General features: G+C 32.5%; 3 protein-coding genes across 4 annotated transcripts; 1 reads left to right on the top strand and 2 right to left on the bottom strand.

Annotated features, from left to right (window-relative positions):
* The first annotated feature begins 4,441 nt into the window (after nucleotides 1-4,441).
* Nucleotides 4,442-5,197, top strand: LOC134726393 (E3 ubiquitin-protein ligase TRIM71-like). Its single transcript, XM_063590793.1, has one exon. It carries the CDS (start codon nucleotides 4,442-4,444, stop codon nucleotides 5,195-5,197), a length of 756 nt encoding a protein of 251 aa, XP_063446863.1.
* A 3,374-nt stretch (nucleotides 5,198-8,571) lies between these two features.
* LOC134727017 (perlucin-like protein) lies at nucleotides 8,572-17,463 on the bottom strand. 2 transcript variants are annotated; one of them, XM_063591404.1, is made up of 6 exons: nucleotides 17,347-17,463; nucleotides 15,622-15,807; nucleotides 11,308-11,393; nucleotides 10,350-10,431; nucleotides 9,897-10,104; nucleotides 8,572-8,663 (listed from the first exon to the last, which is right to left on the bottom strand). In XM_063591404.1, the coding sequence occupies exons 2-6, from the start codon at nucleotides 15,776-15,778 to the stop codon at nucleotides 8,654-8,656; spliced, it is 543 nt and encodes a 180-aa protein (XP_063447474.1). In that variant the 5' UTR covers nucleotides 15,779-15,807; nucleotides 17,347-17,463; the 3' UTR covers nucleotides 8,572-8,653. The 2 variants fall into 2 exon arrangements, with proteins under 2 accessions (XP_063447474.1, XP_063447473.1); XM_063591403.1 differs by lacking the exon at nucleotides 17,347-17,463 and having other exon boundaries at nucleotides 15,622-15,970.
* A 5,080-nt stretch (nucleotides 17,464-22,543) lies between these two features.
* LOC134725054 (lysosomal alpha-mannosidase-like) lies at nucleotides 22,544-60,970 on the bottom strand. The gene is made up of 26 exons (XM_063588553.1): nucleotides 60,843-60,970; nucleotides 59,570-59,672; nucleotides 56,659-56,832; nucleotides 55,924-56,117; nucleotides 54,368-54,476; nucleotides 52,274-52,371; nucleotides 51,127-51,198; nucleotides 50,717-50,833; nucleotides 49,966-50,169; nucleotides 49,201-49,273; nucleotides 48,689-48,728; nucleotides 48,149-48,218; nucleotides 46,418-46,537; nucleotides 44,182-44,298; nucleotides 43,167-43,293; nucleotides 37,631-37,701; nucleotides 36,504-36,737; nucleotides 35,016-35,134; nucleotides 34,397-34,498; nucleotides 33,729-33,816; nucleotides 33,038-33,124; nucleotides 28,191-28,281; nucleotides 27,628-27,773; nucleotides 26,244-26,417; nucleotides 25,704-25,815; nucleotides 22,544-25,063 (listed from the first exon to the last, which is right to left on the bottom strand). Exons 1-26 carry the CDS (start codon nucleotides 60,930-60,932, stop codon nucleotides 24,966-24,968), a joined length of 3,030 nt encoding a protein of 1,009 aa, XP_063444623.1. The 5' UTR covers nucleotides 60,933-60,970; the 3' UTR covers nucleotides 22,544-24,965.
* Nucleotides 60,971-63,644: the final 2,674 nt, after the last annotated feature.

The raw sequence follows: 63,644 nt of genomic DNA, 5'->3' as shown, positions 1-63,644 counted from the left end.
TACTTGAAAAAGAGTTTTGACAAAACATGATATTATAGTTTCAGTATGGTAGCCAAGTCTGCAGTACCAGTATCCCTTGTTTTACAGTGAGGGTTGTGATAGTATTGTAAGTTTCATTTATCCAGGAAGGGATTGTCTGAAAAAGTATGAATATGCAAATGAAAACACATAATTATTTACCTACTCATAAAGAAAATACAGTACCAGTAATGTGAATATCCATATAATAGACTTGGTGGATTCTAAGGGTAGTGCTTCAGTTTTGGTGCTATAGTAGGAGGGATGTGTCATCAAGATTTACACTCTGAAAGCAAGCTATTTCAAAAATTGGAAAACAACACGTTTAATGATTTCAATGCATCCAAAGAGTTTCTCTGGATTTACCTTCAGCAAGAACACTCAAAACCATGGATTTTGTAAGTACAGAAACAGTTGAAGTATATGACAAAAATACCTAAAATTGGTAGCCAAATTCATCTAAAATCGACTTTGCCTGAGGGAGTTGAAATCTTAGATTCTTAATAATTTCAAAATTTATAAATGGACAATTTTAGAAAAGTTTGTTAAATCATGTCAGTACCTTTGATACTGAACTGATGATACCCCTAGGAGGCTAGGACTGGTAGTCCACCAGCAGATATATCAATCCATTGATGTAAAAAATTGAAAAGAACACATTTGAAAATTTCTTTGCGTCTGAAGCGCTTTAGTGGATACCCCTTCATCAGGAACGCTCAAAGTCAAACAGCCTGTTAATTTACTGACTTTGCAATGGTGTAGTATGTTTTTTACAGAGTTAACAACCATTCATTACATATCTGAAGTAGCCATAGACAGTTCATTACCATCAGCCCTCTCAAGGATATAGGGATTAAACACTGAAATGAAATTATTTTTTATCTTGAGGTAATATAGTTTAATTATATGACCTGTGTCAGACCAACATTCACCAATTCACCAAGCTGAACATTAGTATACTCCATGAAAAAAACACAACTCTTTTAAATTTTTGGTCAGTAGGGCAAAGGTTGAGGTCATAGTCTTATACTAATACACCCAAAATCCATTATTTAACATTAATTGCATCTTTTACAGCCTTCATAAAAAAAATCGCTCTAAATTCTGTTTCTAATACAACAATTGCAAAGTGGCTTACACACTTTGAAAATATTCGTATACAAAAATATGATACTTCTATGTACCATTCTTGTTAAAAAAAGTTACATTCCAGATTACAGATTTGTTGCTATAGTTTCCAGAAAAGTGCTTTTTAAGAACAAATAGTCATTGATTCCCTAACAGAGTCGTTTAAATAAACAAGGACATATTCAACTATCTTATATTGTAAGCCCAAAGAAAAGTAATCATGATATATGCCTTTCATACATTTTACTTTAAAAAGAGAAATGTGCGGAAATAAACACCAGTAGCTAAACATATTCATTTTCTAAAGAAAAAGTGATAGGACTATTTTTATTAAAGATTTGATCACCAAAAAAAATCTGTAGACAGGATTAAAGGAGGAATAGAAATGTGAACAATTTAGATGTTTTTTGATGATATAATTGCTCCAGAAATATTATCAAGGGATTATAAAGGCCCCAAATCAGTGTCTTTTGTAATTAAATATTAAAAGATATGAGCTGCGTCGGACAAAAATCGACTTTATGCAACTGCATGTACACAGATGTATATGTCGTGAACCAGTTGCGATTTTGTACAGGTTATAACATGTACAAAAATATTGTACATGTTATTATAACTTGTATAATGCAAAAATACAAGTTATAACATGTACAAAAGTACCTCATACATGTTATAACCTGTACAAAATATTGCTTAAAAATGTGTTTTACTTGTACAAAATTTAAAATAAACCGTAATGAAGTAAAATATACATTTAAATTCACCAATGCATAAAGAAAAACAATGAATATGCCAGAACATGTCTTTTCTGTAGAGGTCAATAATCACAAAGTTTCAGAAATATATGTTTCATGACTTATGTTGGCAAAATGTGTTTTCATGTAATTGCATGTTTTACATGTATGTAGTCCTTTATGGCTTTAATAAGTGTGACACTATTTACTAAAAGCTTGCAATGTCTTATATGCTTACTCTGTAAAAGCAAGATAGAGTTGAAATTGTTTTCATTGGACCACGCTTCATTATCAATATCTTTGGATCTACTATTCAACATTTTTTGGCCTTCAGCATGACTTATGAAAATTTATAACTCAATTTTTTTTATAGACTATACGATTATTGCATGAGGCGAATGTCATTTTGATGTTTTTAAATATATATTCTCTACTTTGAAAGCATGTATTTGTGTCCTTTGGAGGTTGTCTGCTCCATGGGCGGGTTGTTTTCTTTTAGACCAAACCCTATTTTCATTCCCAATCTGTCCTGGCTATCCTCATGTCTTTTAGTGTCAACTAGAATGAAAGTATTTTACTATTGCCTTCAAAGTGGACACTCACAAAATAATTCATCAAATAAAGATATGTCCATAGATAGTCATAAAAGGATCATAAGACATGTCTTAAGATATATCTTATGACAAGTCTTAGGAATGCTTCGTAATACCGACCTCTGGACATTAACTGTATCAAAAATGGACAAAACACACTAACATAAAGGAATAATAAAAAAGTTATGAAAATATTATTGAGGTCAATAACATCTGTTGCCATATAAATAGAAACATATCCTTATTTTTGTCGAGCCTGCAACTTTTGTTGCAGATAGCTCGACATAGGGATTGTGATCCGGCGGCGGCGGCTACGGCGGCGGCGGCTACGGCGGCGGCGTTAGCTAACTTCTTAAAAGCTTTATATTTTAGAAGATGAAAGACCTGGATGCTTCATACTTTGCATATAGATGCCTCATGCTACGAACTTTCCGTCAGTTACATGTCCAATGTCCTTGACCTCATTTTCATGGTTCAGTGACCACTTGAAAAAAAAGTTCAGAATTTTTGTAATGTTGAATTCTCTTTTATTATAAGAAATAGGATAACTATATTTGGTATATGCGTACCTTGCAAGGTCCTCATGCCCGTCAGACAGTTTTCACTTGACCTCGACCTCATTTCATGGATCAGTGAACAAGGTTAGGTTTTGGTGGTCAAGTCCATATCTCAGATACTATAAGCAATAGGGCTAGTATATTTGTGTATGGAAGGACTGTAAACTGTACATGTCCAACTGGCAGGTGTCATCTGACCTTGACCTCATTTTTATGGTTCAGTGGTTATAGTTAAGTTTTTGTGTTTTGGTCTGTTTTTCTCATACTTTATGCAATAGGTCTACTATATTTGTTGTATGGAATGATTGTAAGGTGTACATGTCTAACGGGAAAATGTCATCTGACCTTGACCTCATTTTCATGGTTCAGTGGTCAAAGTTAAGTTTTTAAGTTTTGGTATTTTTATCTTATATCATATGCCAAAGGTGAAGTATATTTTTTTTGTGTATGGAAATATATTATGATCTATATGTCAGTTCCGCAGGATTTATTTGACCATGACCTCAATTTCACGGTTCATTGCACAGTGTTGAGTTTTTGTGTTTTGGTCTTTTTTCTTTAATTATAAGTAATAGGTCAACTATATACTATATTTGTTGTATGAACGCATTGGTAGCTGTACATGTCTGACTGGCATGGTTCATCTGACCTTGACCTCATTTCATGGTTCATTGGTCTTTGTTTAGCTATCTTGGTTGATGTTTAGTTTATGTGTTAGTTGTTATAAAGCTTTATACTTAAAAGGACTATCATTATAATATCAATGATTTGTAAAGAAGGCGAGACATTTCAGTGTGTGCACTCTTGTTTTTGTTTTGTACAAGTTAAAACCTTTTTTAAGCAATATTTTGTACAGGTTATAACATGAACGAGGTACTTTTGTACATGTTATAACTTGTATTTTTGCATTATACAAGTTATAACATGTACAATATTTTTGTACATGTTATAACCTGTACAAAATCGCAACTTGTACACGACATATACACGTATAAGACTTTGATAGATTTTGGAATAATAAGACATAAGAGATGCGTTTTGGTCCGTTCAAAGGGTTGTCTTCTTATGAAAATCTACTTTTAGAACAAATACAGACTTTCCGTATTATTTTAACCCAAAATAGGTTATCAAAGGTATTGATTTTCGTTTGCATAAGGTAAATTTCTATCCGACACAGCTCATATGTTGATAAAAAGCTTGATTGATTTAAAAAAAATCAATAGATATATATAAATCTATAGGTAAATATGAATCAATAAAGTTTTAAATCTCTGATATATCTTAGTTTTTACACATTACTATTCAAGTATATCATAAAACGCCATTAAAAAGAACAATATACATGCATGTTATAAATCAGATATGAGAGCGTATATAGATTCATTTGATACATTTTTGATTTAGTTCTAAAATGGAACATACAAAATCTGTCCTAAATAGCCAGATTCACATTGATTGTCAGCTTTGCCAAGGAAGAAATACAATTCAGTGGAAATGTGTGAACTGTCAGTTTTTAATGTGTACCAGTTGTAAAGATAACATTCATCTAAGGATTACTAAAGACCATCACATTATTAACATTAATGATATAGGAGAATTAGATTTTGGCCAAAGTTTTAACTTTAGAGACGTGCATTGTATTGAACATTCTGAACAGGTTTGCTGCTCATATTGCAGAACTTGTAAAAAAGTTGTCTGTGTGAAATGTGTGATGAAAGTGCATAATGGACATGAGTTTGTTGATGAAGAAGACTTTCTAAGTAAAAAGGAAATATTATGGGAAGGACAAAATAAAGTAAAGAAGAAATTAGATGAACTGTGTAAGGTAGAATCCAAAATGAAAGAGATCAAAGAAATAGAGGAATCGGCGTATATCAAAGCGAAACAAGATATGCAGGACAACGCAACACTTGATGTTCATCAGTATTATGAAAAACTCATTAAAATGGACAAACAAATGCAATCGGTAAATCAAACAATTTATACAGAATTGAGAAATATAAACAGAGAAAAGGGGAAGCTTCAGGAGATCATTGGTATAGTAAACCTGATTAAAAGTTCTCAAGATATCTGTCAGTTCCTTGGAAACTTTGATGGGTTGATAACGTCAATGAATTGTGAGATTGAAACATTTCATTTTGGTCAGCTTAAAGCCAAAAGTTTCTGAGGCAAAAGTCGGTTTCAAAGTGGTTAAGGAGTTCACTACAGACTTGAGAAGGGTTGGAAAATTAACCGTGTTAAGTGATCAAACACTGCTGATCTCTGAGAATAAATCAGAAGTACTACAACACGTGAAACTTAAAGGAACCAGACTCCAAGTGATATCCAAGTTAAGTTTGAAGATGTTTGTCATAGCAGTCGATTCGTTAGGTGAAATACTTGTATCAACTGGTGACACAAAACTGAATATCGTTGATATAACGAAAGGGGAAATAACTGCTTCGGTACACAATGTAGACCCGTTAATATCACGTAGCATACATGTAACTCAAGATCATAGAGTCATAACAGGAACTATTTCACAAGCTCCTGTATTCCCTGCCATAGACAGAAGTGTTGTGGTAGTCATGGATCAGACAGGGAACAACCAAAAGGAGTATGAACATGACAAATCATTGTTTGCATACCCTCGTAATATAACCAGTACTGTATATGGTAATATATTTGTGATAGACAAGCAAATGGCTACTGTTTAAGGTCCTTGAGGAGTGGTAGAGTGTTAGAAGACGATGGAAGTGTCATACAGATATATTCTGGTCATCCTGATATCAACTATAAAAAAGAACCATCGGATTTATTGACCATTGCATCAGGCAGTATAATTGTTATTGACAGTCACATCAGCACAATACATATTTTAATTAGCCGTGGACAATTAATGACTTACCGCAATCATTCAGACATAGGAATCATACATCCATATTCTCTAGCTCTATCGTCATCAGGCAATGTATATATTGGATGTACATGTAAATAAGGAAGTCCAGATACTTATAAGGCCAAACTCTATGAATAAGAATATTATGGAATATAATCACGAACATGACGAATGCTTGTAGAATAATGAAAATGAATGACATACTGACATATTTATTGTAATGACGCAGAGAAGGAGACTAGATTGAAACCCCTAGGCTAGAGAAGATGTATGTAATGGTGCCTTCCGCATAATGAAAGATTCATGAACGATGCAGAAAATGAAATTGCATTATATCACCCCTAGTTTTTGGTGGGGTTCGTGTTGTTTATTCTTTAGTTTTCTATGTTGTGTCATGTGTACTATTGTTTTCTGTTTGTCTTTTTCATTTTTAGCCATGGCGTTGTCAGTTTGTTTTAGATTTACGAGTGTGACTGTCCCTTTGGTATCTTTCGTCCCTCTTTCATTTAAATGTGTTCGTCTTTTTTCTTGAAACTCAATGTACAACATTTATGTTGTATAAGCGATATATGAGAATCCGAAATTCCGAGGTCAACTGTTTTATACATCAATATCTTTGACAAACCTTTATGGAATTGTGTGAAATGTAAAGATAACTTTTTATGACCAAAAGACAGTATTCAGGGCAAAGCTTTTGAACATTTTCTTTACCAATTGTAATGAGCTTCTTAATGGTTAAGAGATTTCCAAAATATGAAAAAGACTCGTTTCTTGTATTAACCACCACCCACCATATCTAAACACATTTTATTGCAATACTTGTACCTATACATATGTATTCAGTCATATGAAGAGTAAAACTTCAATAAATGAAAAAAATAGTTAAAAAAGTAATGGAATTTATCATGTACAAAAACAGTACAATGGTATTTAGATAATTCTAAATAGCTGTTTTTGTTTCACTCATCAAGTCCTACGGACCATGTTAGCAATTGCCATCACTTGGCATTTGTTTTTTTTAACCCAGATAACTCCTTAAACATTAAAACTCTTACCAGCTGATTGTATTTTCTATTTTTTTATTTTTAAACTTTTCTAATCACTTGGCGTCTTTCCTCCTTCGTCTGTCATGGGTTAACGTTGTCACTAGGAAAAGAGAAATTCTGACGGGCTGACATATTTAGATTAATTGATGATATCTTCATATTGTCCGTTTACATCAAAACTTTTAGACTACTCCATCAAAGAGTTAAAACTCTTAGGTCAATAATTTAAACATTAATTTCGCGTGTTATTTTACACACTATAATAGTATAGGGAAACCTCGAAAGCAAAAGTGATCAGCAAAACGACCTGCTACTAAGTTAATAGAGCTGAAAATATCAGACAACTCCTTGTTTGAGTAATCGCCCTTTAAACTGATTTCAACCCCCAAAAATAGTGCTTTTGTCTATTGTTATCTTATATATTTCTCTTGACTGGCCGCCAGAGTTTCGCTCAACATAGTCCAGTTAATCTATAGACAGGTGTTTCGGGATAAATCCACCAATGAAGTGTCCAGTTTCTCGTCCTTGATTTCACACCCAGTTCTTTTGTATATCCGTTTGATGACACTGATAGGTGATTAGAAATCAAGAATATTTAAAACGGCTATCATCATTATCGCTGAAATCTTCAAATAGACTGTTCTTATGGAAATTAAAATGTAAGCTCAGCCCAATCAGTTGAAATAACATTGGTAATACCTTTACACATTGATAGTTAGATGGACACGTCAACAAGCAAAAACGATCACCAGACAAGATCTACAAATAAATATGGCCGAACGCATGGCCAAACTATAAAGACAACAGTAGTATATCACTTTCACGATTTGACTGCCGTTTATGAATCAGTTTGTTCAAACTTCTAACAGGTTGAACGGTTTGATTTAATGAAACAATGCAATTTGCAATGGGGTCTGAATTTTCATCGTCACTGATTAGTTTTATGTAGACGAAACGCGCGTCTGACGTATTGAATTATAATCCTGGTACCTCTGATAACTATATTTCAGAATATATGTGCATGCTTCATTGAATCTTAGCTGATATCGCTACTGCAGACGTATTAGTATCTTCATCACGAATTGGTTGAAATAAGTTCAGGCGAGCTCAAATGTTCTCATACTGGTTTTACCACTGGGAAATTTGACAAAGTAATTATCTTTGCCTTTGATATGTCTTCTTGGTGTATTGTTTTGTAAAATGATTCATAATTCGTCTGTAAACATATGGGTGTTGCTTAACTTTACAAGTTGCTTGCAGCAGGACGTAAAATAGACTTAAATTATTCAATTATTCAATTAATTAATTAATAAATCAATCAACTAGTAAATAAATGTTCAAATAAACTCATCATAGATACCAGGACTAAAATGTGTATATAAGCCAGTCGCGCGTTTGGTCTTCTAAAGACTCATCAGTGACGCTCGAATCCAAAAAAGTTAAAAAGTCAAAATCAAGTACGAAGTTGAAGAGCTTTGAGGACCAAAATTCCTAAAAGTGTTGCCAAATACAGCTAAGGTAATCTATGCCTGAGGTAGAGAAGCCTTAGTATTTCGAAAAAATTCACCTCATGTTGCAGAATGCTTTTTTTAAACCACTAAACAAACAAGAACCACAATTGCTTACTAAGGTTTATTTGGAAAGCAATGACTGGTAAATCTTCTTTTTCTTATTCCGTTTAAAACTTTTGATAGGAAACTCAGCCTCTTCTGAAAAAGAAATATAATGAATACTTTAACACGTTCAATACAGTTTATCTATACATGCTTAACATTTAGCTTTTATTGGTTTTGATTGTTTTTCCTTTTGATATAGAATAAAGTTCGCAATTCTGTTTATAGATGTATCCAAATCATACTTGCTTGAATTATATGAACATCAGGAGATGTTGTTTGATTGCCAATCAGACGACTATCCACCAGGTCAAATAAAGTGAATAAATGCATTTACAGAAGACAACTGTACGGCTTTCAAAAAAGTAAAAAAACAGCACATTTTCGGCTACAAAAGAGGCCGACAAGAAAAGAAACGGCCTATAATTCATAAGAAAAACAAATAAGGCACATGTGAACTATCGAGTGTTATCAAAGAGATTTCTAAATTCACAATCATGTACTATCTCTCAAATAAACGCATCGATTTCTTCTTTTCCAATTTTTATTTTGTGTTTAACTAATTATCAAAGGTATCAGGTTTATAAGTTGATATGCCAGACGCCCGTTTCGTCTACATAAGACTCATAAGTGACGTTCAGATAAAAAATAGTTAGAAAGCCAAAGACGTATACAGTTGAAGATCATTGAGAACCCAAAATCCCCCCAAAAATGTACCAAATACCGCTAAGAAAATCTATGCCTGGGATAAGAAAATACTTCGTATTTCGAATAATAAATACTTTTGCAAAAATTTGATTTATAAAACAATACCATTTATTATTTTTCTGTATATTCTAGGTTTAACTTATATTCACTTTTATAATGTGATTTCGTAAACTCTTACCAATACACTTTTATTACAATGACTGAAGTTTATCTTAGTTTCCATAAGTCAAGATCGAGATCATGTATATAAGACACACTTTTATAGAACAACTATCACTATTCCATGTGTAATCAACATATTCAAGATTTAAAACATGGATTCAAAATTGAAGGGGTAAACGTAAGTTTATGTATATTGTACAAATCCGGGTTACAAACTAACATTTTGTTCTACGGTATCCTTTCAACACTAAGTAAATGATTTTGATCATTGTTGAATCTCACGGGGGCTCGTAATTGTTGTTTTTGTCTTAAAGAAGATAATTGTCTCACTAGCAGACACTAGCGTAGTTTTATATCGAACTTATATAATATATTTTTCAACATCAAGTCGTAATTTCCGTGACAGTACATTCAAATAATACAATCTTATTAGTCAAACATACCTTTCTTTAAACTTACTTTTGTTCACATACGAAAGAGCACTGTCTGCTGCAAGCCACATCGTTCCAGTTATACATTAAGGGGGACCACATGTGAACACAAGGACCATCACCACTAGGTTGTCCATGATCCCATTTCTGAAAGCGGGCTTTTTGCTCATCAACAACCCATCTCCACTCATTATTGTCTTTTTGTAAACCTATCCATATATCGTCTAGAGAATAAGCTAAAAATAAATAGTCAGTATCTCAATCGCTACTAAAAAAAAGACGGGAAAATATATTTTGTATAAAATATACTATTTTCATCCTGCGCCGATATTGTATTATACATAAAGTCATTTTGTTCTGTTCTTTCTAGTGGCAAAATCAAATAATTCACAATTAAACAGTTACTTACTTTTCCTTTAATAAATCAGATTTTTCATAACGAATGATCTAGTTCCCCGCTTTATTAATATATTCCAAATACCTTTTATTAGGGCTACTATCCATCGAAACTCATTTGCATCTTCTATTTTCAACAGGTAACCTTGCTGCTTTAAACATTCAATCTGAAAAAAATATACACAGACCAAATTAAAATAAACTCAACAAAAAGTGTGCAAACATGAAAAGCAAGAAGGAGTTTGTCCGAAAAACATTTACGATTATGTTTTTAATTCATAAATCATAATACATTAATATTACCGCACTATTTGCAATCAGGTTACAGAGGGATTTCAAAAATACATCACATTTGTTTTTCTTATAATTTTTGTAAATCTTCTGTATTTCCTGCCATTAAAACTATATCATCAGCATATAGCGAGATTGATCCAACATCTATATCAGTGTTTAATGATTTAATGTAATATAAACTAAATATAGCTTTTAAAGTTTTCCAAACATTTTGACTATACCGAGGTTTTCTAATTTATCAAATAACAATACAATATCAACTGAACAAACCAATTTAAGCTAAAATGGACGGAATTTAACAAATGGTAAAATCTTTCCTTCCATTTTTGAAATGCATAGTCCATATTAAAATTGTAACAGAACCATCATCCTGCAAAACCTCATTTTGAATTCCTTTTTGCCGCAACCAATATTGCTTATTTTACGCCAAGATGGTATCGGATCATTATTGTTGAAGTCCACAAGTTTCCCCTGATAACTATTATAATTTACTTTTTTACAACTATTATTCATTTTGAGCACCAATGAGTAATAATTAAAAGAGGAAGTTTGATGTTGGTTAATTGAATATAATAATTCTGTAGATTATCCATACTGTTTGTAATTAAATATTCAACTCATTAACGAGTTTGTCCTATTATGCCTTAGCTCATAAATAAAGAAGCATCAATATTATCCTAAACTGTTTTGTATATTCTTCACTTATTGAAATTTCTTGTAGCAAAGTTAAAAAAATATATATATTTAACCTCAGCTTCATTCCAATTCTTCTTCTTTGTATTAAACTGATAACAATGATCTTCATACTCTTCCCATCCCTGTGAACATAACTTTTCTGCCATAAAGAGAATTATATTCTAAACAATAAATAGTTGTGAAAAAAAGGGAAATTTTGGGTAAAAGACAATGAGACATCTCACCCCAACTTCACAATAAACTTAGAAGCTAAATATGTTTGTTTTCAATGATGGACACGTGTGCATACCAAATGTAAAGCTTCAAATATCACCAGCTCATAATTCAAATATAGAATTGAATGCCTTTTAGTTAAGTTTATACGAAATGGCAAAGAGTGATGAACATATTTTGCAAGAATCGAGGAGGTATTCTTAGCCAAAAATGTCGTCACACTTGCATTGAATTTATTTTTGCATTTGCTTTTATTTTGCGATTTGAAGCATTACAGATGGTAGAAGCGTGTCTTTCAATGTCCCTTTTGACGGTAATGTCCTGTACCCACACAAGTCAGCTAAGCGTGGGTTTATTCTGATGTCCACTGTAAAATGAATGGATGCATAGAAGGAATGATCAACCAAACAGCTTGAGCGTGGTTATTTTTTTTTAGATTTTAACTGAAATGCATATAATGGTCAAGGAATGTATGCTTCCAACGTCCTCAGCGTGGATTTATTCTGCTGTTCACTAAAAAAAATCTATAAATGATCTAATAAAATTAATAAATAAGGCTCCGTGTTGAAGGCCGTACTTTAACCTATAATGGTTTACTTTTTAAATTGTTATTTGGATGGAGAGTTGTCTCATTGGCACTCGCACCACATCTTCCTATATCTATTAGAAGGTGTTCATACCTAACGTCCTCAACGTGGATTTATCAATTGAAAAGTCATATGGTATGCACATCGATCCAACGTCTTGAGCGTAGATTCGTTGTAATATGAACTAAAAAGTCATATAATTGTCATAAAAGTTATGCATATCCTACGTTCTGATCGTGGATTCTTTATGATGTCCACTAACAATCTTATTACGGTCATAGAATGTATGCATATCTAACGTCATGAGCGTGGATTTATTCTGATATAGACTGAAAATTCATATTGTGATCATAGGAGGTATGTGTATCCAACGTCGGTGCATGCGCCGGGAGATCTTCGCTAAATGTTGTCGAAGGTTGTTGCAATTGTTAATTCTAATTAAAGTATGCCGCGATTAGCCTTTTTGTGCTAATGCGGCGAAAAGCAACCAACAATTAATCAATCAATTAAAAGTTCAAACATTTAACAACGCCTGCAAATTCTGTTTCACCGGTGTCGTTATAATCCAACTCATTGTTGACTTAATCTTTGATCTGTAGGTATTGACCGGAAAACCGTATCTTCATTTTTTCTTGTAGATTTGTTAATATAATACCGTTTACACCACCTTTCCGAAAGAGTTGATGACAGTTAACTAACTTAAAAGGTATATGTAAGCGATGGTGTATATTCCTGTTGCAGTTATGCTGAGTCTTCGATTTTTTGTAATTGATGCTCGTGGAGCAACATCTTTTGTTCTCTGACAGAAGGGCATGTGACAAACGGATGTTGACTGGTATCAATGGGTTAGACTTTTGAAAGAAACTGTAGATGATGGATTGTTGTGATCCGTTTACATAGCTTACACTGATGATTTCACTGTTGATAAGAATGTGGTTACATTATTAGGGCCCCGCCAAAGGCGGGTCGCCCTATAGTGATCAGTCTGTCCGTCCGTCCGTCTGTCCGTCCGTCTGTCCGTCCGTCCGTCCGTAACACTTTCGTGTCCGCTCCATATCTAAAGAACCATTATGATTTCATACTTAATACTTAACATGATTATTAACCAACACCAGAGGGTGTGTCATGTTGTATGTACAACTTCCTAGGTCAAAGGTCAAGGTCAAAAACTTTGGTTTCAGTTGACAACCCCGTGTCCTGTGGTGAAGATCGTGTCCGCTCCATATCTAGATAACCATAATGATTTCAAAGTTTATACTTGACATCCATTTTAACAACCACCAGAGGGCGTGTCATGATGTATGTACAACTTCCTAGGTCAAAGGTCAAGGTCAAAAACTTTGGTTTCGAGTTGACAACCCCGTGTCCTGTGGTGAAGATCGTGTCCGCTCCATATCTAAATAACCGTTATGATTTCAAAGTTTATACTTGACATCCATTTTGACCACCACCAGAGGGCGTGTCATGATGTATGTACAACTTCCTAGGTCAAAGGTCAACGTCAAAAAAACTTTGGTTTCAGTTGACAACCCTGTGTCCTGTGGTGACGATTGTGTCCGCTCTATATCTTGAGAACCGTTATGATTTCAAATATTATACTTGACATCCATTTAAACCAACACCAGAGGGTGTGTCATAATGTATGTACCACTTCATAGGTCAAAGGTCTGTCTGTCTGTTGGTTTGTCCATCGCTAACAAATTTGATCCACACTATATTTTGAGAGGACAGCTGTTATTATTTCATACTTTATACCTGACAAACATTTTCAACTTAACATATATATTAACCAACACCAGAGAATGTGTCATAATGTATGCATCCTAGGTCTAAGGTCAGTCTGTCGGTCTGTCCATCCGTTCGTTGTTCTTAACAAACTTCAAATAATGCTTCATATTAGATTATCCATACAACTTATTTACCCCACGTTATTGACAGCGGGGCCCACAGAGATGGCTCCCATCTCAATGATATCTAGTTTTGTAGTCGTGTGTGCAGTTTTTCATTCAAATCTCAGTTCTGTATTGATGCTATTGACAACGTTAATTTCCACTGAGTAATTTTTGCTGAGGTTCATGTCACCCTCAGCGTACTTCGATAGTTAAAGAACCCACGTTCAACGCAATGGAAGACCTATGTCTAGGTGTTACTATTACCGTTAGAATAACGAATGGTGTTTTGAATGGAGTTTGAAAACATAATTACCAATTTAAATACATCATAAAAGTCTTAAAATAAAAATTCACATATGAATGATGGCTAAAATATATATTCCTTAAATAGTATAAACTTCTAAAAATAATTTGACAACTAACCACCTCAAGATAATCTACAAAATAATATAAATAACACAAACAGTCATATATTTGAGAGGGTGATAGAGCAGATTGTCACCCCAAGAAAACAGTGTCAACCGCGTCGAAGCCAATGTTGAAAATGGTTTTTCGAGGGGTACCAATCTATTCTATCACCCTTTCAGCTATGTGTTATTTAATTTACTATACTGAATGTCCTAACATTATCATGTGTAGTCTTTTACAGATTAGTTTTATTTTAAAAGTATGTTCTATGCCGTCATGTACATAACAACGTTACGGATATTAGAAAAAAAAACAACAAAAGTTAATCAAGATGTTTTATTTTTCTTATTTTGACAGTCAAATAATAAAATCTGAGCCAAAAAGTAGAACTTTAGCATTGTGAGTCTAATTACTTGATGTAATTTCAATTTATTGTCCTTCAAACTATCGATTTTTGATTGGTCTAGACGAGAGGGTAAAAAAATTTGTCACCCTCTCAGCCATGTGATAGTCTAGAGTAAATAAACACCTTCATGTCAGCCAATCAAATTATGGCTTTTAACGTGAAGTATATGTAAATTTAAAACAGTATAAGGGAGGTAATCCAAAAGTACACAACACTGTACTTTAAATATGTTTGAATTACCTCCGTTACACTGCTTTAAATTGTCTATTTACCTGGAAACTCTTGTTTTACCCCATTTTTGTCCCTAATTCCTAAACATTTTAAGCCATAACCCCCAAAAATCAATCCTAACCATCTTTTTGTGGTATGAAAACTTGTGGTATAATTTCTAAAAGATTCACAAGTTATTGTCTGGAAACTAGAAAAATGCTTATTGTGGCCCATTGTGGCCCCTTATTCATAAACTGATATGACCATAAGCCACAAAAGCAATCCCAACCTTCATATTGTGGCTATGCACCTTGAATTTTAATTTCATATATTTCTTTTTACTTATACTAAAGTTATTGCCCTGAAACCAAATGTCTTCGGACGACGCTGACGACGACGACGACGACGAGGAGGACAGGATACCAGTATACGACCGCAAAATGTTTTGCAGTAGTTAAAACATGAAACTATTTGATTTACATTTGTATTGAAATTGTATCATTTTAAAAGTTTGAAGAAATCGATGGTTGCTAGGCACATTTGTTTAAACCCCTCTATCTCGCAAGTTGTGATAAGTTGATGTATGATATATGCTTCTTAACGTTCATTTGAAAGTAAATCACGTATATTGAGAACAATAACCAGTTTTACCTTTTTTAATCTCAATTAAGGTGTTTTCGTGTCGTGTGGCTGTTTCTTTAAGTAACTCCATCGTTTCTTTCATTTGATCTGTTTCTTTCCTGTAGGCATTGTCTTTTTCTATTATTTCTTTACGAAGTGTATCAATTGGCTCCTTTAATTTCTCCATTTCATCTTTGATTTTGACTATTCTTTGTTCTACAATATATTCATAAAATGCACCAAGCAGAACAAATACAGTCAGTAGCAAAACAACTAAGTTATTCTCCATTAGTTTTATGTTTCAAAACATAATTATACTTCCTTATTAGTAAAATTCACGGGTGACTGATCATATCTTTAACTATAATGTTAGCACAAAGAATTTAAAGTTCCGCGAGGGTCTGGCTGGGGGTCTTCATTTTAGTATTCTTTAAATTTCTAATCGATTTTTCTCTTTGCCCACCAATATTCTCTACTTGTTTATGCTTAAGCATCCCATTTTTCTCTATTCATTATGTTTTTAGTCAAGTATTCCTCATCTACGTCTTTCCGTGTTGTTTACAAAACGGTATTGGTAATTCCGAAGCATGCGGAAAGCTAAGTCGTACTGTAAATATCAGATTTAAAAAGGACGAGAAATATTTTATTTAAATTAAACTTAAAAAAAAAAAAATCATGATTTAAAAATCGCTAATTTTTAAGTCTAACGTACTAAGTATTTCGGAAAATACGTTGTTTAGAGATGCTGAAAGATAGCTATAAACTTTGACAATACCACTCTGAGTCAGTTTACTTTTAAATTAGTATTTAACTTATTCTGGAAATATATGTATTCAAAACAGCTTTTATAGCTGAATTGTTATCAATTTTTGAACATAATTGATAAAGTCGTACAGAGACAATTCAAATTGGCCACCTAATCGGAAACAAACAATCATTATGATCAATTTGGCAAAGATACTTAGCAATTAACTGTAAAGTGGCAACATACAAGATCAGCACTAAAAAACATTCAATTAAGTGGCAATAACCCAACAATGGGTTGTTCGGTTCGTCTAAAAATTTCAGGAGTGATGATAAATCTTGACCTTTTGACATTGTACCCTTGTCATATTTGCTCTAAATGATTAGGTTTTGGAGATACAAGCCCAAAACTGCATTTGACTACGATGTTCTAATTTTAGCACTGGTGGCTATATTTTTTCATGGATCAAAACTTATGATACAATAAGTTACCCTAAGGAACATTCAAATAAAATTTCAAGGTATTTGGCGAAGTTGTTTTAGGAGACTCTTGAAATATTTTAAGCCGACTGCGATGACGACAGACGACTGACGATGACAAACGCCAAGTGATATATGACATAATCTCGACTTGTAAGGCTCGACTCTATCAGGACTTGCGAGCTAAAAAGGAGAAAACAAAGTCGGTAGGTTAAGGAAAGTTGTATGCTTTCCAGTATCCCTATAACGAAACTATATGGTCGGGTTGTTGGGGGAAAGGAACAATTTACCAGGAATCTCTATCTCAATACAACACATATGGACGGCTAGGGAAATCTAAAATCTATCCGCCTTACAATTTTACCGCTTTATTAACATGAATTTCAGGTGAAAAAAAATATTTATTTCGAAAGACAGTCGTGTTGGTCAACCTTAAATATGATATAACATGCTTCTACGAAAACGTCAAATGATTGGTTGAAGGATATAATATATGTGTTTTTAAAAGTGCGTCTTTGATCAGGTACCAACCGGTCCGATTCTGGCGATTTGAATTTAGGCACCTTGAATTTAAGAGAGAAAACACCAATTAAAGATCATAATTATCCCTAACGATAGAAGCAACACATAGATTACGACGAAACCAAGTTGGACAGTTAAATAAGGTAGTTGAGTAAAGGTAAACGCTGCCGGGTCTCTATATCACGAGACGAATCCATAACAAGTCGCCCCACACCTAATCGCCCCACTTTTTCACCAACTCGCCCCACTTTTAAAAAAAAAACGCCCCAACCTGGATTACCAACTCGCCCCACTTTTGAAAAAATCACCCCACTTGTAAAATGTGTTAAATCCCGTTAATATTACTCCTGAAAACTCGCCCCACTTATTGGAAAACGATAATATCTAGATTTATATTATATTAATAACCAGGATAAATGTAGTAATGCCAACTCGCCCCACTTATGGAAAAAGATGTTATCCCGTTGTATATAAGTTAAATTCCGTGAATATTACACCTGCCAACTCGCCCCACTTATGGAAAAGATGCTATCCCATTGAAAACCTTATAGAAACTTCTTACATTATTCCTTTTTTTTAATATAGCAGTAAGAACTTGAAGTGAGTATTAATATTTCGGTAACGTGAATGTCAACTAGCCCCACTTATGAATAGTACATGTACAAGTATGAATAGAGTTAAAGGCTACCAACTAGCCCCACTTACGAATAAAATAATTAAACTGAATTGTGTGTTAGCTTTCCAATTGGTCCCACGTATGAGCACGTTTGAAATGCTTCCTTTTTTGTTTGTTCTTTTCTTCTGCATAGTTGAAATAAAACAGATAGAAGGTTGAGGAACAGCATTTTTGTATTTTGTGTAGATTAGTTTTCATTTAAGTGGGGCGAGTTTATATTTCTAATTTTATATTAATCTAAATATTTCCGTTTTCCATTAAGTGGGGCGAGTTGGCAGGAGTAAAAAGAGACAAAAGGGGCAGGTAGTCGAGAAAAGATGAACGCTGACGGGAATCTCTATCACGAGACAATAGGGTCAGGTAGTCGAGAAATAATGAAAGCTGACCGCATTCTTTATCACGAGATAATAGGGTCAGGTAATCGAGGAAAAACGCACGCTGCCGGTAATCTGTATCAGCTAGAAGACAATAAAGTCAGGAAGCCGCGAAATGATGAAGGCTACCGGGAATCTCTATCACGAGACAATAGTGTCAGGAAGTCGAGAAATGATGAAAGCAGCCCGCAATCTTTATCACGAGATAATAGGGTCAAGTAGTCGAGGTAAGATGAAGTCTTCCGGTAATCTCTATCACTAGATAATCTGGTCAGGAAGTCGAGGAAAGATGAATGATGCCGTTAATCTCTATCACAAGACAATTGGGTCACATAGTCGAGGAAAGATGAAGACTCCTGGGAATCTCAACCACGTAAACAGGATCAGATAGTCGAACTCGGAAAGATGAATGATGCCGGGAATCTCTATCACGAGACAATAGGGTCAGGAAGTCGAGGAAAGATGAAGACTGTCGGGAATCTCAATCACGAAAATAGGGTCAGATAGTCGAACTCGGAAAGAGGAACGATTGCGGGAATCTTTATCACGAGACAATGGGGTCGTGTAATCGAGGAAAGATGAAGGCTGCCGGGAATCTCTTTAACTAAAATAGGGTCAGGTAGTAGAGGAAAGATGAACACTGTCGGTAATCTCTTTCACGAGACAATATGGTCAGGCAATCGAAAAAAGATAAAGGCTGTCGGGAATCTCTATCAATAGACAATATGGTCAGGTAGTTAAGGAAAGATAAAGGCTGTCGGGAATCTCTATCACGAGACAATAGGGTCAGATAGTCGAGGACAGATGAAAGATCCCGGGAATCTCTATCACAAGACAATATGATCAGGTAGTAGAGGAAAGATGAAGACTGCTGGGAATTTCTATCACGAAAATAGGGTTAGGTAGTCGAGTAAAGGTGACTGCTGCCGGGAATCTCTATCACGAGACTACATGGTTAAGGTGTTGAGGAAAGTTCAAAGCCCTTAGGGTTGTCTCTCTATCACAAGACAATATGATCAGGTAGTCGAGGAAAGATGAAGACTGCCGGGAATCTCAATCACGAAAATAGGGTCAGATAGTCGAACTCGGAAAGAGGAACGATTGCGGGAATCTTTATCACGAGACAATGGGGTCGTGTAATCGAGGAAAGATGAAGGCTGCCGTGAATCTCTATCACGAGACGATATGATCAGGCAATCGAGGAAAGATAAAGGCTGCCGGGAATCTCTATCACGAGATAATAGGGTCAGGAAGTCGAGAAAAGATAAATGCTGTCGGGCATCTCTATTGCGAGGCAATAGGTCTAGGAAGTTGAGGAAAGATGAAAGCTGTCGGGAATCTCTTTAACGGAAATAGGGTCAGGTAGTAGAGGAAAGATGAACGCTGCTGTTAATCTCTTTCACGAGACAATATGGTCAGGCAATCGAGGAAAGATAAAGGCTGTCGGAAATCTCTATCAAAAGACAATATGGTCAGGTAATCGAAGAAAGATAAAGGCTGCCATGAATCTCTATCACAAGACAATAGAGTCATGTAGTCGAGGAAAGATGAAGGCTGCCGGGAATCTCTCAAGTTAACGAAAATAGGGTCAGGTAGTAGAGGAAAGATGAACGCTGCCGGTAATCTCTTTCACGAGACAATATGGTCAGGCAATCGAGGAAAGATAAAGGCTGTCGGGAATCTCTATCAATAGACAATATGGTCAGGTAGTTAAGGAAAGATAAAGGCTGTCGGGAATCTCTATCACGAGACAATAGGGTCAGATAGTCGAGGACAGATGAAAGATCCCGGGAATCTCTATCACAAGACAATATGATCAGGTAGTAGAGGAAAGATGAACACTGCCGGTAATCTCTTTCACAAGACAATATGGCCAGGCAATCGAGAAAAGATAAAGGCTGTCGGGAATCTCTATCAATAGACAATATGGTCAGGTAGTTAAGGAAAGATAAAGGCTGTCGGGAATCTCTATCACGAGACAATAGGGTCAGATAGTCGAGGACAGATGAAAGATCCCGGGAATTTCTATCACAAGACAATATGATCAGGTAGTCGAGGAAAGATGAAGACTGCTGGGAATTTCTATCACGAAAATAGGGTTAGGTAGTCGAGTAAAGGTGACTGCTGCCGGGAATCTCTATCACGAGACTACATGGTTAAGGTGTTGAGGAAAGTTCAAAGCCCTTAGGGTTGTCTCTCTATCACAAGACAATATGATCAGGTAGTCGAGGAAAGATGAAGACTGCCGGGAATCTCCTTCACGAAAATAGGGTCAGATAGTCGAACTCGGAAAGAGGAACGATTGCGGGAATCTTTATCACGAGACAATGGGGTCGTGTAATCGAGGAAAGATGAAGGCTGCCGTGAATCTCTATCACGAGACGATATGATCAGGCAATCGAGGAAAGATAAAGGCTGCCGGGAATCTCTATCACGAGATAATAGGGTCAGGAAGTCGAGGAGAAAAGATAAATGCTGTCGGGCATCACTATTGGCAATAGGTCTAGGAAGTTGAGGAAAGATGAAAGCTGTCGGGAATCTCTTTAACGGAAATAGGGTCAGGTAGTAGAGGAAAGATGAACGCTGCTGGTAATCTCTTTCACGAGACAATATGGTCAGGCAATCGAGGAAAGATAAAGGCTGTCGGAAATCTCTATCAAAAGACAATATGGTCAGGTAATCGAGGAAAGATGAAGACTGCCGGGAATCTCCTTCACGAAAATAGGGTCAGATAGTCGAACTCGGAAAGAGGAACGATTGCGGGAATCTTAAGCTTTATCACGAGACAATGGGGTCGTGTAATCGAGGAAAGATGAAGGCTGCCGTGAATCTCTATCACGAGACGATATGATCAGGCAATCGAGGAAAGATAAAGGCTGCCGGGAATCTCTATCACGAGATAATAGGGTCAGGAAGTCGAGGAGAAAAGATAAATGCTGTCGGGCATCACTATTGGCAATAGGTCTAGGAAGTTGAGGAAAGATGAAAGCTGTCGGGAATCTCTTTAACGGAAATAGGGTCAGGTAGTAGAGGAAAGATGAACGCTGCTGGTAATCTCTTTCACGAGACAATATGGTCAGGCAATCGAGGAAAGATAAAGGCTGTCGGAAATCTCTATCAAAAGACAATATGGTCAGGTAATCGAGGAAAGATAAAGGCTGCCATGAATCTCTATCACAAGACAATAGAGTCATGTAGTCGAGGAAAGATGAAGGCTGCCGGGAATCTCTCAAGTTAACGAAAATAGGGTCAGGTAGTAGAGGAAAGATGAACGCTGCCGGTAATCTCTTTCACGAGACAATATGGTCAGGCAATCGAGGAAAGATAAAGGCTGTCGGGAATCTCTATCAATTATAGACAATATGGTCAGGAAGTTAAGGAAAGATGAAGACTGCCGGGAATTTCTATCACGAAAATAGGGTTAGGTAGTCGCGGAAAGGTGACTGCTGCCGGGAATCTCTATCACGAGACTACATGGTTAAGGTGTTGAAGAAAGGTGAAAGCCCTTAGGGTTGGTGAGGACAGATTATATGGCAAGCTATTCTCGTCAAAACTATATTTAAACAATTTTTAACAGCGATTTAAGTACCGTTGAATTATTGAAAGAGAGCTGGTGGTCTCTGCCTTTAGTAATTTTTTATAAACGACTTTCCAAACCTGGTCGATTTCAACTTATACCTCTTTGCAGATGATTCTAAAAATATTAACACAATTACTCAGAAAGATGATACAACTCAATTACAAAGTGGCTTAAATAAACTATTGCATTAGAGTGATGCCTGGCTATTAACCCCAATATGTTAAATTATGGAAGGATATGACTTCATGAACAGGGGAAGAGCGACAGCCTGAAAATATATCCACAGAGAGCCAGAAAAGAATTAAGGAGAAATGCCTTTGCTCTACGAGTGATGAGACCATGGAATACACTACCCGAAACTATAGCAACATCACCAACAAAAAACACATTTTAAAAGAAAAGACCAGACAAATACTCAAAATATGGTTATTCATATACATTAAACCATACAAATGCACACCAAGCAAGTTCAACATATTCAGTAAAATGTGTTGTCTGTTCAGGCTTTGTCATATGCGCTTTGAAGCTAGTATATATAAGTTGACTACAATCACAATAATTTAAGTAAAAATATCATATAGTAATCATATTTTTATTATGAAGAGAAATATTTCAAAACAATAACAAGCAGGTACAAACATAACAAGCAATCAGTAAAACAAACATAAATTGAAATTATGACCATGAAAGATACGAGAATACTTTCTCCAATTATATATTGCCATTTCAAAATGTTAAATTTTTTAGCTTGAAAACATCAAATATTGATTTGTATACAGTTTAAGTTGGTCAAAATTCAGTTGTTTTTTAATCAATGAGAAGATAAATAACCTTTATTGATTTTAATGAACCCTGCACGCCTAAAGATTCATCTGGACTTAAAAATTGTTGACTTTAGTTCATTGTGGATTTCAATTTTCCCAGTCTATTCTAGAATGGAGGTTACACATCGCCTTACGCAAATAGCTAAAAAAGGACTATCTCTGATTGGTTGATTGTTGGTGTCTTAGCATCACTTTCAGAACTATTAGTTGTATCAGAGCAGGTTTTTTTCTATTGTAAAGGAAGACTGACAGAACAACAGACCTTCACCAGGAAAACTGACAAAAAAATGTAAAAATCTTACCTAAAGCAAAACAGTAAATAAAGACTGATAAAGATTTCCAATCAATCTACTGAATCTTCAAACATGCAGATATAAAATATTTATTTTACTTTTAACAACAAAAACTTAATAAACTGATACATTTTACACTAATGGAAATTTAAAACAACTTTTATGACAAACAGGATCAACTGATTTATTGGATTAAACGAGATTAAGTTTTAAATTCAACAATGACATGAAGGTCTAAATGGGGGTCCTTTATTTCTGTATTCTTTAACTTATAAGCCATTTTTTTGGCCAACTTTTAATCCAATCATTTCTATTATGTAAACACCATCCTGACCCTTACCACGGAGATCTGTAATGAAATATTGAGCTAGTCCTATACATACTGGGACCAAAGAAACATATCATTACAAGAATGTGTTAATAGTACACAGATTCCCCACTTGCACTATCATTTATATGTTCAGTGGACCATGCAATTGGTGTAAAAACTCGAATTTGGCATTAAATTACAAAGATCATACTGTAGGGATGATGTGTAAAAAGTTTCAAGTTGATTGGACTTCAACTTTTTCAAAATTTACTTTGACCAAACACTTCAATTTTTGCTGGACAGACAGATGGAGAGACAAACAGACAAAAGATCAGACAGACACACAGACTGAAAAATATAATACCCCTAAGTGGGGACAAAAAACCATCATAACAATCATAAATGCATTCATGATTCATTTCAGTCATTCAGAAATAAATTGTAACCTACAAGATAAATAACCCACACCAAATCAGTTATACTCGAAATCATAAAATTACTCATTGTTTCATTATGTTAAGCTCAATTAAAACATTGTGGCACTCTTTAGAGGACCTCATACTTCTCTATCACACAATCTTCATAACCCAAACCACATAATGCTAATAATTGATAAATAAGAAATCATAATTAATAGAAAACATGGTCTTTCCTAAAAAATATATAAATCAATTTCAAGCTTAAGGAGGCTCGCGGGTATAAAAAAAACAGCAAAAAATTAAACATTTGTTTTTCCATTACAAGTTTTATTTATTACACAATTAGTTATTACTTTATATCATGGTACAAAAATCACCAAGAAAAATCGATTTGGTTTGGCCACAGATGACTTTTAAAATGTTCATATCATTGGAAAAGCTCCAAATTATCTCCCTTTGGTGCAAAAATGTAATTTTTTTACCTTTAAATTGAAATATCTTTTTTAACTCATCCGTGACCTATATTTTTAATTAATGTTTTCAAAACAAGCTGTACATAAACTAAATAATTGTAAAATTTTAGAGATTTCTGTAATTTAGTTCTTTTTTAATTTCAATATTAGCAATATTTCTCCTTTTAGTTCAACAGAAAAAAAGGACATTAACAAAAATGTATGCTTCTTTCGGAGGCAGATTGTGAGCTCAAATGAACGGTGACCTCATATTTTTATTTCATATTTCTATTAGGTATAAGATAAAGTTTAATCATAGAAAAACATAGGAAAATCCTATAATATTAGGAAAAAAACCAGTAGCCCCCTTAAGCAATAGATAGTACAAAAATGTAAAATTAAAAAGACTAATAACTATATAAATATAGTTAATATACTATGAATTATTCTCAAAATTTATAATGAAATGAAAGAAAAAATTCCAATCTATGCTTAAGATGGGGCATAAATGCTGAATTGCAGGAAACATTATTAGTGTCAACTATTAATAGATACTTATGCAACATAGAATTGTAACTTTAGTATTTTCCTTAATATTGCTTTGACAACTTGGAATTGAATTCTTAAGTTGAGGAATGTATCAAGTTCTCCTTTAAAATCCCTTTTTAAGAATAACGTTTTTTTTAATTCCATTTTTTTTTTATTTCCATGTAATCTGGAATGTTCTAATTTCCATTGGATTGAGTATGACAGTGAAATTGTCAGTAGCAGTAACAGGCTGTGATTGTCTTGATAAATCTGAAAAAAAAAGAAAAAAAATGTTCAAAAGCATGAAGTTATAATTTAAAAGTCTAATTTAAGTCTTTCATACAAATTATGAATTATCAATTGTATAAATAAAGTGTCACCTTCCCTTTCTCCCCCTAAAAACAACCAAATAAACTCCTGTATGCCAACATAAGGTTCATCAGAATGTTCAACTAAAGATTTTGTGAGAACAGACATACTATATATATTTTCAATATACTAAATAGGAAAATATCAGTTTCCAACCATTTTACTTTTAAGTTAAAAGAGATAACTGTATTGTATGTTTAGCTCTGTCAGCTTCAATTGATGCAGTCAGAGTTTAAAATACAGTATTTGTAACTCTATTCTAATGAAACTGACAGAAAACAAAGTAAGAACATGCAAAGCTTTTTGATCGGTGTGAGCCAAGGCTCCATGTTGAAGGCTGTACATTGACCTATAATGGTTTACTTTTATAAATTGTTATTTGGATGGAGAGTTGTCTCATTGCCACTCACACCACATCTTCCTATATCTAATAAAATCTGACATATGATGTCTGCACTTAGGCTAACACTTTCATAGCATCAATTGTCAATGAAAATAAGTGACGTTATCCAATCAAAACATTAGAATTAGATATATTTACCAGGGAAATGTTGGTTAGTTTTCCACTGCAGTCTGTGTAACTGAGATAACTGTAAATTAGCACCCAATGTTAACTCCTCCACAGATTGTACATCAAATGGTACAAATAAATTCTGAAACAAAAGATGTGTTATTGTTAAACATTAATCATCAGAGGAAAGCTATTTTATATTAAAGCTTCATATCTGTGTAAGGCCTCAATGAATTTATTGTTGCTTTCTTCACATCCAAAAGCAAATATTTCATGCATGTTAAAGAAGAACTTAATTAAACAATAAAACTGAGAATGGAAATGGGGAATGTGTCAAAGAGACAACCATTTCTTATAGAGAACATCAAAAGAGAGAAAGAGTAATTTACCCCATCAACACATTTATTGAATACTGTAACTTATATTCAGTTTTTATTCTAAATCTGATTTATGCTGAATATTTAAAAAAAAACAAAAAAAAACCTCAGATGCATGTACATATTATGTGTATTATTTTAACTCAAAACTACTAATGCATGATTGCAAAGCCATTTATCTGAACATCTGTACCTGTAAAACTATCTTAACAGGTTTTGACAGTTCTACATCTTCATCTTTCTCATAAATATGTTCAAATCTGACAAGGTATGGCTGAGAAGTTCTTGGAGTGAACGATGGCCCAGCCCATTGTACAAAGGTCAATATGTGAACATTATCTGGTAAAGCTGCTTTCAATCCACTCCACTAAAATATAATTGTACAAGATTTGTGTGAGAAAGTAACCATATTCTTATATAAAAAGAACACTTTATTCTAATTCTTAGTCATATAATATTTTGACCTGTATTTATCAAAATGTTGAGGTGTTCAAATATATGACTATAACTGTCAGGGCAGTATTTGCAATTACGGAACATTTTCACTAATTCAAAAGATATTTCATTCCTTTTCAATGAAAAGGACAACTTGTATCTAAATAATTTGTTCTGTCATGTGATTAACATTTTGTCCTTTGAAAATTTAAACTTTGAATTAAAAGTCGGTTTAGAATTGAATTTTGTAAAAGTTATTTTAGGGATAATCATTCTAAATTTATTGCAAAATAAAAAAAAATATAAAAGAAGGTAGAATTTGCAACAATCACATTTCATTTTCAATTCTGTAGCTGAATGGATTTAAACTATATACAATCGCCAGTATAATCAATACCATACAAAACAGAGAATGATTATTACATACAACAAATGAATGTCAATAAAAGAATTACATGTAATATGCTGGTAAAGAACAGTAATATAGATTCCACTTGGACCATAAATTTGATACAATTTTGGGACAGCTTCCAAGCTATTAATAATTTTAAATTTATTTTCAAGATAAACATACAGAACTAAAACTAGCAGAAAAATGTGCTGAATTCAGATTTCTATATTACATTTAAAACAAAATTCAATATCATTTCAAGTTTCCCTCAGGATAGCTGGCATCGATCAATACACAGTTTTATCCAGTAAAGTGAATGATTAGAGGCCTTGGGGACGAAACGACCTCAAACTATCCTCAAACTTTTCTGATAATTGCATTTTAAGGGGAGACAATTCATTCAGATTTTTATAATTTTTGTAAAAATGAACAATTATCATGATTATCATCAGGTCCTATAAAAAGAAATATACTTTAAAACTAAAGACCAATATGAGCTTGAAATACTTAACTTCAGTGAATGATAGCAATTAAGGTTCAAATTGTTTTTAATCAAATTTCTAATTTCAAGAATGGCAATATTTCCACTTTTGTATAGCAACAAATTCTAAGACAGACTCTTTTTTTAAAATACCCAATTTTTAGCATGACTAGCACTTATTATCAAGGACATAGTTTAGTTTCTGTTTTTCATTTGTCAATTTAAACCTGAAAACTATAATTAGATAATATCTCTATTGTGATGACTTACTGATGTATGATAGACTTTAGTCCAATCAGACTGTTTCATTGTTGATGTGGTAAATGACAAACTTGGTGCCATATACAGTTTCAGGGCCATGTCTCTGTGGAATTTGGCTGAATTCTCTATCGTATCTACATATATGAAGTGTTTTCCTGTAAAGAAATCATTACAGAAATCAGTATGGTTCACAAATACTATCTCATACCAAGACGTTACTATTACTTTAAACATTATTAGTATATGTTATTTGGCAATTTTAAATAGAAAACCATGAGTCCACAATATTTAGCTTTAACATTATAAGTATATTTTATTGGGCAATTAAAAAAACTCTGAAAGCACAATAATAACTACTGCATTAAGATGCAAAAAGAACTTCTGCTGTTGGTTTATCTATGGTTGAGTTGTTGTCTCTTTGACACATTCCCCATTTCCATTCTCAATTTTATTAAAAAGGTCAAATCTCCATTTTACTTTCATGATGTCCAAAGACAATTATTTTTTGAAATTTGCCAATTACAAAAACCTTATATCAGCACTTAAATTTGTTGATAAACTTTTTATGTTACCTCTAGCTATCAATCCTTTGCCGTCCATTCCTGTCTCATTCAGAGCCTCACCTACACCTAAATAATCATCCCACAACAGTCGTCTATGTACCTAACAATGAGAAATCAGATAACCTACACCTAAATAATCATCCCACAACAGTCGTCTATGTACCTAACAATGAGAAATCAGATAACCTACACCTAAATAATCATCCCACAACAGTCGTCTATGTACCTTACAATGAGAAATCAGATAACCTACACCTAAATAATCATCCCACAACAGTCGTCTATGTACCTAACAATGAGAAATCAGATAACCTACACCTAAATAATCATCCCACAACAGTCGTCTATGTACCTAACAATGAGAAATCAGATAACCTACACCTAAATAATCATCCCACAACAGTCGTCTATGTACCTAACAATGAGAAATCAGATAACCTACACCTAAATAATCATCCCACAACAGTCGTCTATGTACCTAACAATGAGAAATCAGATAACCTACACCTAAATAATCATCCCACAACAGTCGTCTATGTACCTAACAATGAGAAATCAGATAACCTACACCTAAATAATCATCCCACAACAGTCGTCTATGTACCTAACAATGAGAAATCAGATAACCTACACCTAAATAATCATCCCACAACAGTCGTCTATGTACCTAACATAGAGAAATCAGATAACCTACACCTAAATAATCATCCCACAACAGTCGTCTATGTACCTAACAATGAGAAATCAGATAACCTACACCTAAATAATCATCCCACAACAGTCGTCTATGTACCTAACATAGAGAAATCAGATAACCTACACCTAAATAATCATCCCACAACAGTCGTCTATGTACCTAACAATGAGAAATCAGATAACCTACACCTAAATAATCATCCCACAACAGTCGTCTATGTACCTAACAATGAGAAATCAGATAACCTACACCTAAATAATCATCCCACAACAGTCGTCTATGTACCTAACAATGAGAAATCAGATAACCTACACCTAAATAATCATCCCACAACAGACGTCTATGTACCTAACAATGAGAAATCAGATAACCTACACCTAAATAATCATCCCACAACAGTCGTCTATGTACCTAACAATGAGAAATCAGATAACCTACACCTAAATAATCATCCCACAACAGTCGTCTATGTACCTAACAATGAGAAATCAGATAACCTACACCTAAATAATCATCCCACAACAGTCGTCTATGTACCTAACAATGAGAAATCAGATAACCTACACCTAAATAATCATCCCACAACAGACGTCTATGTACCTAACAATGAGAAATCAGATAACCTACACCTAAATAATCATCCCACAACAGACGTCTATGTACCTAACAATGAGAAATCAGATAACCTACACCTAAATAATCATCCCACAACAGTCGTCTATGTACCTTACAATGAGAAATCAGATAACCTACACCTAAATAATCATCCCACAACAGTCGTCTATGTACCTAACAATGAGAAATCAGATAACCTACACCTAAATAATCATCCCACAACAGTCGTCTATGTACCTAACATAGAGAAATCAGATAACCTACACCTAAATAATCATCCCACAACAGTCTTCTATGTACCTAACAATGAGAAATCAGATAACCTACACCTAAATAATCATCCCACAACAGTCGTCTATGTACCTAACAATGAGAAATCAGATAACCTACACCTAAATAATCATCCCACAACAGTCGTCTATGTACCTAACATAGAGAAATCAGATAACCTACACCTAAATAATCATCCCACAACAGTCGTCTATGTACCTAACAATGAGAAATCAGATAACCTACACCTAAATAATCATCCCACAACAGTCGTCTATGTACCTTACAATGAGAAATCAGATAACCTACACCTAAATAATCATCCCACAACAGTCGTCTATGTACCTAACAATGAGAAATCAGATAACCTACACCTAAATAATCATCCCACAACAGTCGTCTATGTACCTAACAATGAGAAATCAGATAACCTACACCTAAATAATCATCCCACAACAGTCGTCTATGTACCTAACAATGAGAAATCAGATAACCTACACCTAAATAATCATCCCACAACAGTCGTCTATGTACCTAACAATGAGAAATCAGATAACCTACACCTAAATAATCATCCCACAACAGTCGTCTATGTACCTTACAATGAGAAATCAGATAACCTACACCTAAATAATCATCCCACAACAGTCGTCTATGTACCTAACAATGAGAAATCAGATAACCTACACCTAAATAATCATCCCACAACAGACGTCTATGTACCTAACAATGAGAAATCAGATAACCTACACCTAAATAATCATCCCACAACAGTCGTCTATGTACCTAACAATGAGAAATCAGATAACCTACACCTAAATAATCATCCCACAACAGTCGTCTATGTACCTAACAATGAGAAATCAGATAACCTACACTTAAATAATCATCCCACAACAGTCGTCTATGTACCTAACATAGAGAAATCAGATAACCTACACCTAAATAATCATCCCACAACAGACGTCTATGTACCTAACAATGAGAAATCAGATAACCTACACCTAAATAATCATCCCACAACAGTCGTCTATGTACCTAACATAGAGAAATCAGATAACCTACACCTAAATAATCATCCCACAACAGTCGTCTATGTACCTAACAATGAGAAATCAGATAACCTACACCTAAATAATCATCCCACAACAGTCGTCTATGTACCTTACAATGAGAAATCAGATAACCTACACCTAAATAATCATCCCACAACAGTCGTCTATGTACCTAACAATGAGAAATCAGATAACCTACACCTAAATAATCATCCCACAACAGTCGTCTATGTACCTAACAATGAGAAATCAGATAACCTACACCTAAATAATCATCCCACAACAGTCGTCTATGTACCTAACAATGAGAAATCAGATAACCTACACCTAAATAATCATCCCACAACAGTCGTCTATGTACCTAACAATGAGAAATCAGATAACCTACACCTAAATAATCATCCCACAACAGTCGTCTATGTACCTAACAATGAGAAATCAGATAACCTACACCTAAATAATCATCCCACAACAGTCGTCTATGTACCTAACAATGAGAAATCAGATAACCTACACCTAAATAATCATCCCACAACAGTCGTCTATGTACCTAACAATGAGAAATCAGATAACCTACACCTAAATAATCATCCCACAACAGACGTCTATGTACCTAACAATGAGAAATCAGATAACCTACACCTAAATAATCATCCCACAACAGTCGTCTATGTACCTAACAATGAGAAATCAGATAACCTACACCTAAATAATCATCCCACAACAGTCGTCTATGTACCTAACAATGAGAAATCAGATAACCTACACCTAAATAATCATCCCACAACAGCCGTCTATGTACCTAACAATGAGAAATCAGATAACCTACACCTAAATAATCATCCCACAACAGTCGTCTATGTACCTAACAATGAGAAATCAGATAACCTACACCTAAATAATCATCCCACAACAGTCGTCTATGTACCTAACAATGAGAAATCAGATAACCTACACCTAAATAATCATCCCACAACAGTCGTCTATGTACCTAACAATGAGAAATCAGATAACCTACACCTAAATAATCATCCCACAACAGTCGTCTATGTACCTAACAATGAGAAATCAGATAACCTACACCTAAATAATCATCCCACAACAGTCGTCTATGTACCTAACAATGAGAAATCAGATAACCTACACCTAAATAATCATCCCACAACAGTCGTCTATGTACCTAACAATGAGAAATCAGATAACCTACACCTAAATAATCATCCCACAACAGTCGTCTATGTACCTAACAATGAGAAATCAGATACAGTTGTCATAAATATGTTGGTGTTTTAGATGTCACAAGTTTTGTCAGTTATCACCCATGTGCATGATCAGCTGTCCTAATGCAATTTCACATATTTTTTTTTTAAATGTATTAAAGCCTTTGATACTTTAATGTTACATATCAAAACTTATTATTATAGTGATTTTTTTAGTTGAAGAAAAACTTTTCATGTTCATTTATGATAAAATTCATGATTTTGTTATACAGCTAGTGCAGTTTAATGGAGGTCTGAGACTACTACTACTACAACTGTACCTCCACCTAATATCATAGTCATCAACTTTGTACATTCAGAAATAATTATGTGCATTTATAATCATGACTTTTGAAGAATGAACAAAAGCTAAACATTGCAACTTTTGGAAAAGGAGCAAAGAGATATATATATTTATATATTGTTATTAGTACGTAAGTTCTTATTATTAAAATACTCATCCAGTCACATATCACATAAATAAAACTCCATTCCCCCCAAAAAAATCCTTTTTGAATTTATAGTACCAGTATTCTGTTTTGTTATTTGACTGTTATCACTGAGTAATAAAAACATATATGTGTCACAGAGGCGGATTTAGGGAGGGGGAGGGGGGCCCCCTTTTGGGAAAAAAATTAGTTGCTTATATAGGAAGCATGACTGGAGCGGGCCCCCTCTTAGGTCAGTCAGTGGGCCCACACTTATGAAAATTTCTGGATCCGCCACTGTGTCAATAGACATCCCACTTGCAGTGGACAGTGAAATTGGGGTCAAAACTTGTTACTAGACATTAAAATTAGAATGAACATATCATAGGTTACATGTGTAGCAAGTTTCAAGTTAATTGGTCTTCAACTTCATAAAAAACCTTAACCTGAAGCAGGACTCATCAATGACCAGACAAAGAACAAACTCACATACAGAAAAACATAAAGCCCCTAGCTAGTAACAAACAATTACCATAAGTTCTAGGTTACCGTCTGTTATACTACCACCTCCCTGACTTCTGTCTGTTAGTACTGTAAACTGTATCTTCTTTGTCTCATCCTAGAAAGTACAAAAAGTTACAACAATTAGATAAGGTACAAAGCACTATTTTTAATTTTGGTAGATGTAAAAATGTGTGGGAAACTTTAAGTTGAAGAACAGCAATAAAATATCTGTTTATTTGCTTTTTTGGTGCTGTGTATGCACTGATTTTTCTTGATAGATGGATACTCCTTATACTTTCTTTTCTATTGTACCTTTATGCCTTTATGCATATCATGTTCAAAATAGTCCAATATCTTCACTTTTAATTTAGATTTGTATTTGAATTTAATATTTAAGAATTTCTTTTTTTTATAAGAAATTACTGGTTGCATGTTTCTTCTTCATGGAAATATTAGATCAACTATTGTTTTAGATCTAATTTTGTAAGTGTTGCTTTCTCAATACAAATTGTAATTACAAGATTTACAAATCAATATGATCTAAATTACACATAAAAAAGTGTTGATTGAAAAATTTCACTCCTCTTTAACTCCTTATGTAATACTAAGCATTCACAACTGTGCAAAAAAGTAGAACAAAAGTACCGAACTCCTTGATTTATGAAAAGAACTGACTATTTTTTAAGAAAGGTTTTTACCTATTGGTGGCCTCAACTTACTCTTAGATATATTCTACTGTTAACAGGATAATAATTGCCAGACACTGGTTCTGTATTGGTAAAATTCCATGTGTCTCTGTGATTTCTCCTGTAAAACATAAATTATTTAAAACAATTAAAAAGGTTTAAATTGTGATATTTTTTTTCAATCCTGTATTTTGATATATCAAAGATTTCAAGAAAATTCAAGTATTGTTTATTCATTATTATTTGTAGGATATCATTTCTTTTAAGGATTTGTGTGTATAGAAGAGGGACGAAAGATACCAAAGGGACAGTCAAACTCATAATTCTAAAACAAACTGACAACGCCATGGCTAAAAATGAAAAAGACTAAAAGACAAACAATATTACACATGACACAACATAGAAAACTAAAGAATAAACAACACGAACCCCACCAAAAACTAGGGGTGATCTCCGGAAGATTAGCCATGGATTATTATTGATCAAATTGTACAAATTTTCTATGAGGTTGTATGAAGACTTTGGCAAAACCATGAAATCAAATAACCATGAAAATAGTTTTTTCTCAATCCATGAAAATTGTTTCCATTACTCAATAAAATAGATTTTCTAACATTTTTGAATTTCACACAAGTCTGTCATACTACGGATATATTTAATTTTTGTGGATACTAATTTTCATGGATGATTTTTGGACTTACTTTCTCTGTAGAATTTCTCTGCCATTTGCATCAGTATAAACAACACCATTAGTGGCCAGGTCAGTACTGAATCTCGATATTACTTCTTTCCCAATCATATCACTGTAATATAAGATGACTTAAAACAACTGTAACATACTAACATCAACATATATTAAAGTCATGATGTGGGCCCTTCCTTCCATCTGTATTGTTCAAATCTTTAATTCATGATTTCTCTGTTCTTTATTCATATTGCGCAACATTCTCTTTCTTATATATAAGTACCAAATTTTTCTCTATTATTTAGCAATTTGGCCTATTTTAATCTATGGGGTTCATTAATATAGCACTCTTTTAATATTTTTGCTACACTAGTTTTGAGTACTAAAATATAAAGTAACAATACCAACTTATAGTAGGTTTTTTGTTATGTGTTCTAATTTATGATAAAAGGTCAAGATAGGCAAAGAGAACATGTGTGCCAAGTTTATCAAAGTCACGAAATAACTATTTTCATTTCATCCTGGGTCTTTTATCAGACATCACATGGCCTACTGTTGAATTGATGCCTTCAATCAAAATTTTAACTATAATACCATTCAAATCTATAGACAAGGGACTAAAAACCAAAGATTACCTAACAGGAATTGGTCCAACTGTCCATTCAAACTCTGCATGTTGAGCTCCATCATAAAGTCTGATCACTTGTGTTGCCCAAGGGCTAAACTTCTGATAAACCTCTTGTACAAGAGCACCCTGAAATATCAAATATTTTTATTTGCAAACTGTACTTACATCAGATTGACTACTGTGTCACACTTTTTCAATACTATACTATCTGATATTTTTTGTATGAAATTTGATATTTTTAATTTATATCTGAAATAGAAAATCAATCATCAGAATTGGATTGCAAGATCATTTTGAATATTGTAAATTAAGAAATTATTACGATGTCTTTATTATTGCAAGAAAAAAAAAAACAACAAGGTTATAATCATAATAATTACATCTTGCTTTCGATTTTTTTTGCATATGAATTTAAAAACAGGATTTTTCTCAATATCGCAATGATTAAAATCGCCTTTTAGTCAAAAATGAAAAAAATATTAATAATAAATGCACACAATGATTTCCAAATTTACAGTATACAGTACCTGCTTTTAATAAATAAGAACTCTTATCTAGTAAAGGGCTGGAATCTTTAACTGTTTTTAAATCAATTATTCAAAGCTTTAAAGTAGGATTCTTAGAAAACATTATTTGTAACATTCATTGTGATTAGACAATGACATAAAATTCAGAACACTAATTCCATGATGTCTGAAATTGTGCATGAAAGTGTACAAGTGTGTATGATTTTATATTATGAATGATATAGAGGTATTGTCTCCAAGTTGCATTAGAACCAAGATAACAGTACATATATTGTATTTTAAGATTTTTGGACATCCTTTTTTCATTTTATACCTGAAAATCTTTTTGAACACAAAACTGTTGGCTCCTTAGATTTTTTCCAGAAGGAGTTTGGTTGTATTACCTGTTACATGATATTTTATCTTGTTTGTTGTTTACTATATATGCAATGTATACTTAAAAACATAATATATACATATTTATGTTTATGACCCCCTAATTCTGAATGTATACATCCCAAGATAGGAGCATTTCAATTAGTTGTTGTTTATTGTTGCTTGATATCATATTTGTTTATTGTTTTGTTATAGTAATCAGGTCATTAGAATTCTAATTTAAATTTATTTTCATTTTTCACTGCAGGGCAGCTATGAGGTATAAGTTCTGCTCAATGTTAAAGGTGTGCAGTAACATATAGTTGCTTTCTTCTCTGTTATTTTGTCTCTGGTAGAGAGCTGTCTCATTCACAATCATACCACATCTTCTTATTTTCATACTGTAAATTCAGAAATTATTACAAAGTTTTTATTATTGCCAAAAATGCGATATGGTTGTAATCCTAATAATTTAAACTTGTATTTTGGATTTTGTTCATTCAAATAAAGCAGCATTATCCTCAGTATCACAAAATAATAATTGCATTTTGATCTCAAATGACAAATTCGCAATAATAAATGTATGCAATAACTTCTGAATTTACAGTACTTACCTCTTTGATAACAGTTGTTTTCTTTAAGTCAGCATGGAAAGACAAAGGTACAGTTTCATTTGGTCTGAATATATAAGCTCCTGATGGCTGAGCATTGAGAGCTGAAGATTTTGAAGATCCTGATACACCTATATAGTACATCAACTCTTGCTTCACTTGTACAGTTACCCGACTGTCTAGATTTGTTATCTGCTTAAGGGCACCAGTTGGCCCATCAAATGTTAAGGAGACATGCTAAAAAAAAATAAAAAAATATGCTTATTCTTTTTCATCATTACACAAACTATATCTTAATCATTATTTGTCATTTAAAAGTCTGAGATCTTTTTATTTGGTTTTATCCAAGATTTTTAGTTCCAGATAAAATGTTTTTATCAAGACTTTTAGTTACAGATAAAATGTTTTATCAAGATTTTTAGTTACAGATAAAATGTTTTTATCAAGATTTTTAGTTACAGAACCATCATTGTTTGAGGTCTAGCTGTTTCTATATAATCACAGATATTATTTTTCTATACTGAAATATTGATTTCTATGTGTGTTCTCCTTGTGTAATTAAAGATTATCGTTGATTATCTAAACGAGATCGATTTTCTCGCTTGAGCTGGTACAGCGAAAGTGAGAAAAGCAATCGAGTTGAGATGACCAATGATAATCTGTTTATCACTATTTTACCTATGACGACGTTGTCAATTTCAATGTCAATTTTGTTAGCAATGCCATGTGGTCTGTTAGTTTCTAGCAATAATTTTTCCATATCAAGCGAGAAGCATGATATGAAAATTATCACAAAAAAAGGATAAAATAGCGATAATGGGTATTATAATAAAGTTGTAAACTGTTAAAAAGACTTTCATTATCCCTTCTTTCCTACTTTACAGCAAATTAAATTTGTGATTTTCAAATTTATTTGATGTAAGTAGGAAAAGGCACAAGTGTTATATACTTGCAACCATTTGTATTCACATTATTTTTCTACACACAAATATTAGAAGGTTAACAGTACATACTCCAGATGATTTTTTTCATTGTGTTCACAAAAATGTCCTAACATCCGTAGTAAAAAAGTTTAAAAGGCTGATAAATATACTACAACACATTGAAATATATACTGCAAAAGTATCTACCTCATTTTTCATCACTAGATCACTGTTTGATTTCATTTTAAATGTCTTTGTGGATTGTTTCTCCCTTGAACCTAGAATAAAACAATTATATCATGGTTATTCTTAAGTTGCAAACTAGAAGCTTGTATAAAATGAAACACTCTTATTGTTCATTGGATTTTGTGGCTCAATTGGACCACATATTCAAATGTTCTATACACTTGTATGCAGACTTCGGCAAAATGATGAAATCATATATCCAATAAATATAATTTTTCCTCCATTCATGAAAACTAATAAATGCATTCCCACAACAATAAAGGAATTTCAATATAATGGTGTGACAGAACAAGTGAATTTAAAACTAATGGCTACTCTTTATTTTCTATTACCATGCAATCTAAAGGATAAGGATGGTGTATTGAACTTATTCAATATATGACTATTTAAATGAGTTAGATAATATTAATGGTTTTAAAATCATATTTATATAAAACATTTGAATTCAGTGTTTATATACTCAAACATAAAAAAAAAACATGATTTGCCAAAAAAATCAATTAATAATACTTTAGAGCTAAAATTAGCACATGTATGTATTGCTGAAAACTCTGTGATCCCTGTCTATGTGTTGTTTGCACTTGGTTAATTTTGTCATTGGGTAGTTGTCATATTGACATATTTGAAACATCTCTTACATATTGTCCGACAAAAAAGTTTTGTTTTTATTCTGCAGACAAGATAAATGATAATACACTTTTCTTGATCTTGACCTTTGATATTGATTGATTGATTGTTCTTTTCTAAATCATAGAGAATAATTATTAAAATGAATGAAGACCGACATAATTTCCCTAAACACTTAAAAAGTATCTTTAATGACAGGATATGATCTACAATATATGTCAATATCAAATATCCTTAAAAACTTATATTACTTATATTTTCCTCATGTCATGGTCTAGACATATATTTTCAAATAATCTGATAATTAACTATAAGGTATGATAACATTAATATTATGTTGATCTTAGAATTAGGAAAAAAGATTTTTTAATTCAAACCTGAAGGTTGTTCTTTAACTTCTAATTTTTCACTAGTTTAGCAAATAATGTTTACTTGAATGTGTCTTCTTATCCAGTTTTTGACCTACTGGACATTTGAAAAAAAGATGTGGTATGATTGCCAATGAGACAACTCTCCACAAGAGACCAAATGACACAGAAATTAACAACTATAGGTCACAGTATGGCCTTCAACAATGAGCAAAGCCCATACTGCATATGAAAGGCCACAAAATGACAATGTCATGAATGTAAAACAATTCAAACAAGAAAACTACAGTTTGAAATAATTTAACACTGTAATAGGATAAGAATTTTACTGGACTGTAAAAAGAGTTTATTAAAGCTGTACTTAGGTGATCTAAGGTAAATCAGGAATTCAAAATTGATACTTTAAGCTGGTAGAGTATAAGTTAAGGATGCAATATAAACTATAAATATTGATAGGGTCATTGAGCTTCTTTTCGAGATATTTGATTATAAAATATGTCGGGAAAAGGCTGACTCAGACTTTTACATTATATTTGCATTGGTATTATTTGGGTCTCAAATCAAAAGAAAGAAAATCAAGAATCTGCTTAAATTTGGTCAAATGACCTTTTATGAGCTATTTTAAGTCTTATGTTAAGATAAATAGCTGTTATGGGGCAAAATATTTTACCTTGTATTGTATGGAAAAATATCAAACATTTGACTCTTATTCCTTAAACCTCACCTAAGTACATCCTTAAAGTCAAGTCACAATACCATTTTTTTCTAACACGGAAAATAATTCATGTTTTATATATACAGGGGCATGATGGGTAAAATCTTTTTGTTTTTCTAATGCAGAAAAAGAAAATGAAGCCATTTCAAGTTTGCAAGTTTCTTATCATTTTTATAATCTGCAACGATCACCTTATCATCAGCAAAGCTGGAACTTTCAAATCAGAACCAACATTCCATTGTGAAAAGTTTTACCAAAAAGGAGAGCTATATGTCGATTGTTCCTGCAGAAATATGACATTTATACCAAATTTACCGTCAAATACAGCTTACCTAAACTTACAACACAATTCAATCAGTGAAATACCAGACAATACCTTTAAGAATATGTATAATCTAAAAGAAATGGATTTATCTTTCAACAAAATAGTATCAATAAATCAACAAGCGTTTTATGGATTAAGCAACCTGAGGCACCTGAAACTTAACAATAATTACTTGAACAGCAATTCATCAATGAGAAGAGAGAGTAATTCATTCGAACATTTGACAAACCTTATGGTACTGGATCTATCGTTCAACAATTTACAGTCGATAAATATTCGAACTTTTACAGGACTTACAAATTTAAAGAATCTTAAACTTGAGCATAATAAACTGAGCTATAAATTGGAACTATTTCCATAAGGAAGTTTCAAACCTTTGAGGTCACTAATAGATATATCTCTTCAGAATAATAACTATCTAACTACACCTACGTTTGCTCTGTTTTCCTTTCCAGATGAAACAATAGCAGACTTAAAAAACTTGGAGGTATTGAAGATAGATGTTAATATACCAGTATTTGAAACAAAAGTTCTTGGTCAGGGTTATCTTTCCCTACATCATTTAACTTCACTCAATTTTAGCAATTGCATTCATCTTCCTTTTCATAATAAGGTATTCAGATATACACCAAATTTAAGATCTCTATATATAAACCATTGTCATAACATGTTGGTGAAATCGGAGGCTTTTTCTAATCTTACAAAGCTTGAAGTTTTTGGGCTTGATCTCGACTGTCAATCAGGATACAAATTTGGACAGACACAAGTTATTGGACTATTCCAAGGCTTGGCTAAAACACCAGTAAAAGTTGTAAAAATGAATAATGTTTTCGACACATCACAAATTTTTCCTTGGAATACAATTTTTAATATCCTGTCAACAACCTCTGTTCATGAACTGATCTTCGCAAATAACAAAGATTTACAAATATCAACTCAAACTCTCTGTCAGCCAGCACCAACAAACCTTCAAATTCTGGATCTAAGTGGTAATATGTTAAGGCAAATAGCTCTAAACCTTACTTATGTTAAGGTTCTGAAATTAAACAGTAATGCACTAGGAGGCTACCTAGGTGAACATCGATACATGACAGCGCCAGATAGTAAACTTGAACATGTAAATCTATCCAACAATTCCATTCACCAACTTAATTTCACTATGTTCCATGGCCAATGGCACCTGCAAGTTATTGATTTAAATTTCAACTTTTTGAAAGCTATACATTTTGATTTGTCTAACTTGACAAAGTTGAAGGTAATAAATCTTAGAAACAATGCAATAAATTTCTTGGATGCAGCATCAATGAGGAATATTGATAATATTCTTAAAAACGACAAAACCAAAATAGATTTCATCAATAACCCCTTACAGTGTACATGTTATACAGTCCCATTTCTGAAGTGGATGATAGCTTACCGCAAACATTTCATCAATTTCAATCAATACAAATGCACTTATGAAAATGGAAGCACTTCAACATTGAATTCATTTGAAAAAGTAATAAAACATCTGCAAGAAGACTGTATTAGCTACACATATTTGATAATTTCTTTATCTTTTGCTATTTTTGGATTTTTCATGGTATTGTTTGGAGGATTTATCTATAGACATAGATGGAAATTACGCTACATTTTCTACACGGCTAAATTGAAATATACATCTATTAAGAACAGTGAGGTTAATTTGAAAGAGTATACTTATGATGCATTTATATCATATTCCGATGAAGACCGAACTTTCGTTACGCAAGACTGTATTCATAATTTGGAACATGAATTCAATTTGAGGCTGTGTATACATCAGCGTGATTTCATACCAGGACAAGATATCACAGATAACATTATTAACGCTATCCGAAACAGTCGAAAGACAATTTGTATAATAACTCGATCTTTTATTGATTCATACTACTGTATGTTTGAATATAATATGGCAAGAATGGAAAGTGTTCATTCTAGGGTAGGCAAAAATATTCTTTTTCTTGTCTTTTACGAGAAACTTTTACCAGAGGAATTACCTTTACTGCTTTATGAACTTATACAGAAACAGTCCTATATAGAATATCCAAATGATGAACATGGAAATGTTATCTTCTGGGACAAAATTAGAGATGCCATAACAACATAAGTAACTGATTTTTAGTTGGTTCTGTGTTTACGATAATGTGGCTTACTGAAGATTGCTGAAAGTTACTGTTAGTTATTAATCTAATCTTGTAATAGTTCTTGTAAAAATATTAATTAAATGCGTTAACAAATAACTCTTATATACTAAGTAATTAATATTGTGGACTCATTATCATTTGTTGGATACCAATTTTCAAGTGTTCAAAGAATTACAAATCTTCTTTAGGAATGTATGCAGACTTTGTCAAAACCATGTAATAATATAATTATTAGGAGGGCCCTCAGGAGTATAACACTATACTGGGGTGGCAGTTTTATTACAGGAAAGGGATAACAAAACAAAAACAAGTTCACAATAGCAATTTAGAAACTGGATCTCAACTGAATGACCGAAATTATTTCTGTTAATAAATAAAATATGTCCTAAATCCCAATTACTCATTTAGGACAAATACTTTCAGTTTAAGACAAGACTGGCAAATATGACCGCTTCAGGATCCTTTAGGTTTTCTTTTATCACTCTCAATACCAACAGAACCTTTCAAGTAATCAAACAATTTGATATAAGAAAACATAAACTGCAACCAAGTTTTAAAGAAAGCTTATAGTAATATCAAAGAACTAAGGTAGCAATACACAGTTAGGAAAAAAACTTAAATTTGACACTTATAACTTTTTAAACACCCTCTTTTCCCTCCTGTCTAACAAAGAAGGCTTTATATGTGTGTTATGCATGTATATACTTATAGAAAGAGAATCTTCCATAGATTTGATTTCTGATGGTCATAAGGGTGAAATACAAGCCCTCTTGGGTGTAACCATGGCAACATCCTGCATTTCTTAGATAAAAAATATAGCAAAAAAGGGGGTGAACATGTCACAAAAGTCTCCAAAATTTGGTCTAAAGGAAAATTTCAATCAATTACAGTGATACCTTTCCTGAATCCATAGGTTTATATCTATCAAGTAGTTAAAAAAAATCATATGCATTTCTGCTCGTTTTTCCATAAAATTGAATTGAAAAGATCCAGCACAAAATCTTTGTTGATAAACACTACAATAATTTATGGACCTATGAACGGTACGGATAGGAAAATACGGACTGTCAATCATATAAATGGCCTATGAAACATGTTAAAAACAATCTAAATGTTCATATAAACCCACTTAAAAGGCTCTATTATTCTTCAATTATCTAAAAATCAATTTTATTGTACAAAAACTTTCATATTTAAAAAAATTACAGGGGCCATAATGCAAAACAAAACTTCTAACTGTGTATTGCTACCTAAGGTAAGGTAGAGTCTATAAATAGGAAATTAAACCTGTATTTACCTGTCATACTAATGAAGTAGGTATTAAATCCCAATGGAGGAAGATCTGCACGGAATACCAGTTCATTCTTTGCAAGGGATCCTTTTCTTTCCGGTATCCTTTTGGTGTCAGCTGATACTTGAATTATCTAATACATTAAATAAAATTTCATAAATAAATAAAAAATTTGTAAGGGTTACACAGAACCCAGTGAAAATGAGGAAAAAATTCAATAAAAATATTCCTCTTCATACAATCTTTTGATTGAAAGAAGCTACTGTCCAAGTTTGTTAAAAATCCAGCATAGTTTATGAATTTAATAAATGCTTTAGAAACTTTAACTGCAGACTTTACTTATATTTAATGTTAACTGGAAGAAAATCTAGGTCCATTTAAAAGTAGAATATGGAAAAAAAGAATTTATTTTTTTACTAAGTTTACTTCTGGATATTATCTTATGATCATAAGCAGGCTTCTGTCCAATTTTGGTACAAACCCAGAATAGTTTAAGAAAGTTATAAAAATTTTAAAAACATTAACCCCAGAGTGAATGTAATGCTTTCCCGCAGAAAAACTATGTCCATTTATAAGTAAAATTTGGAAAAAATGGAATTTTATTTTTACAAAATTTACTTCTGGATACTATCTTATGATCCTAAACAAGATTCTGTCCAAGTTTGGTAGAAATCCAGTAAAGTTTAAGAAAGTTATTAAAATTTCAAAAACTTTAACCACAGGGTGAATATTTGTGGACGCCGCCGCCGCCGACAACACCGACGACGATGGAATGTAGTCTCGCTTAGTCTCGCTTAGTCTCGCTTTTTCGACTAAAGTCGAAGGCTCGACGAAAACCGGGAAAAAATTATTAAATTTCCTCTAGATAATATCTTTTGATGTAAGAACCTTCTGTTCAAGTTTAGTAGAAATCTACGGAAAACAAATGTTGACATTGAAGGTACAGTATAGCTTCTTAGTGAGATATATATTATTAAAGTATTTTCTATCCGAAGCTTTGTTTGTTACATTTAATATTTACCTGAGATAGCAGGTTTTCGCCTTTTGGTCCTCTTATGGTATAATTTGTTCCAACAACAGGCAGTCTGATCCATGAAATAACTGATCGTGCCAAGGGGTTATATACAGTCAAAGTAAACTGAAAAGAGAATAAAAAAAACTCAAAGCATAATATACTGGGGCAAGCATCCGGAAATTTTTTCCCCTAATTTCGGTCATTTTCATACTACTTAAAAGTTGATGCCCCTTTTCAAAAGATGATTGTCAAAATCACATTACTGCATGAGACTCATTATGAGTATGCTCATACTCGATCGTCATGTTTGTAGCATCAACAAACTTGTTTCACTGTTGCATCGCATTTACTTCATGATTTGTCCTACCATTTTCCAAAAATGGATCAAGAGCAATTAAGGGAAGGCAACAGTTCAAAAATAAAATGATTTTAATGACTCAAAACGATAATATTCTCAGTTATCGCTTACGTTTCTTTCGATTCTGAAGTCAAAATTCAAACCGGATGTACTGCGACAATAATAAAACGAACAATTCCGGACTCATATCCGGGATTAGTTTTGTTTATCCAAATCACAGGAAATCATCGGCTTTTAAATATTTTACCTTTAATAGTGTAAGAATATTAATTAAAATAGTTGCACTAGCTTTATTAAGGATGAAATTATTTTAAATTTACGATTTATTGTTTAAATCTGTGGAAGAGAATTTCAAGCATGCGTATTACATAGTAAACAAAGCACGTGTGTTAGAAGTAAAAAAAAAAAATTTTCTACATAAATTAAACCAAGTTTTAATTTAATTTTAAATCATAATTGACAATTGTCTGACCTGTTGAGTAATTAAATAATGAAGCCAGTTGGTATGGAATTTTTATTTCTTTATAATAATAGTTTGGAGCTTGTGATTAATTGCCAGGTGTGAATTAAAAACACAGGTAAAGAGATTAGCAATCATTAGCCAATAGCTCCCCAAGGCATTAATATAGGTATAAGGAGGGCCCTCATGAGTATAACACTTTATTGGAGTGGCAGTTTAATTACAGGAAGTCGATAACAAAACAAAAATATGTTCAAAATGGCGATTTTGAAAGTCGATCTCAACGAAATGACCGAAAATATTACTGTTGAAAAATAAAATTTGACCTAAATCCCACTAAAAAGTTTAGGACATTATAGTTTCAGATTAGGACATGACTGGCAAATAAGACCGTTTCAAAATCACATTACTGCATGAGACTCATTATGAGTATGCTCATACTCGATCGTCATGTTTGTAGCATCAACAAACTTGTTTCACTGTTGCATCGCATTTACTTCATGATTTGTCCTACCATTTTCCAAAAATCACATAGTAAACAAAGCACATGTGTTAGAAGTAAAAAAATATTTTTTTCTACATAAATTAAATTTTAATTTTAAATCATAATTGACAATTGTCTGACCTGTTGAGTAATTAAATAATGAAGCCAGTTGGTATGGAATTTTTATTTCTTTATAATAATAGTTTGGAGCTTGTGATTAATTGCCAGGTGTGAATTAAAAACACAGGTAAAGAGATTAGCAATCATTAGCCAATAGCTCCCCAAGGCATTAATATAGGTATTAGGAGGGCCCTCATGAGTATAACACTTTATTGGAGTGGCAGTTTAATTACAGGAAGTCGATAACAAAACAAAAATATGTTCAAAATGGCGATTTTGAAAGTCGATCTCAACGAAATGACCGAAAATATTACTGTTGAAAAATAAAATTTGACCTAAATCCCACCAAAAAGTTTAGGACATTATAGTTTCAGATTAGGACATGACTGGCAAATAAGACCGTTTCCGGACCCTTGTACTGGGGATTCATAAATATTTGTTGGATATCAATTTTTGTGGATTTTGTGGGTACAACATGTACAATGGAACCACAAATTTAAATATTCAATGAATTACAAAATTTTCTAAAGGAATGTTTTGAAACTTTGCCAAAAGGATGAAATTAAATATCCACAAATATGGAAGTTTTCCTCAAACCATGAAAATTGGTACCCATGAAATTAAATAAATCCACAGTATTCAAAGTCAAATTATCATTTAAGTCTTTATGAATCACTTATAAAAAATCTCTTTTGTAAATATTAAATGAAAAATAACAACAAAGAAATAAGTTAAAAGTTTGCACAACAAGTGCTTGATTGTGAACAGAAAAGTGACATGTTAAACAGCTTAACTATTTTGGGAGTCAAATTAACCATACCTGTTTACTGTTTTCAGTCACATGACATGCACTTATGTTGAGTAGGTTACAAAACAGCTGATTAGGGGCTGGTGTACTTCCTTTCTTATATAACTTTTTCAGGGCATCATTTGCAACTTTCTGTAAAATAACAAACATGTAATAATCTTATAAGTTCTGTTTTTTTCTATCAAAAAAGTTTGTAAAATAAACAGTGTTCTTTAGAATCATATTTGTAGGGATATTTATTTTTGTGTAGATTTCAGTATTCTATATATATATCAGTCTGTGCCAAATACTATTTGAAGAACTAGCCCTTTGGGCTAGTAGAAAAAAATAATTACTAGCCCGAATTTATATGTACTGGACCAAATAAAATCTGTGTCCCCGGTTGGGGATCACGAAGTGATCCAAACCCGCTAGGGGGGTTTGGGGGCATGCCCCCCCCAAGAAAATTTTGGAATATTACATGTAAAATCCTGCATTCTGAGGTTACATTTTTGTATCTGGAAGTGTATATAACTTTTCAAAAATATAGAGTTTTTTCTCCATATAAAATAAAAAATTCTACTAACTACTTTCCATATTTTTTTTCTTCTCAAAACTGTTGACAAGAATTTAAGACATACAAGTAAAATAAATGTATACATGTAGATATAAACCCCTTGCCATCACATTTTGTTTAAATTAATTTCTCATTCAAATTTGACTTTGGAAGTTAAAGAGATCATCCTTTCTGATGCAGACCAAGAAAAGAAAAAAATCAATCAGTTAAAATTTTATTCTTCATGGTTTTTCATATTATTCTTCAATTTTCTGAACAACTCCTGTTCAAATACAAATTTGCCTCCTTTTCCCTGCTCCTTACAGTAGCTACACAACATAAACTAGATTATCGTACTGGAGCCAGGGTCAGGGAGTGAGGGACGACTGTCCGACCAATGGGTTATAAATTCTCTGACCCGTTAATCCTCCTATTTTTTAGCCTCCGTAACTTGGTCGGACTTGCGAGACGGCCTTTTTGATGCCTTTCATGGTCTCGCACTTTCCGACAGTGAAGCCACGTATATCAAGCAATGTTTGTGACCACAATTATGTGTACACTTCCGAAAAGAAAACAAAACTGGTTCCACTTTTTCATAAAATTAACGGTAACCAGTCACTGAAGTCCTCCTAATAACCAACCGTCTAAAACACACAAGATGTCAAGCGGGCAGTTACGAATTAATGTCTCCCGACGCAAAAATGACTTTAATGTTCAATGATTTTATTATCTTCTGTTATGATTATATTTTATTAAGTCTATGCAACATAAAATTAATCAATAATTACCAAAATTTGACATTTTCAAAACACGTGGTTTTGACTGTTTTCGCGCTTTTTTTTTTTTACAATTTTGAACAATCGGTTATTAGGGAGACCGTCAAAACTGGTTTACGGAATTTTTGAAAGGAAGAGAGTATCAGTTTATTAATATCGATTGCGTTGAGTGACATTCTGCGTTAACTTACGGTAACGATTAAAGTGCACACAGATATGCATTAGACCGGTCGGACTATCAGCAGTGTACGTTAACTAGTCCGAGCTTATTTAAACTAGACTCGGGCTTCAGGCTACCGCTTAACGTCGCAGACTGTATATATTCTTTTTGAAGCATTTGCTGTGTCAATATTTTAAAGAAATCAAACAAAATTTTAAAAAGGATATTTCTATTAATGAAATTTGTACATGGCAGTTATAATTAATGTTTACCTGACATTCCATTACACCATTAGCTAATCTTTCTGCATAGTCATAGGCAACAGCTTGCTTCTCTGTACCTCTGTGAAAAAAAGATTGAGATAAAGAATGTAGATAAAATTGAAGCGAAAGATACCAAAGGAACATTCAAACACACAAGGTGAAATTAAACTGACAATGCCATGGCTGAATATTATAATATCAACAAACAATCAATAGTACACAAAAAAAAAACCACCAAAAACTGGGGGTGATCTCAGGTGCTCTGGAAGGATAAGCAGATACATAGGTAGATAATGTTAGCTGATAAGCATCACTTTTGTATTACTTGATTAATTCCTGCATTATTTCACTTGATACTAATACATGTATGATATAAATTTGTTATAGGTTTTTTGCATAAAGAATTCGTCAAAATCCCAAAAAATTAATTGTCCACAAAAATACAATTTTACCATAATTCCAAAATTATGGAATCCAAAATTACTTCTACATAAATACACAATGTTTTCATTTTATTTAAAACAAATTTAATTGAAAAAAGAAACTTACGACACTGCATCATGATGCTGAGCAACACCTAATGCTTCACCTGAAATATGATAAACAAAACTGGTTAAATATTGGTGATCATTGGTCCTTTCTGGTTTGAAAAAAAATCAATGTTTTAGTTGCTGGTGTACGGAGTACTACTTGGCTGTTGGTTTTCATGAAAAAATAAAACATGTAAGCTCAAATTAGGGTTAGCCTTCACGTAATATATCAATTGATTGATATTTTGTGTTTGCTCTATTGGATTCAGTTTTTATTGGTGGAAAGACAGAAAGAATCAACAAACTTCAACATGGATAACAGGCAATCCTAGTCAATTAATATCAGAGTTGTATACTCCTCCCCACAACTGTTTTGTGAAGTCAGAACTTAAAATCTCATTGTTGACAGGTTAGTAATCACTACAGATGAACTTCTAAAATTGGCCATTTGGACCATATATTAAATAATTAGCTAAACTAATGGATAGAACATTGAAAATATAGGGAAAAGTAATGATTTTGTATACTTACGTAAGATGTTTAAATGAAATGTACTATTATCTGTATCTTTTAATTCTGCAAGTCCATCTAACTGTTTACAAACCTTGAAATCAACAAGAAAATTTAATAATAAGAACTGTTAGTTTACTTTTTCAGTGCAAAAGGAAATCAACTTTTAAGTTTCCAATACAAATTGAATAAAGAATAACTTCTTTTAAAGCTTAAAATTATTAATTACAATAAAGAAAAACAACCTGAATTTCATGTTACTTTTCACTTTATATTAAAGAATAAAACCTCACTATAATTTTCAGCTAATTAACCATGATTACCAATATATTTAATTGCAAGAGGTTATTCTAAAATAAGACTGTAAGCCATTTCTATATATCAAAAGTTCACTGATGTAAAAGCAAACTAATAAAAGTAATAATTTCTATTATTGATATTTTGTGCATTTTTCTTTTGATCTTTTTTGTGATAATTTTTCATATCATGCTACTCGATTGAGATGGGAAATTATTGCTAGAAACTAAGCAGGCATGTGGCGTTGCTAACGAAATTGACAACGTCGTCATGGGTTAAATAGCGATAAACAGATTATCATTAGTCTTCTCAACTTTATTGCGTTCTTGATTTCGCCGTACCAGCTCAAATGAGAAAATCAATTTCGTTGAGATGATCAATGACAATCTATAAATATAAATTAGTCAACAATAAATCTGATATTTGTTCTTCTAGGATATTCTGTTATATACCTTTTGAAATAACATTTCATTTCATTTTAAAACATACCTGTAAGAAATTATTAGTTTGTCTGACAAAGCCCTTCAGGGTTGGCCTACTGGTAAAGTACCCTGTCCAGAAACTGTGTGGTCTGTGTGCATATGGAAAGAAATCATCTTGTTTGGTGGTCCATGTCTTGCTGGCATTATTTAAACTCTGAAGATAACAGGATGGTGTGGAGTAGAAAGCATTCACTTTACTTCCATTGACTTGCTGAAAATATATTATTCTTATATCATAAAATCATAAAATTATTTAATTACACAGTGTACGAAGAGGAGCTTCATACTTTTTTATGCAGGAAATTCTTGGATTTTTTAAGAAACATTTCTATATTTCAAGAATGATATCAAAATACAAAAATACAGAAGTTGCTATTGACTGTAAGACATTCAATTTGGGAAAAGTACCTTAGTGCTTTAATCAGAAACAAGCATATCAATGATTTGATCTAAATTCAATGTTGAATTAAAAAAGGCCTATAACTTGATATTCTAAAACATGCTTCTGAATATGCGAAAATTATGGGTTTGTTCTTTGCATATTACACTTTTTTTTCTTTAGTTTGTTTCAACATATTTCTGTTCCATGTTTAATCAAATTGTAAATGCATGCACCATCATAAAATTACTGCAGGAATTAAAGCACAAATTGGTAAAAAGATAGGGAATTATAATAATCGGTGGTGCCCAAATTTTAATTGTTTTAGCAAATTTAGGTATCAGTTCAAAGATATTTTTTTTATATCAAACTGACTTACCCTCTGATTGACATATTTGATGAGTTTGTCCATATTTTTGAACCATGTATGGGCATTCTGGTAATTAAAATCACTTCCCATTGTCATGATTATGTTGTTAGTGGCATAATGAGAAGCCTACAAAAAATAAATGAAACGTGTATGACACAACTTATACATGTGTATGTTACAGGACAATTAAAAAATGTAAAATTACCGGGGTACTTTCTTTTTAAATAGTGTTTCTTGGCAAATATCAATATCTGACAAAATATTTATATAAAATACCTTTTTTCTCAATAATTTCTGTAACTATACATTTTTGCTTTCATTTGCTGAATTGCTGTAAAAACTGTTATATGCAATTCAAGAACAAAACATAACCAGTGATTGGAACTGGAGATAAAGGCATTTGATTTTTAGATTGTTACCTGTAACTGAGCATATCTTATGAACTGTGTAGTTTTCTGGTCAACATTGTAATCATGCAATCTGTCATCATCCTGAAATAAAATTATCTTATTTTTATTGATGTCCTGGTTTATCTGAAGTTATACTTTTTGTTCATTTGGGAATCATAATTATATGACTTCAGCAAAAAGTTTGAGGAATTCTGAACAATTTATAAATATTTCTAATTGGTAGTAGTGAATCCTTTAATCAATATCAAATTGCCTAAATATATTAATATGGAAACAGAATATAACTACAGTATCAGAGAATATACACATGAAAACATTTCCTTATTCCATATTTCATAAAAACATTCAATTTCCCACATGTTTTTATTGTGCAAACCACTATTTTTGTTTTATTATAAATTAAGCTATTAATTTTGACATTTGAATTTTTCAAATTCATGCCAGTGCCGTTTATAGCTAATGTACAAATTTTTTTTCTTCTCATTGTTGAAGACTGTACAGTAACCTATAATTGCTAATATCCACTTCTGATAAAATTTTGTTGGATGTTTGTCTCATTTGCAATCATAATTACATCTCCTTATTTTTTCATAGGTATGCCAATATCAAGATACTGAGAACATATGTTGTGCTGTAATACATGATCCGAGGACACAGATATCATCCTTTCATTTTCAATATCTACAAATAAAGTCCCTAGTGTGGGCATTTTATAGCTCACAAATTTTTTTCATACACATTCCAATATTATTTGATTAAATTCATTGCGAAAAATAGTAAGAAGACCGATGAAATTACATGTAAAAAAGAATTATTTTAGGGCATGAATTTTAAAGGTAAAAAAGTGAATTAAGCCAGGTTGAAAAGGAAACAATTAGTATGTCTGAAGCTGTCAAACTGAATTGCAGACCCCATAACATAAAATTATCCATATTTGAGTTACAGCCAATAGACTTTTCTATAATTTTGATATAATTTGTCCCAAAAAAGTATATTACATTGTAAAATCTTTTTTGTATATTAAAGACATGCAATTTTTTCAATTAAGAAATGCACCATGAAATAACTTTGTTCTTGGGCCGCATGCTGTCAACAGAGCGTCAAAAAGAAGCAAATCCATTCTACATGTGCTTGTGAAATATAAAACCTAACATACCTGAATAGGATCATCATTACAGTTGATATCAAAACAGAAACCTGGTGGTGGACTATATCCATTAAATAGGACTCCTGTAAATAAATCTGCCTTGGACCCTAAAATAAAAACAGCATATAGACTTTTTAGATATATATGGTAGAAAAACATTTTAAATGATATCCCTAAAAGATGTATTTACAACTTTTTAAAACTTAGTTGTGTTATAAGCTTGACAAATTGTGCACACCTTTGATAAAGGTTATCAGTTTTACACTGTAGTAATTTCTTTGAATTTTGTCTTTATCATACTAACAATTGATTTTGTTGTTCAATAAAGAAAAACATATTCAAATATCTATTGCTATACAGATACGAAAAACTTATATTCCTACATTGCAGATCACATTTATACTTATATTAGGCATTGCATTGCACAAGGTCATGATTTTTCAAGCTATTTATGACAACTTTCCATTGTTGGATATTTGCTAATTAATATTGTTTGAGGGGAAATAATTATTAAAATAAAGTAGGAATGGCTTTCAATTAGCTTCAAGTAACTCTTTGGTCAGTACTTTGAAAGCTTGTATTTAAGTGGTAGCTGTTTACCCTATCTATAACTTGTTTATTATTTTTTGCATAAATTGAATTTTTTTTTAATTTTTTTTTTTTTTTAGGCCACAGTTTTTTAATTTGTTGGTGTACGGATTTTCCCCATGAAAAAGTCGGGTTGGACGGTCAGGAAAAAAAAAGAAAAAAAAAATCTTTCAAGACAGAAAAAAAATGCAAAATAAATATACATTTCACCTTTCTAACAAAATGTTTTTTTATGCTATTTTGTCATCATTTCAAATTTTAGTTCGATGAAATATTCTTGCTCAGCTGTCATAAATATCGCATGACATTGTCTAATGATTTGTCGTAAAAAAGGGGGGTGTTCACAGAAAAAGACGAAATTAAATCATCTTTTCACAAACAAGAAAAACAAATTCGCGTAGCTCTTAATCAATTCCAGAAAACTTGGTGAGTAATGATCTTCAAAAACGAAAACTGATAAAGAAAAAAATGTAAAAAGCGTCGTACGAAAATAAGTTTCAACACACGTGTCAAAAACATAATGGACTCGTCCACAGAAAAAACGAGAATATCGGGTTAATCTAGTGTCATGCATTCCCGTTTTTAATCCAAATGGACGATATTTTTTTTTTATTATCCATGAAACAAGAAAATTCTAAATGACTTGTTGATATTCAGAACTTTTGCTTCAAAGGTGCTTTCCACCTGTCCACATTTGGACAAGTCTATTTCTATGAGATTATGCATCTTACAGACTGATGACAAATAAGGGAAACGAACTTATTGTGTAATGGGTTTTAAACACAGATTTCGTTCCGCAAAATTATTTGCGTAAACGACATTTCAAGGTCAGTTATAATTGATTTGTCTATTTTTAGAAACGTAAACTGGAAGTTTTATTTTTTCACAACAGAGAGTGTTATCAATAATGTTAGTGATTCATGCATTTCATTTCATAAAAAAAGAAGAATTTAATTATTTTTCAGGGATAATGTATTTGTTTGAGTCGGCGGGAATAAAAAAGCATGAAAAGTCAATTTTATTTTTATTCTAGGAATCGGCAAAATCGGGTCGGCGGATCCATAAACCAACAAATTAAAAAATCCTGGCCTTATATTTTCGAATGAGTTAGTGTGTAAGTAATTTTGTGGTATTGCATACATAATTGTGTTTGAAAATAGTTATTTATTCGTAAATATTGCATTAAATATCTAAATTTTCATTAATTAAGTCTTTTATTGGTTAATAAATATATAAACTAATAAAGAATAGAGCAGTGATATTGACTATTGTTTTCCCCAAAAAAAGAAAAGATTATTCAATCATCAAAACAGTCTTCCAATTTGTTGCAACACACTTAAACTGTTAGATTATATCAATTCATTAATTCTGACAACTAGGCAAACTATTAAATAAATATGTTTTTAAAATAGAATTTAGAATATGAAATTGAAAATAAAAATATAGAGGAGAAAAGAAAATGACAATCTGAACTTAAATTTTATGTGGCCAAATCATAGAAAGTTTTAATACTACCTAAATTTTTAGGACTTCCATTCCACATCATTTCCATTGTTTTTGTTTTCTTTCTCTGATCTATATCTTCATAGTCAGCACGTCCGAAAAATAAACCATCAAAGCCCATCTAAAACCAGAGACAAAATGTTCAACATGTGTATTATTATTAATAGCAAAAAGTGCAACATCATCTAGTGTTAATTACATGTATTTTACATTATTGGTCGTCCCACTGTCTACATCACTCTGTTCAGCTCTTAATATTATTCCGTATCATGTCTTTGTGACGTCATATACGATGACCCGGCCTTAATAACTTTGAACCGGATATATCAGCAAAGTCCTAATGTTTGAACCGACCTTAATAACTTTGACCCGAACTTATCAAGTCATCTTTTGTGTACTGGTGAAACAAAGAAAACACTTCTGAAACACGCAAATATAGCCTGATTAATCGATTATCAGATTATCTGCATATTGATATTGTAAAATATCAGCTGCTTGACATTATATGAAGGCTTTTTGATCTCGTTCGCTATGCTCACTCGACAAAAAGCTTCATTTTATGTCTCGCAGCTGATATTTTACGATATCAACATGCTGATAACCTGATAATCGGTACTTATTATACATTGATAAAAAAAAAATAAACAAATGATTGGAAAATATATATTTGTGGAAAATTATGTATCATTTCAATCAGTCAAAATTACCCTTTCCCTCATAAGTGCCCAAAAGTTCTGAAAATTTTAAATATTCATAGAAGATGTGGAGTAGTTTTTAATAAACAAGAATGTGCCAATAGTTTACGGCTGCCCAACTGGCACTATCATTTTCTATGCTCAGTAGTCTGTGGATCGTAAAATTTTCTGATAAGAAAGTAAATGATACAAATATTATCATTATGTTAACATGATGGTAGCATGTTGATAGTAACTGTTTAGAGAACGCTGCATCTCATGTATGAAAATAAAAGACCCATAAAAAAAAAAAATATATGGCAGACACAACGTGGAAGTCAATCACTTATGTAATCTGTGGTGAAATTCAAATGACTTTTTAGGAAACAAATACATGTTATTTGATTTGTATCAAAATCACATTTGAGTAAATACTTATTTCTTTACTTTTTTTTTCATTTCTAAATACTGTAGATAATCATTTACTTAAAATTCATGGATACCAATTTACATATATTACATTGATTAAATACATGTCAGAGTTTGCGAAATCTTTTTTTCCATGGTGATCCTTGAAGAAAATCTGCTGGTCCTCACTATTAATTCTATTGAAAAATACTAAAATTGTGTCAGTCCTATGCAAAATTTTGGTTGTTAAATCCTGAGGACCTCCACTTTTCGAGAACTCTGACATGTAAAAGTATTTTTTCATGTATATATTTGAATTTATGGTTTTGCCTGTGTGTATGCAGTCAGGCCTACAGAAAATGTGTACTTTGTAAGTTTGTTGAACATCTGAATTGGGGGTTTACCTACACACAAGATAATTGGTGTCCCATGAAATATAATGAATCCCCTGTAGCTCAAAGGAAGTCAATCTGTATAATCTTTTACCTGTGCAAATAATGAAGCTTGTTCTCTAGAATGTCCAAAAGGGTCAATCTGCCATGCAACTCGAGGTCTACCACACTCTCCAAAATTCTGACGTAAAAATTCAAATCCCAGGGCATGCTGGTCTATAATGGCATTGTAGTGAGTGGTAGCTTCATCATTCATACACCAGCCTCCCAGTATGAACTCTAATCTACCTGTGAGATCATTTGAAGTGTTATGAAATATAAGGGTTCAACTTATGGTGATAATTATTTTTATATGAAGGTCTCTTTTCAAACATGAGTGCTATCCTGCAACAACTTTTTCTACTATACAAATATAGTACAAAAAGTGCAACAAACTTATCCTGGATGTTCATAGTCCCCTGGTATTCTGCTTCTTTTGTGAGCCTTCAGTTGTGATCAAATAACTGTATATAACACAGTTCAATTTGAAGATTGAAATTGAAATTTGAAAAGCATTTTTTAAATAATCAAAATTGTTCTGTTTTCTGCAGAAATTTTCAATTCTTATACTGAGCAAAAATCCTTAAAATTTAAAAGTTTAATAAATGCATTTCCATTAATGTTAACCATTGTATTCTATATATTATACACATGCTACACCAATTTAAAGATTTGTGATTTTGAAATGAGAAAATTTTTCAACAAACATGACGTGCATGATGAGAACAATACATAAGTCTGCAGTCATACATGTAATAAATTTGAGACTTCAACCAGTAAATCAACAAACCTGATTTAACAAGTCCTTTGACTGCATGTCTCATAATATCATTTTGTTCATTCAACCATCGTGCAAAAAATGCTATTTCTACATAAATAAATCTCTTTGAGGGGTCTTGTAATAGTTCCTGAACAACAGAATCCAAAATGTATTGCACTCCAGCTCTCTGGATGTTATTTTTTTCTGTAAAAGTAAAATTAATGAGATTCTATTTCTGATAAGAAATACACATGCATTAAATATCATTTCAAACCCTCTGTTCATTACCTATACTTAAATGGTTCATGATTGTATGTAGAATCTCACCTTTCAAAAATTTACATATGGACCATAATTTGGTATTCAGCCTTTGGTTTCTTTTTGTATCCTTTTTTATAAGTTCTAAAATTTTAACTTTTATTTTGTGGGTTGTGTTGGTGTTAAAATAGTATGAATGGAACAATTGAGTTTTTCGAGAAAAAATTAATACATTTTGATTCACCGTTTACGTGACAGGAAACCAAACAGGAAACCAATCTTTATTTTCTTTATTTTGCACAATATAATTCAAAAGGCATAAATAAACACCATTACTAGTGTTACTTGCTTCATGTTAATATTTAAAATCTATTTTCAATGTTATATTAAAGTTTTTTTTAAACGTGACTGGAAACCATAAGAAACTGAAAGCATTTTTTTAGTTTTATTTTATTGCAAAATCTGCTTAAAATAATCTGAACAGTATACCTTTTCTTAAAATCCATCTAAAATGTAACAGCATTATAAAACTCCTAAATATGTGCTTGTTTTGAAAACAATTAGTACAATTCATTCAGAATTTTCCAATTTTCTTCATTGATACAGGATACCATAATCGTTGTATCTTGATGTTTTGGCCAAAAAAATATATTTATATTTGGTTTTGAAATTCCAGTTATATAAAATTTATTCCAAATCATTGGCAATGTAAAATTCTTTAAATCCAGTAAAGAAAAAAACTTTTAACTTGGAATTAAAATCTTTAAAATAGGCACCATGTGATATTTGTGACCTGTACACCATCTACATGGTTTCCACATTTTAACCTACTTTAGTGGGCTAAAATCAATAAAGTACTTCCTTTCAAGTCATGCCTGGTAAAAGTTTACTTTTCCTTTGACAAGTTTATTGCGTTTGGGAAAAGTGTTTGCAGAACCTAAATAAAAAAAATCAATTAAAAATTGTGACAAAGTTACCAACTTTGTACATTCCAAGTGTAACGGTATATTAACATGCATTTTTCATTTAATTATCTTTATTCACCTAAAATATCCAGTAATATTTACTGCTGAAGCAAAATCAATGCAACGAACATCGGCACCATGATAAGCTACGTAATTTCGATTGAATTTTCCAAGGACCCTTTACATCGTTATTGGGAAACGTAGTGTGTTTAAACGTCGGTCAAATCTGAAATCGATTTTGTCAAGTCATTGGGCATTTATTTTCACACAAGATCGTATGTAACATTATGCACATAGGAAAAATAATAGACCCCGGCGCAATCTCTTTGAAAATTGTATTTTCCTTTTTTAAACAAGTCGAAACAAGTCTACAGATTATGTTTGCTAACATCCCGTTGGAAACAAAAACAATGTTTAGAACTAGTATATCGTATGTCCGGCTGTAAGGGCATGATCACATGTTAGTCACATGTTTCACGTATGACCGGAAATGATTAGAACTTAAGGACAAAAACAATTTTAATAAATAACTGGACTTCTGTTTCGTGTGAAATGTAACGCATAAGGATAACGTCATTTTCTTACTTAATTATTACGAAGATCAAAACAAGAATGTAAATCATCTCTGATTTACCTGTTTGAACATCTCGCGAGAGTTCATATTTGCATATTGTTTTTAAGAATTCTATTACAACAAAGCAGATTACATCATCTAAAATTTGCATTACGAAATCGGACACAAAAGTCACGCCACTGTTCTTACATCTGCTACATAAATACTTATAGTTCTCAGCATTTTTTTCTGACTATTCTTATTGGTCGATGTTCTTTGTTATTTGAAAGCAAAACTTACGAATTTGCCGGTGACGATTATCTATAAATCAGTCAGCGTTATGCTCTATGGAAGCAAAAAGTAACGCGAGAAACGACACAAAAATACGGTTGTAGAATCTCTGAAATTTGTATATTTCAATTTTTTTTCTAGGGAAGAGTAGCATACACTTGTATGTTGATAAAAATAATGGCATCTTCAGATGTAGTTACAACTTTTCTTACAGTAATACACAATTTTATCACTTTTCTATAGTTATAGGAAACGAGCCCAATAGCAAATTATGGTCCATATATAGTCTGGTTCTTCCTTTTTATATCTGCATGGAACTTTCAAATTCTGTCAAAATTTCTCAAAACGTTTGCAATTCTTTTTCAATGAAAAGACTTATAAATTCGTTTGGCTATAATGCAATCAATTTGAAGAAAAAATAATATTCTAACAATATTTTCAAACAAAAACTGATCTCATCAATAAGAACAAATCTGATACAATGATACATGTATAATTACTATTTTAATAATTAATTCACAAACTCAAACTAAACATTTTTGAACTTTTCCTAAGAGTTGAAAAGGCAACAAACCAAAATAACAAGTTAACCCTAAACATACTTGGTTTTGTAGGGAGTTCTTTAACCCACTTTATTGTGTCCTAATACCACAACTTTTTATTATTGTTGTAGAAATTTTTCAGCACTTATATATGCCCCTTAATTAAAGTAGATTCGGTTGTACATAAACAAAAACGTTAGAATATTGGTCTTCGGTCAGCTAGTATTTTGAGGTAAACAGAATGACCAAGCAGTGTATGTTTATATGTGATTGTATTTCTTGATCATTTAAATTGTATATGCATGATATGTGGAAATGTATACTATCATTACCTCCATAAAAATACTGGTCAACTGTCTTCAGCCATCCAACATCATCATGTGTGTGAGGTACTAAATGAACATTGAGCATACCATCTTTTCCTTTAGGACAGCTCTACAAAAAGAATAAATCATGTTAAAGGGAAAAATAACACTTAATTGGGTTTTGCAGTGTACTTTTTTACTATCCTACAGAAGATGCCAATTATAAGTAAAGTTGGGAGAGAGGTTTGAAAACTTCATCAAGGTTAAAGTCAAAGTGAACAGTATTGATTGAAATAACCAATATAGTAATAACGGACATGATAGAAAATTTACCATAATTGGTGATTTAAATTTTGAGCGAGAGTGGAAAGAAGAAATCTATTCACTGCAAAATCCAGGTAACCTTTTAGTTTTCCATAAACAATAATGCATTTGTATGATGTACAGTTTCACTGAACTAGTACACATTTGTGTTAAGGGGCTAGCTGAAGCACACCTCCGGCTACACAATTTTTTGCCGTGTTGAATACCCATTGGTGGCCTCAAAATGCTTTCTCCTTTTTGGTTTGGTTTACCATTTGTTTCTCTTTGACCATGTTGACACATTCCCCAATTCCATTTTCGTTTTTATTTGAATTTTATTTTAAAATCAATGACTTATAAGTTATCCTGATCCACATATTTGTCTGTACTCAAAGCAAATTTAAGGTTGAAAAGCAGCCATTTCTTCATGAACTTTAAGATAAGTAAGGGATTTTGAGTTGATGTGTCAATTTCAGTGTTAGAATTAATTAAGGCTTCAGCAGGTGATGTTGTTTGTGGGATCTCCTCCATCTTGAAGATTACAATGGAGCATCCCAGGTACTTAGTCAATGTTTGGCCATGAAGCTTAGGCCAAACAAGTAAGTATGCATGTTTACTGTACCCCCCTACACTCAAGTTTGTTTTAGACCTTTTTTTATTAAGCTGTTAAATTCACAATGTTCACAGTTGCCAGTGGTGATCAAAGATGAGTTCCAACCAGACCCCCCTTTTTTTGGATAATCGATGCATTTGAATGGGAGCATACAGTTGGAACCCCCCTTTTTACTATGAATTATGACCCCCTTTTTCAAATGGTTGTATCCACCCCTGGTTGCTACCATAATGACCCAATAAAAACAAATATAAATTAAAAAAAATCTACCTACCCTTTTCACCATACACAATAAACACATATTTTATGGTTGGCCTTGCAGTTCAATCTATTTTTTTTGTGATTCTTGAAGACTGCACCACATTTTTAAACTCAATTACTTACAGAATAACCACATTTTGAAGCATCAGGACTAGACGATTGGACTGTCATGCAAATTAAAGAAAACAAGATATGTGCGTAACAAGGAAACATTTTAGATGCGTAAAAACACCGGCTGCCGGCTAGTTTTTTTGTTTACATATGTTGCCGAGAGGTTCCGAAGATTGTTAACGGGTTCATTCGCCCTTAGTGTACGTTCGCACTAACATTTTGTATTATCATGAATATTTGCATTGACATGGCTATCGTTTGATCTTTGAAGTTCAAAAAACAAAATATATGTATTTAATGCTGCGCATTAGATTCTCTCGAAAGAAAAATCCACGTTTTCGCGACCATTATTGTTAAAAACATCAAAAGTCACTACGTTCGCGAGGCCAATTTATTGAAGAGTCACCAAAAAGAAAATATAAAAAAATAATTCATATAATGACTTTTATGCGCAAACAAAGTTGCTCTTAATTTTTAGTAAAACTTGGTACGAGTTCATTGATGCAAAAAAATGAAAATTCTTTATTTTTTTTTGGAATTTCTGTTCATTTCTGACCCAAATAATACCAGAGACATATAAATACAGAGATTGGCAACTTATCGTTACGGCTATTGACCAGCGATCAACTTCACGCGTGTGCACGAGATTTCTCGAGAGTAGAAAATTCGCCAAACAATCCGCCATATTGATTATTTACAAACAGCTTTAACGTACAGAAAGCAACCAAAATATAATAAAATACAATCTATATCAACACAATTCAATTATAAATAACTTAAATTTATGAAGTGGCATAGTTTATTTGTGATTTTAAGCTTTCTTTAGCGATAGTTAATTAAATTATAGGCGAATTTATATCCCGATCCAAGAAGCCCAAATTTTAGATTCAGTACTCGATAAGGCTCCCGACTTTTGGAACAAAAATAAATAAAACTAAGCAATATTTCGAGGTTGTGCTTGTTTAAACAATGACATATAAGGTTTATAAAACGGTTTCTTCTATTATAGTTGGACTAGGATAATCCTGAATAAAATGATCGTTGAATAACAAAACTACTTGAATGGTCTCAAAATGGCTTCAGAGTCATAATGTTCTTTAACTTGAAAATTAAAGCAATGATAATTAAATTACTAAACACATGCTAATGTTCTTGTTGTTAAGCTCCATTGATTCAGGTTTTAATGTTGCTAATTAAAAATCTTGATCATGGTAATAAAACTGTTTATAATTTGACACCTATTAATAAGTAAACATCCTGTAATTGGTACACGAAGTAAAGATCAAACATGTTAGGTTATCAGTAGCTGTATGATTCTTCCTCTTAATAAGTTAGTAACTCATGTAATTAAACCACTTGGACATGCAGAAATGTCACCTGTTGTTAACAAATTGATGAAGTCTTTCTAGATTAATTATTAACATCATAAACAAGGTAGTGTGAACCCCTGGTGTTAAAACTTGAAACTTTTTATCACAGTGGTGCACACCTGTCGCTAGAACAAAGTCGTCGTCACAAACTACAGTTGGGTCAGTGTCTGTATATTCCCCTAACAATATATCTAATTCTAAATTGTCGTCCCATGATAAAAAATCTGTCTTGGACATCGTGAATATCACAAAACCACCAAGCATCAATTTTAATATAGATATAGATATTGAGATGATTGAAAGTTAATTTTAAAAGGGGAAATTTCGCTTGCTGACATCTTCGACATTACACAGTTATTTCTTGCAAAGATAATAATTTTCCTCATACACACCTAATCATGGGACCCCCTAATTAACAGACCGATTGATGCTACATGTAAACAGTGTCATTATTATTCACCTGCAAATGTGTTTACAATACAAGATTTTAATTCTGAAAGTCTTTGTCACAGGCACTTGTTTCTATTCATTGAAAGAAAATATACGTTTATAGTGCCGGTTCTTCCAATGGATAGAAACAAGTGCCTGTGGCCTTTGTCCTGGTCCGTAATACAAAAAAAACAACAGGGTGTTCCGAGTGATTATTATCGATTGCCTAGACTACCGCTAATCTCGTTATCATATGATTAGAGGATGCTGGGTACGAGTTTACACGCGTGAAGTCAGCGAGATTTACAAGTCGCTAATCTCTTTAGTATACATGTCTCTGATAATACCGATGCAATTATAAGGTATAAAGTCTTTTCACGTCATTATTTTAAAATAAAACATTTCGAAAACGAGCCTCCATGACCTATCAATATTTTTAGCTTATATTGTTTCTTCCCTATTGCTCTTCCGACTAAAAGTATCCGGCAATTTTAAATTCTTCATATTTTGAATTTCACATAAGTACATATATATACTTGATAATGTATAATGACTAATTACAGTAATGTATTTTAGTTTAAACAATATTTTATTCAAATAAATTGAATTGGATTGGGCAACAGGCATAGCCTATGTAAGCCCTCTCTACAAAACAATGTTTTAATTTTTGCGCAAATGATACCATGTAATTTTAAAACAGGTGGCACAAAAAAGTTGTGGCGCAAAAGGACGCATTTTTGGCGCAAACGGATCTCTCCCGTTTTATATCAGGTACTTATTTTTACTAATTTAATGCACCGCACCTGAAGAATAACGACAGTGAGTAATAACCATATTGATACAGTAATGAATCATAATAATCGAAAAAGAATTTAGAATGTTAAGATTAGTATTGATTTTTGATGTGAACGTAAAATTTGGTTCTTCTATTAATGTATTTAATTACTATAGGTGCATATTCGATAGAGAAAAAACTTTGTCTCTGACCTGGTAGTTCTAAATGTTAGAGACGGTG

This window comes from Mytilus trossulus, chromosome 7, assembly GCF_036588685.1.
Source record: "Mytilus trossulus isolate FHL-02 chromosome 7, PNRI_Mtr1.1.1.hap1, whole genome shotgun sequence".
Lineage (NCBI taxonomy): Eukaryota > Metazoa > Mollusca > Bivalvia > Mytilida > Mytilidae > Mytilus > Mytilus trossulus.
The sequence above is the reverse complement of the archived record's forward strand: the minus strand, read 5'-3'. Positions and strand labels throughout refer to the sequence as shown.

Bases quoted from the DNA above. Each gene is read 5' to 3' on its own strand.
- LOC134727017 (XM_063591403.1), bottom strand. From the start codon at position 15,880: ATGGAGAATAACTTAGTTGTTTTGCTACTGACTGTATTTGTTCTGCTT. The intron at 11,394-15,621 runs GTAAAACTGGTT...TCTTTATGGCAG, and splicing joins CTTAATTGAGATTAAAAAAG to AAAAGTTATGTTCACAGGGA. The intron at 10,432-11,307 runs GTTAAATATATA...TATTTTTTTCAG, and splicing joins AGAATTGGAATGAAGCTGAG to ATTGAATGTTTAAAGCAGCA.
- LOC134725054 (XM_063588553.1), bottom strand. From the start codon at position 60,932: ATGTTTCCTTGTTACGCACATATCTTGTTTTCTTTAATTTGCATGACA. The intron at 50,834-51,126 runs GTAACAATCTAA...TATTTTTTGTAG, and splicing joins TAAGATATGCTCAGTTACAG to GCTTCTCATTATGCCACTAA. The intron at 36,738-37,630 runs GTAGATACTTTT...ATTTTTTTTTAG, and splicing joins ATCTAGTGATGAAAAATGAG to CATGTCTCCTTAACATTTGA.
- LOC134726393 (XM_063590793.1), top strand. From the start codon at position 4,442: ATGGAACATACAAAATCTGTCCTAAATAGCCAGATTCACATTGATTGT.